At 35.8% G+C, this 55106-nt stretch overlaps 5 protein-coding genes across 8 annotated transcripts; 3 read left to right on the top strand and 2 right to left on the bottom strand.

Annotated features, from left to right (window-relative positions):
- Window positions 1–12042: 12042 nt before the first annotated feature.
- Window positions 12043–14558, bottom strand: LOC107479879 (uncharacterized). The gene is made up of 2 exons (XM_016099977.1): window positions 14514–14558; window positions 12043–12585 (listed from the first exon to the last, which is right to left on the bottom strand). The coding sequence occupies exons 1-2, from the start codon at window positions 14556–14558 to the stop codon at window positions 12043–12045; spliced, it is 588 nt and encodes a 195-aa protein (XP_015955463.1).
- A 14053-nt stretch (window positions 14559–28611) lies between these two features.
- LOC107479881 (uncharacterized) lies at window positions 28612–31930 on the top strand. 2 transcript variants are annotated; one of them, XM_052258683.1, is made up of 9 exons: window positions 28612–29005; window positions 29242–29423; window positions 29650–29795; window positions 30025–30116; window positions 30282–30568; window positions 30956–31016; window positions 31253–31315; window positions 31445–31730; window positions 31795–31930. In XM_052258683.1, the coding sequence occupies exons 1-8, from the start codon at window positions 28637–28639 to the stop codon at window positions 31634–31636; spliced, it is 1392 nt and encodes a 463-aa protein (XP_052114643.1). In that variant the 5' UTR covers window positions 28612–28636; the 3' UTR covers window positions 31637–31730; window positions 31795–31930. The 2 variants fall into 2 exon arrangements, with proteins under 2 accessions (XP_052114643.1, XP_052114644.1); XM_052258684.1 differs by lacking the exon at window positions 31795–31930 and having other exon boundaries at window positions 31234–31315; window positions 31445–31491.
- A 1161-nt stretch (window positions 31931–33091) lies between these two features.
- Window positions 33092–35454, top strand: LOC107479880 (pollen receptor-like kinase 4). Its single transcript, XM_016099978.3, has 3 exons — window positions 33092–33921; window positions 34016–34684; window positions 34773–35454. The coding sequence occupies exons 1-3, from the start codon at window positions 33255–33257 to the stop codon at window positions 35429–35431; spliced, it is 1995 nt and encodes a 664-aa protein (XP_015955464.1). The 5' UTR covers window positions 33092–33254; the 3' UTR covers window positions 35432–35454.
- A 1679-nt stretch (window positions 35455–37133) lies between these two features.
- Window positions 37134–44724, top strand: LOC107479882 (U-box domain-containing protein 35). 3 transcript variants are annotated; one of them, XM_052259505.1, is made up of 10 exons: window positions 37134–37723; window positions 37834–37895; window positions 38088–38163; window positions 41235–41353; window positions 41468–41586; window positions 41920–42234; window positions 42317–42590; window positions 42670–42771; window positions 42862–44049; window positions 44144–44724. In XM_052259505.1, the coding sequence occupies exons 1-10, from the start codon at window positions 37507–37509 to the stop codon at window positions 44264–44266; spliced, it is 2595 nt and encodes an 864-aa protein (XP_052115465.1). In that variant the 5' UTR covers window positions 37134–37506; the 3' UTR covers window positions 44267–44724. The 3 variants fall into 3 exon arrangements, with proteins under 3 accessions (XP_052115465.1, XP_015955468.1, XP_052115466.1); XM_016099982.3 differs by having other exon boundaries at window positions 37134–37744; window positions 44144–44723; XM_052259506.1 differs by lacking the exons at window positions 37134–37723; window positions 37834–37895; window positions 38088–38163 and adding an exon at window positions 40877–41077.
- A 511-nt stretch (window positions 44725–45235) lies between these two features.
- LOC107479884 (biotin carboxylase 2, chloroplastic) lies at window positions 45236–51326 on the bottom strand. Its single transcript, XM_016099983.3, has 17 exons — window positions 51062–51326; window positions 50918–50977; window positions 50455–50783; window positions 50163–50304; window positions 49940–50038; window positions 49774–49830; window positions 49397–49468; window positions 48577–48666; window positions 48230–48289; window positions 47454–47639; window positions 47220–47312; window positions 47062–47143; window positions 46890–46996; window positions 46266–46341; window positions 46076–46122; window positions 45912–45974; window positions 45236–45763 (listed from the first exon to the last, which is right to left on the bottom strand). The coding sequence occupies exons 2-17, from the start codon at window positions 50972–50974 to the stop codon at window positions 45701–45703; spliced, it is 1623 nt and encodes a 540-aa protein (XP_015955469.1). The 5' UTR covers window positions 50975–50977; window positions 51062–51326; the 3' UTR covers window positions 45236–45700.
- Between the last annotated feature and the right edge of the window lie 3780 nt (window positions 51327–55106).

The following is a 55106-nucleotide window of genomic DNA, read 5'->3' as shown; positions in this document are numbered from 1 at the left end:
AAAAACACAAAAGAAAGGTCGGAATCTCAAAGAGGTCGGGAACTACCTAACTCGGAACGGAGAAGGCTTGGATCTCCCAACATTTTCTTCGTGTCCAAGTGAGGTGCCCGACCCCATAAACTGCTTACCACACCTACAAAAGCCTGCTCCACCTCATCTAGACTCTCAAATGTATACTTAACAGACACTACATTCTCCTGCCAACAAAGAGGAAAAGAGGGCTCCTCACTCTCGTCTAGAAAGAAAGGTCGGACGTCCCCAGTAGCCCGGACCTTGAAATAATAGTTCTTAAAATCGTGAAAAGACTCATCATACAGGGTACAGAACTTCCTCCCCAGGTTAGCCCTAAAAGAGACCCAAGACACCTTCCCCCCACCCGAACCCGGCCTCGTTAACACAAACAAATAGGAAAAAAGAGAAATAGAGGGAGGGACACCCAAAAACTGGCACAAAAGTTGGAACAGCTTTAAAAATGCCCAGGAATTTGGATGGAGCTGCGTAGGGGCAAGGTTACAGGACCACAACACCTTGGACTCCAGGTCGGTAAAAGGAAGTCGGACACCCAGCTTAGAGAAAAAACAATCATAGGCGTAAAAGAAGAGCTTCTCGGAACTGTCTAAAGGCGGGAAGCAAACTCTCTCCTCGGAATCCGGGGCTACTAACTCATAATCCCTCTCAGACTCCCTATCCTCACATATGCTACATTGCCTACGAAACCTAGCTAAATACTCAGTATCTACCACAGAAGGGACTCTTAAAGGAGCAGGATCTACCCAACCAAGACCACTCGGAATCTTGGTCGACATTGCTTGAAGAACTTTTCGAGACATAAAAAATCTTGCCTACAAAGAAGAATACAACAGCAAAAGCAAAAATCACATAAAGGCAAACAGCAAAAGCCCGTTCAGCAAAACGAGAAAACAAAGTTCTTTCAAAATGCAGCCACTCGAAAACAAAATACCAAGAGAAAAGAGCCCCCCCCCCACATACAAATAACCAAAGCAGTGGCGGCGCCTCTTTTCGGGGCAACCCAGGCATAAAAAGAAAAAGAAACAGAAGCATATGTGCGCAAAGAAAAAGAAGACGAGAACAAACCTGGAAAGAAAGGAAGAAGACGACGAGCTCCGACGCAAGGAGAACGAAAACGGCGGCGAGGAGGAAACCCCGGAAAAACGCACAGAAAAGATCAGGAGAAGAAGAAAAAAGAAGGAGCGGCGCTCAGAGGTGGCGAAAACTCAGAAAATGGAAAGGGAACAGAATAAACGAAGAAAATAAGGAAAGGGGCAAATAAATAATGCCTTCACAGAGCCCGAACGGAAATCGAGGAAAAACGGTAACAAGCAATAAATGCTGAAACGGCCATCTTCAAAATTTGAAAAAAAACTACTATGCCCGAGCTCAACCTCTCAAAAAAAGGACGAACTCGGGCAGGGGCACTGTTCATACCCTGACCGAGCTCCCCAAACTCGGACAAGATCATAGAAGGCCCGACCTCGTCCCAAAGGCCCACGCCTGAGGTCGGACCTCGGACAAATAGGCTAAGAAGGCCCATCAAAAGGAACAAAGCCCAAAACCTAAAGGCCGAAGAGGCCTGGGAAAGGCGGTTCCGCAAAGATAGAGATAAAACTCCCAAAAAGATAAGATAAGATAAGAATATCTTATCCAGGGAAGATCACGACCAACTACTATAAATACACTGGAGCAATGAACAATTTGTGGTCACAATTGAGGAGGATAACTAGGATAGGACTTCTAGTTCTCATATCTTGCCAAGAGCTTTGTTAGTTGTTAGTTTGTTTTCTTTGCCATTTATATTTCTTGTCTAAAATCTCAAAAATCCCAAAATATCTCATAACTGATGCCAAGGCATCTTGGCCAGTTTCACTGACCTTTCTTTACTGTTTTTAGGGTAGTTTCATGCATTTTCTTAAGAAATAAGATAGTTTGGGTGGATATTCACTTACATCTTGATTCAAGAATACATTGTGCACTTTACATGATTTCATGAGAATTTTGCATGAATTATATGACAAATTGGATGATGCATGACTCATGACTTGTACTAGAACTTTGATGCACTTTGTTGCTTGATTTCAAGACAAAGGAAGCAAAGAAGAACCACGTTAGCAGCCACGTTAGTCTAACTAACGTGACCTCTAACGTGGAATAGGAGCTAGCTTTCAATGTTAATAACGTAACCTCTAACGTGGAATGGGAGCTAGCTTGCAAAGTTAGTGAGAAAGGTAATCGCCAATAACGCCCTCGAAGCCATCATAGCCCACGTTAAGAGTCATGTTATCTAAGTTAACGTGAATTCTATCATGGAAGAAGACAACAAGGCCAACGTTAGTGACACTCTCCTTTGTCACTAACGTTGGACCAAGCTCATAATTGGCCACGTTAGTTGCCACGTTAACTTAGTTAACGTGGATTCTAACGTTAAGAAGCGAAAGAGAAGCAAACGTTAGTGACATTCACCTTTGTCACTAACGTTGGCCAAGCCTCCATAAGCCACGTTAACTCCCACGTTAACTTAGTTAACGTGGAAGCTAACGTGGAGAGAGCAATTGATCGACAATGTTAGTGACACTTACCTTTGTCACTAACGTTGGGATGAACACCTAAGAGCCACCATGAGTAACGTTAACTCCCACGTTAACTTTGTTAACGTGGAAGCTAACGTGGATAAAGAGATGATGAGCCAACGTTAGTGACACTCACCTTTGTCACTAACGTTGGAGATGGCTAGCATTACTACGTTAGAAGCCACGTTAACCCAGTTAACGTGGACTCTAACGTGGGAAGTAGGGGCACATTGGAACGTTAGTGATAAAGGTAAGTGTCACTAATGTTCTCGAAGGATTGGCATCACTACGTTAGAAGCCACGTTAACCTAGTTAACGTGGACTCTAACGTAGAGAGAAGGGGTGACTACCACGTTATTGGGAAAGGTAAGTCCCAATAACGTATGCGAAGGACCAAGAGGCAACGCTAGTGGTCACGTTAGTTCCACTAACGTTGAAGTCAACGTGATCATATTTGGGTGAGAAACGTTAGTGAAAAAGGTGATTGTCACTAACGTTCTCGAACCCACACTTTCACTTAACGTTGACACCACTAACGTCCTAAGCCAAAGTCCGTGCCTACTTCACATTTTCTCTCTGCAAGTAAAGCTAAGCCCAATAAAGAGGATAACTGCTTCAAACTCAAGATCCAAGAGGCCCACACCCAAGATTTGAAGAACCAACTAGAAGATCAGAAGAGTAGTATATATAGGAGTAGCTTTGAATTAGAAAGGGGGTTGGAACTTTAGGGAGCCTTGGGCATAGAACTACTCTCTGTATTTACTTTCTCTGCAATTTCTAGTTTTACTTTCATGATGTATTCTCCATCTTTGTTTTCAATTTTCAGAGCTATGAACAACTAAACCCCTTTCATTGGTTAGGGAGCTCTGCTACAATTTGATGGATCAATATTAGTTTTCATTCTTCTTCTTCTATCTTTTCTCTTGATTTCAAATTAGGTTTGGATGGATATGTGACTATAATCCTACCAATACTTGATTTGGGAATGCATGTGGTATAATCAGTGACCATACTTCATCTCTTCTCATGAGAAATTGACCAAGGAATTGGCTATTGATCAAGATTTGAGAGATTGGATTACCAAGGAATTAGAATTCGATCATTTAAGATTGCCAAGGAGATCAATGAATGCATTGATTGAGGAAGAGATGAAAATGAATTTGATCCGGAGAATGCAACATCTCCTAAGCCCAATGAACTCCCCATTTCTGATCTTACCCATTCTCTTTAATTTTTGCCATTTACTTTTATAAGCATTTCCCCATTCCCATTTAAGATTCTGCAATTTATTTTCTGCCATTTACATTCAGCTCTTTATTTCTAGCATTTACTTTTTCTGCTATTTACCTTTCTGCAATTTAACGTTCTGCAATTCTCAAGTCAAATTCTGGTTCGCTCAACTAAAACATTCCTCTAATTAGTTGCTTGATCAAATCAATCTTTGTGGGATTTGACCTCACTCTATAGTGAGTTTTTACTTGACGACAATTCGGTACACTTGCCGAAGGGAGATTTGTTACTAGACGGATTTTCCACGCATCAATAACCAATAACAAGAACACTTTATTGTAATTCCTAGGGAGAACGACCCGAGGTTCAATACTTCGGTTTATAAATTTAGGGGTTTGTACTAATGACAAACAAATTTTTGCATGAAAGGATTTTGTTGGTTTAGAAACTATACTTGCAACAAGATTTCATTTGTGAAATTCTAAACCATCAAAAATCCAATCATCAAAATGGCGCTGTTGCCGGAGAGTTACAATGGTGTTATGTTATTGGTTATTGTATATATGTGAATAGTGTGAATAGTTTGATTTTTGGATTGCTTGTTAGTTTAGGATTTTTTTCATTATTTCTTAGTAGCTTTTGTTTTTTATTTTATCTTTTCACCATGAATTCTCATTTTGGCTATGAGTGTGATTACAACTATGTTGTAGGTGTTGAGAACTTCAATGATAATGTGTATCAAGGATGGAATAATCAAAGGTGGGAGGAGCCATATGCATATGACCAATCCTCATGGCAACAACTTCCACCAATGCACTATGAAGAAGAGCCATTCTATGATGCATACCAATCCAATGGCTATGGTGAATCTCCTTGTGACTTTCAAGAACCACCACCATATGTCTATGAACCCCATCCTCAACATGATCCTCAACCATACTCACAAGCCTCTTTTCACCAAACATCTCCATATGACCTTGATCCATATCCACCATACCAACCACCTTTTGAGCCATGTGAGCCATACATAGAACCACCACCATTCCAACTTCAATACTTCCAAGAACCACCTCCTCCACACCCCTACCAAGAAGAGCCACTTTCCTATCATGAATCCTTTTTCCAAAACAATGAACTCTCCTATCCACCCTAATCTCTAATAGATAAAATCCTTGGTGTTCTTCTTCAAGGGCAAGATGAAATGAAAAGGAATGTGTAACAATTTATGGCTACCTTGACCGAGGTAGTAAGCCGATTAGCCTCCTAATGCTTGAATATTCAAGGAACTCCCATAGCTACATGTGAAGAATCCAAGGAAGAGCATAGCATGAAGGAGAGATTGGAAACTCTGGTGAAGAAGGAGGAATGTTACTTTGTATTAGAGCAATTGGAGGAATCTATGCTTGTTAAAGAAGCGAAAGAAGTGGTTGAAGACCTAGGAGATGCGGAATCGCCATGGGAATCTAAAGTTGAAGAAAACTCCTCCAAGAAGTTTGCAATTGATGTTAAGGAGGAATGTGCACAACCTCCAAGGCATATCCCACATGAAGACTTTGAGGGACTAAAGCAAGAATTGAGTTCCCTTGGTGATGAAGATCATGCATCCAATCTTTTTGGTGAAGAATCCTTTAAATTTGAAGAACCTTCTCCCAATGAATTTGACAGCGATGTGGAGGTAGATTTCTCTCGTCCTCCAATTTATGACTTGAGTGATAGAGAAAAGTTAGATGAAGTTGATGAACAAAGGATTGAGAATGAAAAAGTTTATGAAGAGGTGAAGATTGACAAGGAAGCAAACAAGAGAGTAGAGCTTGCAAGGACATTGGAGATACCTCTCCCCAAGCCACCACCATCCATTCTCTCATTCAAGTGGGTAAATTCCTTATACTTAAGCTTTATTATTTTCCTTGAATATAGAGATGGCTAGTGGTTGGAAATGCCATTCTAGGTTCACCATGGTTACATGTTCAAAGCTCAATTGCAAGGTTTGGTGTAGAACTAGATTGCTCGGGTCTAGGATGATGTTTGGTCACTTCTTTGAGAATTCTAAGTTTCTACCACCCGGATGGAACAATGATGATCAACTTAAAGACGGATATCAAAACAAAGTGTGGGACCCTGGATCGCACAAGAAAAATCAAATTTGGGAGCCCTTGGTGTGTGTAGAATTCCATCAAAGCTTGGAGCTATTAATTTTGAATGATGGAGCTTAGTGGAGAACCAAGCATTGGTGGATGTTCCAAGATGAGTTTAAGTACAAGCCACCTTAAGAGGAGCTCCGCACAAGTCCAACTTAAGGACAATAAACAAAAGTGCTAGGTGGGAGACAACCCACCATGGTAAACTCTTTTCATTTTTCTCTTTTGTAAATATTGGTAGGAATTAGCTTGATTTCATATTCTGTTTAGTTTAATTAGTAGTATGATATGTTAAATAAGGTTTTAGGGTATTTTGGTAGCTGTTTGGAGGTTTGGAAGGCTTGGTTTGGTGCAAGAAATTGGAAAAATTTTGAAACACAGAGCACCATCCATGCGTACGCGCACATGGCGCGTACGCGCGCTTCAGGCATTTTCGACCATCCATGCACATGCGTACATGGCACGTACGCGTGGATGCAAAAATTCCACCCCCAGCCATAAGCCCGATAGTTAGTCCTGCACTGTGCGAACATTGGGCCTAAGGCACAAACCAACCCACGCGTGCGTGCACCTGCCGCGTACGCGTCCTTGATTTTAATTGCACAATGCACGCGCACGCAAGTTGTGCGCGCGTGCGTCGATTACGCCACCTACACTCCTGGTACATTTTCCAGAGAGTTATGCCAATCTTGGGCTGACACTATGCCCAGCGCCCAACACAACTTACGCGTACACGCGGTTGGCACGTACGCGTCCCTCGGACGGTATGCACATCGACACGTGAGTGCACCGTGTGCGTCCATGCCGGTAAAAAAAAGAGTTTTTTTCACATCTTAAATTTTCTTTTGTTCATTGCATTCGCACACTTTTACTCTTTACATTTTTTATTTTGTTTCTATAGCTTGTTTTTACCTTAATTTTTGAGTTTCTTATTTTAATAATAGTGTTGAACTCTCTTACTCAATTGTTGAGAATTTCTTGGTTAATCTTGGTGCTTCAAGACTTGTTTGGCATTAATTGCAATATTTTCTCTACACAGAAGATTAGTGCTTTAATCCTTCCTAACTCATTATCCTTTGCATTGTGCCTCATTGTCATTGAGTTAGGATAGGACCAAATACTCTCATGCTTTTCACTAATCTTTTTTGTGTCAATTCTTATTTGATCTTGATGATCAATATGCTCTTCATGCTTTGACTTTACCCTTGCATCAAGTGTAGTAATATGCCTTTGCTCTAATTGCTTTCTCACTCACATACATAGCTAACATGTAGTGAGAATCCTACTTTTATTTGGCATTAGCCCCCGCCAATATTCTAATTGCATTGATATATTTGTTATAGGCTTAACTTTCTTTCATTCTCTCTCCTTTTAGGTTGGCCACCTACAAGAAGGAAAGAAGGAAAAGCTTCAAAATGGGGCAACAAACAAGTTATCCGCACAACCTCTTGAAGGAGCTCATTAGTTGTAGCAGCCTATCCACCTTACTCTTTTTTGCGTGCAACGAGGACTACAGTTGACTAAAGACGATATAACTGACTAAAGAGAGGATGCCAAGGCAGCCAAAGAAAAAGGCATAGTTTAGAAGGCCAAAAAGGGAAACCCATAAGGAAAATGCCACCTCCAAAGGCGTCAAACCAAGGAGAACCAAGGCACTTACAGAAGGGCAACATCCTCCAAACAAAAAGGTTGAAAAACAACCTCCGAATACAAGCATATCGACACACGCAAAGTCAATTCATCATCAAACACAAATTAAAACATTAAAGACTCAAAGGCTGCCTAAATGGCAGCCCAAAAGTTTAAAGTGCTTTTAAAATAAAAGTTGTTGGAAGCAACTACGTGCCAAAGTTCATCTACAAAAAATTATAGAAACTAACAAAGTTCAAAGTCCACAGATCAGACTACACAAATACAAAAAACAAAGATATAAATAGAGAATATCACAAAGGGGTCAAGTCTGCCCCGGTAGCAGCATCCTTGGGAGAGGGTGGGACAGTAGAAATTAGGGTAGCATGAACAACTCCGTCTAACCCGTTCAGAACTTCCACCTCGAGATCAGGACCAGGAGGAATCACCTCGGTAGAAGGGGCTGCAGTAGTTGAAGCTGTAGAACCCTTAGTTGGTGGCGCAAGGGGAGGACCCTCATCTTCATCATCTAGGGTAGGCACGATATTGCCATCCTCCACCACGTTGTCCATACTAAATAAGGTTAGGTCAAGCTCGGGAGCAAGAACTCAGACCTGGGTCTTCAGATTCTCATACATCTTGGTCATGCTGCTCACCATATCGCTCTGAAGCTCGGCATAGTCATCTTGTGCAAATTGAAGTCTCTCCTTAGTCTCCAAGAGTTCGCCATAGGTACGGGTATAGCTCTCTTTGGACTTCTGGGCCATCTCTTCAGCCAAATTGGCAGATACCTCCACTGAAGTAGCTCTAGACTTCTCCTTCTCGACATCAAGCTCCAACTTAGCCACCCTAGCATCCAGCTCATCCTTTGAAGCCTTAATCTTGTCATACTCAGACTTAGCAACCTCCATGAAGACTTTGGTAGCATGAACTGGGGACTCCCGGACAACTCGGTATAAGGACGCACCAAGATTGGCCATCCGAACACTATTGCTTGTTGTGAAATTGAGATGGTGGAGGATGGACACATCATCAGTTGAAACTTGACCATAAGGAGTAATCAATTCCATAGCAAAACCCACACCATCAAACTCTTTGTCGTCCAAGTCGTAAGTCCCAACAGTCTTTTGCTTTTTAGGAGGGGGCCAGCAGAAGTAGGAGTAGAGACAACACCAGAGGTCATCTGTGACAGGTCAGACGAAACTGTCCGAACTCGCGAGGTCGGGATAATCTTCTTCAGACCCTGAGACTCAACCGCCGATTTCTTGGGAGGCAACTGTGCCGAAGACCCCTCTCCCAAAATCTTCTGTGACAAGTTCTGGGCAGCCACGGCCTTCTTGGCCTTACGGAAAGACTTCATATAGTCCGAAGATTTAACCATCTCGGAAAAGAAGCCAGGAAAATAGGTACGCAGTAGAAAAAAGGACAAAGACCACAAATAGTAAAAGATAACAACTTCTATGAAGAAAGAAGTCAGATACTACCTAGTTTAGCACAGAGGAGGGAAAGATCTCCTAGAAACCTCTTTGTATCCAGGTGAGGAGGCTCCCCCAAATGCTCTTCCAACACACCCACAAAGGCTTGCTCTACCTCGTCTAAACTTTTCCAAGGATACTTGACTACTACTATATCTTTTTGCCACCATAAAGGAAAGGTCGGCTCGTCATTTTTATCCAAAAAGAAAGTGCGAGCATCCTCAACAGCTTGGACCTTAAAGTAGTAGTTCTTAAAGTCTCGAAAGGACTCATCAAACATCAAAAATACTTTCTTCCCCTGGATAGCTTGGAAAGAAATCCAAGAAGCCTTCTTCTTGGCCACCCCAGGTTTTGTCAAAACAAAAAGGTAAAGAAAAAGGGATATTGTAGGTCGGACACCCAGCTCTTGGCACAATAACTGAAAAATCTTTATGAAGGCCCAAGAGTTCGGATGAAGCTGTGAAAGGGCCACATTATAGGTCCACAAGAATTTAGTTTCAAAGGTAGTAAAAGGAAGGGTAATACCTAGCTGGCTAAAAAAGTAGTCGTAAGCATAGAAAAAATGGCGTTCTTCCCGAGTTAAGGGAGGGAAACTAACCCTCTCCTCAGGGTCTGGCGATAGCAGTTCATAATTTTTCTCATCCTCCCTATTATTACACACCCTATGCAACCTCCTAAGTCTCTCACAGTACTCCGGATCGGCCATAGTAACACACATTAGGACTATCGAATCTGACCAATCGGCCATACCAGCAGGGACTTTGGTGGACATCTCGACAATATTCTTACGGGAAGACATAAAGCAACTACACCTACAGCAAGAAAACAAAAAGGAGGTCACTACCAAAACAACTCGGACAACAACAAAAAACGAAGGAACAACCAACAAGTAACAAGTATGGCAGCAAAAAGGGCACCCCAGGATTCATGCAAAGCAAAGAAATCAAAAAACCAGGGGCACCCTTTGGAGGCAGCACAGAGGCAGAAGAAATACATAGGAAAATTAAAACCCTAGCCCCTTCACCAAAAAGAAAAAGGTTCACCTAAAGCGCCTACATTCCCCCAAACCAAGCAACGAAGACCAAAAGATCGCGACTTCAAAGAAACATAATCACCAGAAAGCTCTCAAAAAGCCAGCAATGATCAAAACTTTGTACAAAAAAAGCATGCAACAGTAAAGTACAAAGAAGCACGATGATCAAAAAACATAAAATAAAAAGGTGTGAAGACAAAAGCACCAACCTGCGGACGAACATAAATGAGCAAGCAGCAAGCCACGAACAATCTTCACCAAAGATAATGAAAACTCCAAAAATCCCAGAAAAGAACGATCTTGAGGATGAAGGAAAGGAAGTTTTTTTTTTTGCTGAGTAGAAGAAACGCACAATCCAAGAACAAATTTCAGAAAAGAAACGAGCTTAGGGGCAAGGTCAAAGGACGAAATGAAACAGAAAGGAGAAGGAAACTGAAACTAAAAGCAAGAGGGAAAGCAAAAAGGTTATCAAAATAAAATAGAAAAACAAAGGTTTAAAGAGGAAAAAAAGGCAAAACAAAATGAAAGCCCAATTAATAGACATTAAAGGCGCGTGTATATTCCCAAGAAAGTAACCCTTTCGAGAAACAAACGCGGCAATAAAGGAGCGAAAGCAAAAAACGCTTCGCATTTAAACACAGCTCGAGGACGAAAGAACAAGTTGGACCAAGATGCTTGAGCACGACTTCTCCAAAGAGATCGAAGCTCAGAAAGCACGATCTCAAGGAAAGGTCTAAGCTCAAGCAGGGGCACTGTTCATACCCTGGGTCGAGCTTAGCAATCCGGGTTGGACGAAGACAAGAACGACCGACCTCTTATAAAGGGTGGTCGTCACCGACCTCTTTCTAAAGAGCTCGGCCAAATCATCATAGAGGCCCCAAACAGGCCCAAAGCAGAGGATTATAGCCCACCCGAAGATGTCTAACCAAAAGATAAGTGATCTCACCCAAAAAAAGATAAGATGAGATAACTAACTTATCTCGAGGAAGGTCGCTCAACACTACTATAAATACACTGGAGCACCCAGGTATAACTCATGCTCTGCTTCTACACAAAAACCTGCTTAAAGCCTATGCTAACTTAAGCATCAGAGTCTCTTGCAGGTACCACCACCCTCTGGTGACCAAGGATCAGTTGCATCTCCAGATCTAGCAAGTCAGATCCAATAGCTCTGATCACACCCGAAGATCTTGCCTGAGATCGACCTTCAGTTTTAGGTAACCCTCGGAACAATCTCCAACCCAACCATTGGAAAACAGATTAAGTCATGAACAAATTCTCTATCCTCAATCTTGAAAGATACTTGCCTACAACATAACCTTGTCACAACCAACTGATACAGAGTATGCACATGCAAATCGAAAGCTAATTCTGACATTTTCAACCCTAGTTCCTCAACCTTATCAAATGCAATGAAAGAATACGAAGCCCCAGTATCATATAATGCAACCAAAATTTTATCACCAAATAAATAGTCACCTCTCATAAAAGGATCCGCCTTAGCAGCATCATTTGCATTCACAGCAAACACTCGCCCTTGGTGCTGATTCCGACCCACATTCGAGTTCCTCCCACAACTATAATCCTTTGCGATGTGACCAGGCAAACCACAATTGAAACAACCACTATACCTAACTTACATGAGTTATTCAGATGAAAACGTCCACAACGATCACAAGTTAAATCCGGGAAAGCCTTATTTTGATGACCTCTCCCTCTTGCCTGGTGGTACTGATCACAAGTGGGTCTACTAACATCGCCTTGACCTTGAGGGGCATGTCCTCCCCTCTTAAAGTTTTGACCCCTCGGTTGATAGTATTTGCCACGTTCCCGGTTAGTGTTTCCTCCTCTAGGATTTCTTGACGTTGCCACTTTCTTCGCATATTCCTCAATTACCCTCGCTTTGTTCATAAGCTCGGAAAAGATCCGAATCTCCAAAGGAGCCACAGCAGTCATAATGTTATCTTCAAGCCCTCTTGATATTTAATGCACTTCCAACTCTCATAGGACTCCGGGGAACCTTGACACACCCTAGAGAACCTACAAAGTTCCTCAAACCTACTAGTGTATTCGGCTACAGACAATGAGCCTTGCTTCAGCTGCATAAGCTCTAGCTCCCTTGCTTCTCTCACCGACTCCGGAAAATACTTCCTATAGAATGCCATTTGAAACACATCCCAAGGAATCTCTGCATTCAAAAGTCGCAGCAATTGGCACTCTTCTTGCCACCAATGTTGCGCCTCTCCTAACAATTGATAGGCTGCGAACTCTACATATTGGTTAGCCGGGACATGCTGAACCTGTAGTGCACGCTCTATAGCTCGAAACCAATTGTCCGCTTCAGTTGAGTTGTTCAAACCTCTGAAAGTCGGTGGGTGAACTTTCAGAAATGAAGCCAAAGTCATTAGAGCACCTCCTAAATCATTACCATTTCCATCTCCATTCCCATTTCCATCCCCATTTCCATTTCTGTTTCCTGCCGATTGACCTATCCTCTACACAGCTTGCAAAGTCACAGCAGCATTTGTCTATATGGTATTTGCAAGATTAGCCATCGCCGTCATAAACTCAGCATAGTTATTGGCCGATTGTTCATTTCCAATCTCTCCTCGTGAACGCGTACGACCTCATTCACAAGTAGCCATTAGGGTTTCTATCTACACCAAACAATCAATATTAAGGTGATCAATCTCAATATCAAAAGCCTAGTGCTTCAATTATCCCAAAAAGGCACTCACAAACAAGCATGCTATGCAATATCAAGCAGATAACCTAAATAGCGTCAAAGAAAAAGACACAGAGTATGCAATGAAGCATAATCGGTTATCCCTCAGGCTCATGAGAACAAACCACTCTGATACCATTAAATGTAACACCCTAATTACCCTAAGCCTTATCTCGCATCATAAAGCAAAACTTAAGGCACAAGATATACATACAAGTATTAAGACATATATAGATATATAAGAGCAAAATAGTATAAAGATCTAGCTGCAGCTCGCGGAGTTTAAGCCGGCTAGTTATATACAGACAATATAGAGTTGTTGAAAATAAAACAGCTTATACAATATTTCTCTCAAGGTAAGCTTCTAAGGCATAGATAAATACAAAAGTGAGAGATCTAATCAAAATAAATCAAAAGACTTCAAAACATAGCCAGGATCCTCCGCTCTGTCACCGTCAAAGTAACTCACCGAGGTGGGTTGCGACCTGCATCTGAAAAATAACAACATAGTATGGAATGAGAATCAAAAGTTCTCAGTATGGTAACGGTACCCAGTGATGTAAGATATAACACTCACTACAAGAAAATGGAATATTTGTAACAACAAATTTGTATCAAATTTAAAATTGTTACAAAAAAAAATAGTATTTTGTAATAATAATTAGTGATTGTTACAAACGGATAATGTTTTGTAATAACATTACAAGTTGTTACAAAATATGATAATATTTTGTAACAACCTGTTTTATTTTGTTACAAATTATGTTAGTTTTTGTAACGAGATAGTGTTTTGTTACAAAATATTGTAATATTTTGTAACAAAAAAAACAAGTTGCAAAAATTCAAAATATTTTGTAACAAAATATTTTTTGTTTCAAAAACTCCAATTGTTTTGTAAGAAAACAACTTTCTGTTTCAAAAACTCCAGTTGTTTTGTAACAAAAAATTAATTTGTCAGAAAATTCAATATTGTTTGTAACAAGTTAATTATTTGTCCCAAAATATAAGTATATTTTATAACAATTTTTTTTCAAAATGTTAAACACTTTAAGAGTAAAAAAAATTATGTATATATTTTTTTCAAAATAATTTTATTTTATTTCAAAAATTAAAAATTTTTACGTAGTGTGTAAGACTTAAAAATTTTAGAAGATCTTATTAAAAGCTTATTTAGATTTATTTTTCATTAAGTATTTTAATCCCTAAAATTATTCTATTAAAGATAATTAAAACAAATTTTAATTAATTGAATTTAAAATAATTTAAGATTTTATCTGATTTTATAATTATTGAATTATTTTTAATATTTAAATTATAAAATTTAGCAAATATAAAATAATAAAAACTTTGTATGATTTGGTTTAAATAATTTAGATTTTGGAATTTAATACTTTAATTTTTATAAACAAAGAAAATTAATTATATTATCTCTAATACTTTAATTAGAATATTTTATTAAAATTAATTTGTAAATTTATGATTAAATAATATTTTTTAAAGATAAAAAAATTAAGTGTATTACCATGTATTTTCAATTAGAGTAATTTATTGAGAATCAATAAGTATTTTTATATCACAAATAATATTTTAAAGTTTAGAGATTATGTTAGTTTTTCAAATATTAATGCTTTATGCTCCAATTTTATTAAAAATATTTTACTCAAATTAAACCCAAACTCCCTAATTCTATACACAAACCCTAACCCTTTCACCCACTGTCTTACTGCCATTCACAACCGCCATCCCTTCCCAAAAACCCAATACTCAGCTTCTAAAAACAAACGAAAAGAAAGAAAGAAAGAAATAGAGGGAGCGAAGATGAGAAAGGGGGGAAAGAAAGGGAGAAAAGAAGAGGAAGAGAGGGGGAGCTACGCCGGTGGCACTGAACCCACCGTCGCCGTTGATGCCGCCGAGGAAAGGAGGACCGCGACCATCACAAAGAGCCCTGTCGACGTCATCCTTGCAAGCTATCACCACCTCGCCATCCCTAAGTTGCAGCGCCGTGGAGTCAGCCTCGCTGCCATCGCCATTCGCGCCCTATCGCCACCGCTGGAGGGAGGCCGCCTTTGCATCTAGCCACACCATTACTACAGAGCCACCGATCCGCCGCCGGGAGACAGATCCACGAAGAGAGAAAGAGAGGGAGCTCGCGCTTCCTTCTCACGCATCAGATCCACCGTTCGCCATCGCCGTCTCTGTTCCGTCGTCATCTCTTCTCGGAAGCAGGTCATTTTCCCTTTCTCTTCCTCTTTGCCTCCAATTAATTATATTCATTACTCAATTTCCTTGGTTCTACAGCAAAATGTTGACGAGGCTGCAGAGAAACTTAGGGCTAAAGGAATTGAAGTTTTGGCCCTTGTTTGCCATGTCTCCAACGATCAACAGAGAAAGGATTTGATTCAAAAAACCACACAATGTGCAAGTGTGCTGGTTTATACATGTTGTACTAACTTGATTTCATGGGATATTTTTTAATGCAGCTTCTCAAGACTCAGAAAAAGACAAGGGCTGGAAGCGATTTGAGTTTGACAAGGATGCGCCTCTTGAAGATGAGGAAATTGAAGGTTGGACTTGTTTGCCAATTTCATTATTCTAAATAAATTTGCCCAGACTTCTTCATTGCAAATACAATCTGATTTAAAATGGATAGTTTTCTTAGTCTTCCTATGTTTTCTTGATAATGCAACACAGGGTCCTGAATCCTGATAATGTAAACTTCATTTTTAATTGATCCAATGTTGAGTATTGTTGTTGTGTGCTTGTTAATACCACCAATACTTACTGATTTTAATTGTTCATTTCTTAGTCATGGTGATTCTTTTAATTATTGAATGCCAATGATATTTTTTCTTATAAATGATAATGAGTAATGGTTTGGGGTTTGGCTTGAAGCCTGAAACTTAATTGAACTGATTGTATTTGCCCACCTATCTGCAGTGGCTGAAGATGATGCTTCCCTGGTCAAGCAAATTGGCCAGAGTTTTCGGTATTCTAAAATAGAGGTATATTCCTCTTCTTATATTCATAAATAGTCAGTTTTGTTCCTTGTTAACATACATGCATCATCTATGTATGGAAGACTAAACATAGATCGAATCCATTTTAAAGTTAATTATTTATGGTTTCAGTCCTTGAATTTATTTAATGTTATCATAGTTTCAATTGGTGTAATATGTTGTTGAAAATGACATAAATACCTTTCGAATAGTTACTTGTGTTTATAGTGATTGCATTGTGTGTGCATTTGTTGTTGAATAATTTCTCACATTAAGTTGTTATTGCTGCTCTATACTTGCTGTTGGTTGCTGCTGATTTTTCCCCCTCATTGCTTGCTTGTTGAATGATTGTTAAATTCAATGAGAAAGGAAATGATGCTGAGTTATTGTTGTTTGTGTTGGAATAGATAATGGTTGCTGAACTGAGATTGATTTTACTGATAAATCTGTTGCTGAAATTGTTTAGTTTGGCTTGATTAATTTTCTATTGAATTAATGGATAAACTGCTGTGCCCCTGCTGCTTGCAAGTGTAATGCTTATTGACTTCAATGAATAGAATGCTGCCTGAATCCATTACCTTTGTTCATTTTACTATTTTGGGTGCTATATGATGGGCTATTGATTGCTGTTCTGCTGAGTGCTGCTCTGCTTCTTGCTGGTTGGATTGGTTTTAATTGTTTCCTCATGTTTTCTTGCTGGAATTAGCTTATTTACTTCCTTCCTATGAATTCATTATGATTTTTTGTGTTTTTAACTGTCAAAGAATTCATATGGAATTTGAATTGATTGATTGAAATTGTGAAATAGGAAAATTTACTGCTGAAATGCTGCCGGAATTTATCTTAATCTGTTTTCAATATTCATCTTTGATTCAATTAATTGATTGAGTTGGTATTTAATTGCTTTTGGTTTTCAACTGTTGCTAAGCTCAATTGATTGATTATCTGGCTAAGTGCTTCACTGTTTTGGTTGTTAGAAGCTGGAAGCTTCGAGTTTTGTTATTCACTATTTAGTTGTTGTCCTATTTGATTGCTCAATTAAATTGCATCGTGTTGTTTGAGCAAACAAGTTCTATTTGATGAATTTCTATGTCAAAATAGACCCTTGTTTGCTACATGATTTCTGATTGCCTCAAGATATTTCTTTTGACTATGCACCTAACTTTTTGTTTCGGATTTTCTTATTTATAGGAGTGCTGAAATAGTGACCACATGCTACTTTGAGGGCTCAAGAATATTTTGATTCATAGAGACATTAATCTATGTTAGAACTTTTAACTTTTGGTTGAACTTGTGCAAGACATATAACTTTTAGAACTAATCAATGTACTTACTAATGTTATTTTGTTTTAAAACAATTTTAGCTAAATGATGCATCTTTGAATTATGTATGTTTTTACATATTATATAAATGTAAACTTGCTTAATAAAATAATTAATATATTAGTTAATTAAAAAAATATTATAAAATAATTATTTTACTTTTGTAACTAAAGAAAACAATGTTACAAAATCAAGTTACATTTTGTAACAAAATTTTATGATAGGAAAAAATAGATTATCACCAAAAATACCTTGAAGATCAAAATTTGTTACCACTTTTGTAATGACTTCTAGTTTTTTGTATCAGAAAAATTTGTTACAAAATATCACTTTGAATTGTAACAGTTCCTTTTTTGTTACAAAAACTTTTTGTAACAGGACATACTGCAACAGCCCTTTTTTTGTTACAAAATCCTTTTGTTTCAAAATTTTGATTTTTTGTAACAATTTTTTTTGTTACAAATATTGCTTTTTCTTGTAGTGACTCCTGGATGCAGAGGCAATCCTAGAGCTTCATATCCATCATGAGATTCAGACTTAAAACATAAGTACATTTAAAACTATAGAGAAAATAAGGGGGATCTAACTTAGTGGATTTCTAATCTAACAATTCTCCGCTGTCCCACAGCCTTCGCCTGCCTAACCGCCATGTGATTCCATCACCACCGCCTTCCAAACCTCCTCAATCCCAGTAGAAAACCCAAATAATAGCAATGCAAGTAAAGCACAAGTATAGCATGTATATCAAGAAGTTCAAAAAGCAATTAATCATGTTATACAATTAGGCAAGGAATTTCAAGTCGGCAAAGCAAACAAACAGATAGAAGATGCACATGATGAATGCCTATCCTATTTGGCTATGATATCACATCGTCGGTCCAATTGCCAATCGACACAGCTCCATGGAGATGTTGCCCTTCGGTCTCAGAATGGGAACTTGGTGCACAAAATTAACTCCGCAATATTCGCACAGATAGACCAACAAGTGCACTAGGTCATCCAAGTAATACCTCAGGTAAGTAAGGGTCGATCCCACAGAGATTGTTGGTTTGAACAAGTAATGGTTATCTTATAGATCTTAGTCAAGCGGATAAAAAATATAGTTTGTCATGAAAAATGCATAAAAACATAATAAAGATAGAATTACTTAATTGGTGTGAAATCAGTGATGAGAGAACGGTTGAGGCTTCGGAGATGCTTCTTCCTTCTGGATCAACTTTTCTCATTGTCTACTCCAACTTCTAATTGATTCATTCCATGGCAGGCTAAAAGTACTAACGCCGGGTTAGTGGTCATTAATCTTCTCTGCTTCAGATCAAACGTTGGGTCAGTGGTCATCCAATATGAACGAGGGTGAAGCTCTAGCAGTCCATTCCCTTGGTGATCCTACTCAAAGCACAACAGACAAAGTCGGATCTTTCGGATCAGAGAATGCTGCTCCAAGGATTTTAGTTTGTGGGTTATAAATTCTACACCACTGAGTAGTGGGTTTTATCCCAAAACTCATTGAATATTTTTTTGTGACAAGGTCTGGGTGTTATCCCACTTACTTGTTGCGTTAATTTGCTTTGGCACTTGCATCGGGCAAGAACAGAGGTCTCATCCCGCTTGTTCCATGGTTGCGGTATAGCTGTGAGGACGGTGGTGTTATCTTGCTCACGAGGAAATAAACTGATTTCTTAATAAGGAGTTGGGGTTAGAGAACATAATAATTTATGAAACTGATTTAAGTAAATGATAATAACGAAATGTAGTCTGAGTGACCGGAGTGGTGAGGACAGTGGCGTTGTCCCACTCACGAGATAAATAAATTAATGAAGTGATAACGAAATGGAGATTTATGAATATAATAACTTGTGAAATTGATTAAAAGACAATGAGTATGATTAATGTGTCAAGGACGGCGGTGAATCCTACTTGCGTACTGAGTTGAGTTATACCAGGGCAAGGACGGTGGTTAATCCTGCTTGTTCATGATTTTATGGGTAAGGACGATGGTTAATCCCACTTGCGCACTGAATGTTATGTGATCCGGACAAGAATGGCTGGTTAATCCTGCTTGTTCGAGGTACCCGATAAGGACGGTTGGTTAATCTTGCTTACCCAAGTCGGGTCTGGCAACATAACCGACGCATGAGCTCATGACCAGTAGGACAGGCATGCATCATTTACATTTGTGTGTATTGATAAGGTGTACATCTTGTATTTGGCTTGCCTTCTTGATTATTTGTACCTATATGCTGTTTGATCTAATTGTTGTATATGTTCTCTTTATCTGTGTATTTCTTGTAATGTCTTGTCTGTGTTTGCATAATTGAGAGGTCTATAATGCTAGTGATGGTGATGCTGAGGGCTGTTCAGGATGAAATGTTAATAATTGAATGGTTAGATAATGCTAATTGAGTATTGGTTGATATTTGAGCTCTTTGGGTAAAGATATAGGTGTGGTTTTTCCCACTTGCTCCAAGTTAAGATTAAAACTCCTTGGGTAAATGTAAGGGTTGTGATTTGTCCCACTAGCTTCGAATTGAGAAAATTGATAGTACTATTATAACTGATAACTTATATTGAGACTGTTGAGATTTAATAAGACTATTGAGACTGAATGTTGATAATAATAATTGTTAGAGACTATAAAACTAGAAGGGTTTAATACTGAAACAAATAATAATGATATTGAGAGAGTTAATAGCTTAGTATTGAAAAGAACCGAGATTAGAGACAGTTGACAAGGGCTGAGACTTTGTCTGTTTATCCTGTTGAATTAGAAAGGATCCTAGGCTTGAACCTTGAATGGTTGGAGTTTAGGATTGCCTAGCGGATTCATATCATTTTATATTGTCCCTAAACCCTAAACCCTACCGAGAACCTGAAAGGATGATATTCTTACCCGTTGTAAAAATTTTTAACTTTACATATACAGGACGTGATGCACCTCATTAAGCGTGCCAACTTCTTCTCGGAAGCGAAGATTGTCTCTTGCGTTTTCATTATGTATATAGATGTTATTTTTCACTTTTGTATAGTGTAACTGTATGTCCCTCTTAGAGGTTGATTATGGAGAAACAGGCTGTATTTTGTATTTTTTTAGGCTGTATTATATTATCTAGTCGGCCTTGTCTTCACAGATTGAGACTAGTGTTATTACATATACCCTTTTGAATCTTTTAAATATATTTTTTCTGTATATCGTTGATGTTTCAGGTGCGAGTTATTATTGTTTTGATATTCATCTTCACAGGCTCCTAGTTACATTATATCTCTTCAAATACTATGTATATATTTTGTGTTTAGGTATTGTAATGCCTCGCCACCTCCAATTTATCTCTGCAGCGTAAGGCTTTTGTGTGATAGAGTATTATATTTACAGACTCAGGAAAAACTTGATTGTGTTTGAAAGATAGAATTATTCTCACTTGATAGATTTACAAGTGGCATTTTAAGAACAAAATAAATATTATTCATTAAAACTAGATTAATTACATCATCTTTTAAGAAATTTTAGCAAAGAATCAATATAAGATATTGAATCTTATGTTTGTGAAAAATCATAGTGAACTTCTATTGAATAATGCCCACTTTTTGTGGTGTTGCTTTTTTTGTCCTGCATCCTGAAAAAGTAAAGAATTATCAAGTAAATAAACACAATAAATATTTATAAATAACACCAAAATTAACACATACTCTTTTGTAGGGTTATCACTTTTTTTTCATCCTACTTTTTGTTTTTTCCTTGATTTCTTTGCAAATTCTGTTTATGAAGAAAAATTTAATGAAAAGATAAATCATAATTTTAAAATAGTAGTTTATGAATCTTATTCATCTTCAGAGTCAGTCTCTGTTTGTAAAGATGAATCTACAATAACATGTTTCCTTTTTCTGAATTTCATCCTAAAAAAGTGCAAACACATGAGGTAAATAAATACAATAAATATTTAGAAATGATACCGAAAAAGTAACACTTACTTCTTTGCCATTCTCTATAATTATTTTCTTCTCTTTGGTGTCTCCTCATTGGCAGATTCAGAATTAGTTTCACTTTTCGAAGAATCCAATATAACGGGTTTCTTCTTTTGTTGCTTCTTTTTTTCCTTTTTTTTCTTATTTTCCTTCCTCCCTCAAATGTTCTCTTCTTATGAGGTCCTAAAATGGAAAATTATTTAATTAGAATAATATTTTTTAAATAATTACACCAAAATTTAAGGATATGATTTCTTTTGAGTTATCATTTCATCCTTCACCTCGTATTCTATCATCTTAACCAGCATCTTTTTTGTCTAATGTGCAATCCACAGTGGTTCGCGAGTTCTATCTGGTGGGCTATTAATATATTTGAACTCATAAAACTATATAATCAGGATTGCATAAAAATAGCCATAAATTACATATTTATTTTTTAATATGTGCTCTCTAATTCCTTTGATGAGGAAGTTGAGCTCATGAGCACATAAGCATATTAATTCCATTCTTAAATGGTGTCTGTATGAAGAATTGATGGCATGGGAACTGAAAATATTTTATTTATTGTGGTTCAAAATAAGAAATATTTTTGGATGAATAGAATGAATGTTTTCTTGAATTTTTTTTTATCTAATTTTCAAGTTCATCCACACTCATCTTAGTTAAAGACTTTGTCAAAAATGACAAAGAACAACCTTTGAAAAGTAATCTCCTATAACAGTAGCAAAAATATTTTAATAATGCAAAAGTAATATAAAAAAATATTGAAATTTAATTGATAAAATAGATTACAAAAGGGATTTTTACCAGATGCCTTTAAGCCAAAAGCATCTCTTATTTTGATAGGGGTGATCTTAATTTCTCTGTACCATGTTTCCAATGAGCTATTATACAAATAAAATAAATTAGTCAGTTCTTTCAGCATTTGATGGGTCAGATTCAAACCAGAGATACGCCTCATCGCACCAAATCCCAATTCGTCCACAAGATTTTTTTTCATCACTTATTATGTTGAATATATCTCATATCAATCTTGTGGAGCACTGCAAATCATGAATTTTCTATAAATAAATAAAAATTATGTTATTTATACAACAAAAATAGAATTATTTTAACGGTGAGTTCTATAATGTAGAAAGAAGATTCTTTCTATATCTATATGTGTTTGTTATCAAGATCATTATAAAACAAGTGTCTAGAGAAAAAATATCATTAAAGACATTTTCTGCCATTTAAAATTCCTATGCAGATTATGTTAAAGTCTACAACACAGGTGATAATTAGATATTTTGACTAATTAATTTTTTCATTATAACTAATTTATAGAGATGATACTAGACTGATTAAAATTTTTTTGTAATGGCCCAATAGCTCATTTACAAATTAAACCCTTAGGTAGCGTTTGTTTTCAGGTACTGAGACAGAGACTGAGAGACTGAGACTCAGTATTGTGTTTGTTAGTTTAGAGACTGGTACTAAAATTTCTGTCTCTATTTCCAAAATTTCAGTATTTCAGTATCTCCAAAAAATAGGGACACAGGGGACTGAAATTTTTAGAGATGGAAACTGAAACTTTAATAACATTTTATACCTTAAATACTTTCATTTCAATTAATTAATTTCAATTTTACCCTTTGTGCAAATTAAATTAGAGTTTCATTCTTGTTTCAATTCCTGTCTCCCATTTTGTACTAAACAGAATACTGAGATTTGTTTCAATCCCTGTCTCTCAGTCTCTGTCTCTCAGTCTCAGTCTTTCTGTCTCTGTCTCTCCACCAAACACTACCTTATTGTACATCATAACTAAAATAATAATCTTTTCACATTTCATATTTTAAATCATTCTTCAACTATAATAATAATAATAATAATAATAATAATAATAATAATAATAATAATAATAATAATAATAATAATAATGTGCATAAAAAAAAGACGATAAGTTATTATTACCACTTTTATATATTAGCCAATTAATAAAGATCAACTAGACTATTATTGATATTTATTATTAGATACATTATGATATTATTTATTTATATAATTATTTAACTCATTTTTCTTGCCACTTTGGTTACAATTTTTTAATTTTTGTATTTTTTATTTTTAATTTTAATTCATTCATAAAATTATAAAATAATAAGTATTTTAACAAAAACTGATGTTTTCAAATATAAACTTTATAAAAAGTTCTAACAATTTATTATTTACTTCATATTCTTAATATTTGAATAAAAATTAACATATTAAAATTGGAATATAAGCTTTTTAAATTTTATTTTATTTTATTATTTTAAATTCATGAATAAAATAATTTAGTATTTAGAGTTTAGTGTTATTTAGTTTAGGATTTGATGAAGAATGTTTTAGGGTTTAAGGTTTAAAATTAGATTGATTAGAGTTAGGATTGGATGGTTTAGGATTTATGATTAAGAAATTAGGATTTGTAATTTTTTGTTTAGAGTTTAGAGTTGGATGATTTAAGATTTTGATTTTGATTTTTTGTGATTTTGATGAAATTTTATTTTTCATCATAATATATGTTTTACATGATGATATTAATTTAGTTATTAATTCATTTAATAAATATTAATGAAGTAATTTGTTAACGGAATTTTTCATAATTTTTTTGGTTAATTGTTAATTTACATACATAAATTCAATTATGATATAATTAGTTATGCTAATGTATTTACGAATTTATGTGTAGATTAGTTGTGAATGTGAAAAAAATATTTAATTAATTATTATTTAATTTATTATTATTTAGTTTGCTAGTAAATAGTATTAAAATAAAAATGACAAGATCCAGTGAGTAGTTAAAAATTCAAAAATTATTATTTTTTGGATTAGAATAATTATTTAAATATTGTCCAAATCAATTTATAACAGAAAACTATATTTAATGCTTACCACACATGTTAGATTTATCGGATAAATTTTTTTATGCACATCATCATCATCATTATCATCATCATTGAAAATATAAAATATGAAAAAGTTATTTTGGTCATAATATATGGCAATAGGATTTAATTTGTAGATGAGCTATTGGGCTATTACTAAAACATTTCAACTAGTCCAGTATCATTTTTATAAATTAGTCATAATGAACAAAATTAATTAGTTAAAATATCTAGCTATCATGTGTTGTGGGGCTCCACGTATCCTGCATAAAAGCTTCAGATTGCAGAAAATGTCTTCAATTATACTCTCTTTTTGAACACTTATCTCATAATAATATTGACAACAAAAATATATAAAGAATTTTTTTTCTACATCATAAAATTCACCTATTTTAACATATATATGCTTGTATAATATGGATGTTCTTCTCAACAACTTTTTTTATTGTTATTTTTGCTGTATGGAATAAAAAATTTGGTTAATAGATAACAACACTATATTTAACGCATAAAAATCACTTAACCTTGCACAAAATAAAAGCAAAAGTACTGCATCAACATTATATGGGCTAATTACACCAAATCCAGAACAAACACACTAATTGCACCTCAATTCATTCAAAATGCACCGAAAATACTTACAAATTACTTGCTACAAACTTAGTTTAAAACATACAAATCACTCAAACATACACAAAAATACACTCAAACAAGCACGAAATGACAACAGAATCACTACAGTAACATTCTATGGCCTAATTACACCAAATCTAGGATAAAAACACCAGTTGCACCTCAATTCAGTCCAAATGTACCGAAAGTACTTACTGATTACTTGTCACAAACTCAATTCAAAGCATGTAAATTACTCAAACATACATAAAAATACATAAAAATTACTCGAACATGCACTAAATGACAACATAATCACTACAACAATATTCTATGGCTTAATTACACCAAATTCAGGACAAAAACATCAATCGTACCTCAATTCATTCAAAATACACCAAAAGTACTAACTGATTACTTGCTACAAACTTAGTTCCAAGCATGCAAATCACTCAAACGTGAACAAAAAACACATGCAAATCAATTTTGAATTAGAAAATGTTATTAATATAGGTTAAATGACACCAAAAGCATTATGACAATATTTTTACACCGATCTAACACATTTATCACAAATGAATAGTATAAAGAGAACATTCATATCTACGTGATCGATCGTGAGAACACAAACTGAATCTACTAAATACACAAAAATATCACTATTTAGTATTTTGTGATAAAAAAATGTTAAAGAGAAAAATAATAAAATATGGATGATTTACCTTCAATAATTTTTCTTCTTCTCTTTCGGTGCTTGTTATTGAAGATTTCGAACGTAACTTCGAAATTTTCTTAAGTTTTTGTGAAGATTTTCATAGATTTTGAGCGTCATTTGAAGTTTTTTTATTGCAGTTTTGAGAAAAAGAGGAACCGTTTTTCATATTAATGTGCGCAATTTCGAAATATCGTTCGCGTTAGTAAACAGTGACACCAGTGCATATTTTATACGCTCTCTGTTTTAAAATTGGTTTTTGTTAAGTTTGAATTAACTTGGTTGGATTTAGACATAAAAAAAATTGTATGTATAACACAAATGTTCAAAAATATAATTATTGTTATATGTGATTATTAATTATTTTTAATTTTTTGTTATCAAACAAACTAACTAAAAAAATATTTTTGTTTTAGTTTATTAATTGATAGATATCGCAATTTTTAGAAGAGTAAATTATCATTTATAATTATAAAACTTTAAAATTCTCACAAATTTAGTTATAAATGTACGAATTTAATTTTGCACCTATAAAAAAAAAAAAATTTAAACGATAAAAATACTTAATTATTAATTTTATTTATAGATGTATTTATCAATATTTCGAACTTTTACAAATAAAAATAAAAAAAACCAATTCTTTTTTTCATGAATACGATAAATGTGTAGTTTATTCTTTTTAGAATTTAAAATAAATTTGAAAAGGAAAAGCTATACAAAGGGAGTGATCCGAAAATGAAATGTCTGGAACGAAGTGCTGTTCTATTTGGAAAGGGCTGAGTAGTGATGCGATTTACTGATTTGAGAGCTTAGAGCAGAAACGGGAAAATACGGTGCTACTTCCCACATCGAGCAAATTTTTATAGTGGTTCTCGAAATTGACTTCGTGCATTAAAATTGTCTTTAAAATTTTAATTGCACCAATTATATCTATGAAATTGGAAAAATTGCAATATAGTAGTTTCTGATTCGTTTTTCGTTAACAGTGCATTGATGTGACTTGATGATGTGGACTTTTGATGACATGTGTCGCTTTATAGTTTGACCACGTGTAACGATATGATGACGTATCGGTCAACGACACGTGGCATGTTGACGTGGATGGATATGCCACGTGTCACAATGCTATTTTACCATGTGTCAGATTATGTCACGTGTCGCAATGCTATTTATCTACGTGTCATCGACTATGTCATCGTTATATGTGCACTAAATTGATCCCTTACTTTGCATCAAATGACTCATTTTAGTTCTTGAAATTGAATGCTGTACACCAAATTAATCCCTTCATCAGTTTTTTCTCATTTTTTTATAAATTTAAAATTCTCAATATTTTTTATATACTAATTTTAATTATATTTTTTATTATACATATTTTATATTAAATTTTTTAATTAATAATATTAACTTGTATCATTAAAGTACATGTTAACTAAAACCAAAACTTTATTATTGCTTTTTGTGTTTATTTGTATCTATTTTAATACTGTTCAAGTCTTGATTACAATAAGTACTTATATTGATTAATAGTGTAATATATGAAAAAGCTGCCTAACTAAGTTATAGATAAAATGAATTATTATAATCGATAGTATAAATCTATTTTATTAATTTAGTGAGAAGTTAATTATATAGGAAATCGGACTTTCTTAAAATGGATGGGAATAATGAATTTATATTAGTTAATAAGTGTCTTATCAAATATTCCTAAAATATTTATTAAAGTGTTAAATATTAAAAAAATTGTATTAAGGAATATTATTATACTTTTAACTTACAATCTTTATTAAATCAATAGTAATATGTCATATAATTCTTTTAATAAAATATTGTAGAAAAAATTGTATAATTAAAACTAATATTTTAAAAATATTTTATAAAAACACTTGTATTAAATAACTTGTGAAAAGATAAAATTAAAATTATATATAATGAGAATTTTAAATTTATAAATAAATAAGAAAAAACTAATAAAGGGACTAATTTGGTGCATAACATTCAATTTTAGAAACTAAAATGAGTCATTTGATGCAAAGGGATCAATTTGGTGCACATGTAACGATGACATAATGGATAACACGTGGACAAATAATATTGCGACACATGACATAATCTGACACGTGACAAAATAGCATTGTGACACGTGGCATATCCATCCACGTCAACATGCCACGTGTCGTTGACCGATACGTCATTATACCATTACACGTGGCCAAACTATGAGATGACACGTGTCACTAAAGGTTCACGTCATCAAACCACGTCAGTGCGCCGTTAATGAAAAACGGGTCAGGAACTATTATGATACAGTTTTTTCAATCTAAAAAAACGTAATTGGTGCAATTAAAATCTCATAGACAATTTTAGTGCACGGCGGCAATCTCGGGACTACTATAGAATTTACTCTTCCCACATCATTGAAGAATGTTAGTAACTTAGGTAGCGTTTGTTTTCGGAGACAGGACACAGAGACATGGACACCGAAAGTTTAAAACGTGTTTGGAGGTAGAGACATGGACACGGAACACATTGTCTCCAGGACACTATTTTATATTTTTGTGTCCACTCTTTTACGAAGGACAATGATGGACACAGGATTTAAAAAGATGGACACGGATTTTTTAATCAAAATTTTTCCCTTTCTATCCTTAGATATTTTTTATTATTCTACTATTATCTCTTCTTATTTTTCTTAATTTTAGCTTCTTCTCTACATCGGAGTTCTTCTTTCTCTGTGTTCTTTTTTTAGATACTCTCTTTTTTTTAAAATTTTTTATTTGATTGGATAATTAATTTATTCCTTTTTATTGTTCATTCTCTTTTTTATGGCATGCTGTGTTAATGGAGATTTAATTCACTTCTCTATTTTATGTTACTTTATTTATTTTTAATTTTGTTACTTTAATATCATTTTTATCTTATTGGTTCATAGACTAATTTTTCTTGTAGTTTTTTTACTCTTACGTACTCTTATTTTTTATTAAATTGATTTGTACGATATAAAAAATTTGGAATTATATGGCTATTTCAGTCATTTTGCATACTATTTTAGTTTTGTCCATGTCTATCCAAACATAATACAGGACATTACATCAGTGTCTTGTCCATCATATCCAAACACAAAACACAAAAAATAATTTTTGATGTCTCCGTTCTATTGTCTCTGTCTTCTATTGTCTCTGTCTTAGTGTCATGTTCTGTCCTGTCTCCAAAAACAAACGCAGCCCTATTGTCTCTGTCTTAGTGTTATGTTCTGTCCTGTCTCCAAAAACAAACGCAGCCTTAGTACTGTAAGTCTGTAACTGTCCCTGGATGAGTGCTATTGTCAAATACACATCTATTTTCATTCCTTTTCACACATCTCCGGGAAAACCCTTCCGACGGCGATTTATAACCACCACCATAACCGTCCACAGAACCCTGCTGCATCGACATCGACATCGACATCGACATCGACGCCCCAAGCACCAGATGGATATGGATATGAATAAGGATAAGCACAGCGAAGTAGAGATTGAAAGTCACGTGCACTACAACCATACCCTTCCCTCAAAATACGTCAGATGGACCGCTAGGGAGAGCTTCCAATTCATGTATGCAAGGCCCTGGCACCCAGTCAACGATTTTTATCTCAATATTGTTCGTGGCACCCACTCTTTTTCAATTCTTTTTGGCCCTCAGGTGCTTCATCTTAGATTCTCATTTTAATCCTTCCACTTTGGATGCAATGCATTGCAAAGTTTAGTTGCTGCTGTTTAGTGATAAAACCTCTTGCATTGTCAACATTGGTGTCGTTTGAGGTTTGATACGCTTTGATGCTATGTGCTGCTTGAAGATCATGCATGATTATGTATGCGCGATTGATTATATTCAAATATTTGTGTGTTTATTGTTCTTGATTTATGACTTTCTAACAGACAGTTCTTGGTCATAATGATCCTGGAATTCCAGCACTTTCTGATGAGACTGAGTTGGAAAGTGTTTCATCCGAAGATCGCCATGGAAGGTGGGCAAGAGTAACTTTCAAAATTGTTCTTTCATACCACGGGGCTTCTTTTGATGGGTGGCAAAAGCAACCAGGATTGAGTACCGTTCAAAGGCAAGAGCATTTCCCCCTTATTACGGACTTAAGAAATGAGCAAATTGGGCTTTATCGTTACAAAATTCACTCTCTTTTGTACATTAGTATGATGTCTTTGACAAATCCATGACCTATTACTTGTTCTTTTAATTCCATGTTAAAAGTATGTTTTACTGAATTATCTTTCTGAATTTGTTTAGTTAACTAATCCACTTCTTGCTCGTGTACTCTTTTCTCAATGCAGTATAGTAGAAGGTTCACTTGGCAAATTTGTTGATGAAAAGAAAACTCAACTGCTCAAGGACAAAGGTTTGCCTGTTGAAGGCTGTGCTGTTGTTGCAGGTCGTACTGACAAAGGGGTGACAGCACTTCAACAAGTCTGTTCTTTCTGTAAGTAATTTCTGATGACTGGAGGGGTCAAATTATTTAGGTTGTTTTTCCATGGTCGTATATAGTTGGCATGCCTTGAAAGGAATGGAAATGTCTGTAGAAGTTACATATATTTTTTTTTTTTGGCATTTCTTCTGGGCTTGTACATGGATGGTTGGGGAATGGGAGGATCCTTTGTAGCATTATTAGGATTTGTCATTTTCAAGCCTGTTCCCCTCATTACCTGCAGATACTTGGAGGAAGGATGTTAAACCAAGAGAGGTTGAGGATGCAATCAATAGTGCAGCACCCGGAAAACTTAGGGTCATATCAGTTTCTGAGGTAGTATTCTTTTTAAGCTGCAATTTGTAGCTAATGTTTTGATGGAAATATCAATTACCTTGTCCAAAAGTGAACAAACAAAATGGAAACATGTCTTGCAGGTTGAATTCTCTGCTATTTAAGGAACAATTAATCTCACAACGGAAATATTGTGACTTATTGTAGGTATCCCGTGCCTTTCATCCTAATTTCTCAGCCAAATGGAGACGTTACCTTTATATTTTCCCTCTCACTGATGGAGACTACATGGACCAAAGTGGTGGAAATGAGGACTTATGTGCCAATAACGGATGTAATGGTATTCATGATTCTGCCAACAAGGATGAGCTAGAAAGTGAACAGAAATCTTATGTGTTCAGTGTAAGAAAGGTAAACCGGCTTCTGCGACAATTAGAAGGAAAATTGTTATCCTACAAGATGTTTGCCCGTGATACAAAAGCTTCAAGAAATGAGTAAGAACCTGCTGCGTAAATTTTAATATCTTTTAGCAATTTAGTTATCTTCTATTGAACTTTATCCATGATCGTTTATTCCAAGAGATTTATACGTAGCAAAAAGGAAGGGGGAGAATATGTGATGGTTTTTTTTTTAAGTTGGGAGTTGGGACTATGTATGAATCCATTTTATATTTTGTATGCTTTTCTCAGAGGAAAATATGAGGTTCTCTTCTTTTACAAGACTTCCTCTTTTCTTGTTTTTGGGAACATAGAATAGTATGTTTGAACAGGGAGCACTCAAGGATTAGCTAGTCCACCTGCATATTTCCTTGGTGCTCAAAAGACATTCATAAGGGTGGCTTTACTTCCCCTGAATTGACCATAAACTGTCATTCTGTTCAGAGGTCCACCAACTGAGTGTTTTCTTTACCATGCGAGAGCTATGGAGATAAGACTGGCTACTGTAAGTCAATATCAGTTTTAGAATCTCTGTGAATTTGTGATTCATTTTTCGATCCTATTTATACTACTTTGGTTGCCATTTGCCATGACTGTATTTATTTCGTCTGAGGTGTTTTACTTTTTGAAAAGCTTAATGAATATGCATTCCCATGTTTTTCTTTTGTGTCATTTAAACATTTTGAAGATTTATTGCTCTTCCTACTCTCGCTATTTTTTAGTTTCGCTTTATATTGATAGGACTACAATGAAGAAACACGGGTTATGTGCGTTGAGCTGGTAGCTAATCGCTTTTTACGCAAGGTAACTATTTTTGCTCTTTCTTTGGTTAGAGTAAAAGTCTCAGAGTATTTTTATCTTTGTTTCATTCCCCCCCGGTGGGCTCCTCCCTACGGGTAAACAGTGTTAGTTTATATTCGTCATATTTTGTAGATGGTTCGAGTCCTTGTGGCAACCTCAATTAGAGAAGCTGCTGCTGGTGCTGAAGATGATGCCTTGCTGCAGCTCATGGATGCCACGTGCCGGCGTGCCACTGCTCCACCAGCACCCCCTGATGGACTATGTCTAGTTGATGTAGGGTATACAGAATTTGACGGCACAAAATGCTTCGTCCCCAAAGAGTAGACCTTTTTCCCCAAGTCGTCGAATCTTTCATTTAATGGAAACAAATTCATTAGCCTTATAGATATATGTCCCCGGTATACTATTACCCTTATACCTAAATTCATTACCCTTATTCCCGGGCTGAATTTTTATAGTGTTTTTCAATTTAATCTTTTAACATTTTATCATTTTGTGAGTAAAAGTAAAACGGCTCCAGTAATTATGATTTATGATACATTTAACGATGATTCAGTTTGGATCATCAGTGTCACAAGTCCAACCAATTTGAAATATATAATGATTTGAATTGAATTATACTAATGCCATTGAATTTTATAGATAAATTTGTTAGTATATTTAAATAGAAAAGTAGCTTATACGTTAACAAAATAAATAAATAATTAATTAAAAATAATTCATGCAATATTTATAGGTTATGTTATTTAACAATGATATATAAATAGAACAATGTTACGTGATGTTTGCACTCATATTTGCAGTTGTTTACAAACAAGAAACATATAATTTATATTTATATTTACTAAAATTTGTACATATAAATCAATATAATTTGTATTCATATTTTTTAAAATTTATATACATAAATTAAAATTTATTTATTGAAGACAATTTAATATTTGTACTGGTCAAATTAAAAATGGTTGAGTTCTTAGAGTTTCTATTAATATAGATTATGTGATAAATTAAATTTGTTATGTTTAAGAGTATGCAATTAGCAGTAAATTATATTATTTTACATTATTTTAAGTTATAAAATTAGAGTGACAAATTTAAAGCAAAAATACAAATTATCTACAAGAGTAATTTGTTTGGCATAGATAAGATAAGAACAACATCCTTGACTTTGATGATTTGGAATGATGACAAGCCTGAGTGTGTTAAGCAAAGCAGAGGGCCCGCCCTTGCCCATAAGATTGTCTGTTTTTGTTATTCCAGGTACCTGTCAACTTCCTTCATCTTTGTAATTGGATAGAATGTACTTGAATCTTCTTTCTACCGAACTATGAACAGAAAACAGCGGCAAAGCTAAACGACTTCTGAACATAGCATGTGTAAACATAGATTTCCGTGTATCATCGTAAAATAATATAACATAGCAATAGCATACAGTTACGTGAAACGACGCATTCTGTTATCCACCAGGGTGGAAGTTGGTTTAGACACAATGTTGTTATTAAGTGGACAAGGGAGTGCAGGTAGGATTATGTGTTGTTTTATGGTATGGTCAAGGTGGAGTCAGCAGAAATCGTTAAAAATAGGGTATTGCATTGGAAAAAAGTGTTGTAGTCCCTGTGACATATAAAGGGTTGGCCGGGTAATTCTCAAAAACAAAAAGATGGAAGACTTGGTCAACATGTCGATCAACATCACTCTGAATTAACACACCGTCTCCATCTCCTATTCTCATTCTCACCCTTCAACTTCAATGCATTCAAAACTTGTCCACCTTCCAAATCGTCATTCCTTCTTTCTCCCCCTCTAGACTGACCCATTGTTATACCTCTTCTCTTCCATCACTGCCACACAGTCCCTCCTCGAGGGCGCACGCCGCCCCTAGTGCGCGTGTGCGTGCCTACCGGCTCTTCTTCTCCTTCTCCCCGTCTTCGTTAATTAATTAATGGCATTCACTGTTTGTAGCTCTTATTGCATCACAATATCCATTGTTCTCGTAGTGTGCGGTGTTGTTGTTGTTCCCTCTCACGGAGCCACAGAATCGGAACTGCTCCTCGCCGTGAAGGATAAATTACACACCAAAGAGTTATCTTCATGGACACCATCTACGACTCCGTGTTCAGGTAGAAAAGCAAACTGGAAAGGTGTTCTTTGCAATAATGGGGTAGTAACCGGGCTGCAGCTTGAGGGTATGGGGCTCAAGGGTGTCATTGATATCGATTCTCTCAAGGGTTTACCAAATCTTAGAACCATAAGTTTCATGAATAATGAACTTGAGGGTCCAATGCCACAAATCAACAAGCTAAACGGTTTGAGGTCGGTATACCTTTCAAACAATAAGTTTTCTGGTGTTCTTCCGGACAACGCCTTCCAAGGCATGGTATGGTTGAAGAAAATCTATTTGTCAAACAATAAGCTTACGGGTCCTATTCCGGAAGGTTCTCTGACCAAATTGCCAAAGCTTATGGAGTTGAAGTTGGATGGCAATCAATTTACTGGGCCTGTTCCCAACTTGCCACAGACTTCATTGACCTCACTTAGCTTCGCAAACAACAAGTTGCAAGGCCCAATTCCAGATTCCATGTCCAAGATGCCCTCTGCTTCCTTTTCTGGTAATAGAGAATATGCTAGTTTGCATGCATGTCTATGATTATTAGTTATGAGATGAGGATGTTAAAACTCTTAATATGTATGCGTGAATTGCAGGTAATGAAGAGTTATGTGGACCGCCTTTGGGAGAATGTAAGAACCAGAACCAAGACCAGAATCAGAATCAGAATCAGAATAATGACGACAAGAGGATGCACACAACCATGAGCATTGTTGTGGTTGTCGTAGCTGTGGTGGTGGCATTGATAGTGATTGCAGTAGTAATGTTCATCCTTTTTTACCGTAGGAAACAAGCGAAAAAACGAGAAACAGAATCATCGATGGAGAGTCAAGAAATAGGCGCACCGCAACTGAGGAAAGGGAAATCAAACCAATTTGGGAATGAGATCAGAAGCAGGTCAATTAGATCGGTAAGCTCCAACCACAGCAGAAGAGGAGGGGATCACATGAAGTTGTCGTTCATAAGGGAAGACGGAGAGAAATTCGAGCTGCACGATTTGCTGAGAGCTTCGGCTGAGATCATGGGAAGTGGATGTTTCAGTTCTTCATACAAGGCTTCTCTACCCAAAGGGCAAATGATAGTGGTGAAGAGGTACAAGCAGATGAACAATGTAGGAAGGGACGAGTTCCATGAACACATGAGAAGGATTGGAAGGTTGAATCACCCAAATCTGCTTCCTCTTGTGGCTTACTACTACAGAAAGGAGGAGAAGCTCTTGGTTACTGACTTAGTTAAGAATGGAAGCTTGGCTGTTCGCCTTCATGGTATGTATTAAATTCTTTTTCATCATAGATTACTTTTTATATTGATTGAAATTAACCTCTCTAATCTTGTGCTTCTTGTCATTTTTAGGGTACCAAAGTCTTGGACTAGAAAGTCTTGATTGGCCAGCGAGGTTGAAGATTGTGAAAGGAATAACCAAAGGTCTTGAATATCTATTCAAGGACTTGCCAAGCCTTATAGCACCACATGGAAACCTTAAATCCTGCAATATTCTTCTAACAGAATCTCTTGAGCCACTCCTCTGTGACTACGGATTGATCCCACTTATAAACCAGGAACTCGCCAAGGACATCATGGTTGTGTACAAGTCCCCAGAGTACTTGAACAATGGAAGAATCACAAAGAAGACTGACGTGTGGTGCCTTGGAATCTTGATCCTGGAGATTCTCACTGGAAAGTTCCCTGAGAATTTCTTGCAGCAGGGTAAAGGGAGCGAGGTGAGTCTCGCAAGTTGGGTTCGTTCCATTGCCCCAGAAGAATGGACCAAGGAGGTCTTTGATAAGGAGTTAATGGGAGCGATCAAGACCAGTGAGGGAGAGATGGTGAAGCTGTTGAATATTGCGATGGCGTGTTGTGAAGAGGATTTGGAGAAAAGGTGGGACTTGAAAGAAGCAGTTGAGAAGATTGAAGAGATTAGAGAGAAGGATCAAGAAGATGATTTCTTCACTGTTGCTGATGATGCGGATGTAGGGTCTACAAGGACTTTGTCTGGTGAAATCAATTTCTAGAACAATGCAATATAGTAATAATGCATGCATGCATGGATTGGATTTTCTATCTGCTTTCTATTTTGGTTCTTCATGCATGATATTGATGGATGTAATATTATACGGGGACAAGGAATTTGGGGGGGAGGTTGTAGCACATACCATATTGCATCAACAAAGGCTTGTCTTCTTTCCTGTAATATTATTATTATTTACAATTATTTTATTCTTGTTTCTATTTTTTTATAAGCTTGGTTCTTGTTTCTATATGGATTTGAATTCAAGATAATCAACCAAGATATTTAAAGTCACGCTCTTCGCACGTTAAACGAAAGAAAGATAATAATAAAGGTGGATACTACCATGAAGTTTTTACAATTATCTTTATATAAAGATATTTTTTTTATTATTAGATAATAAATTGTAAGGTTTGATTTTGATATATTATAAAAGTCATATTGTTTTTAAAATATGACTAAACAAACAAGTACATTTTTAACACAAAAATCTTTCTAAAAAAATGTTTTTAGCCTCTTTATTTGAATAGATGCCAATAATAAATACTTCTTAGAAAAGACTATGAAATTACAATTTATAAGTCTGTGACAATTTCTACAAATTAGTGACATGGGGACGTAATAAAACAAAAAATTTCTTATATTTTTTTTCAATGGTATCTCTTAATCTGATATATTAAAAATTAATCTGGTAGATTAAGTGGTAGTGGAGATTTGATAGAAAAAGATGTCCAATTTAATAAAAGATAATAAGTTCGTGTAAAAACTTGAAGGAGGATAAGTTCTTGATATATCAATTGAATAAGGGGCATGGTGGTATATGGGCGGATATAAGGGGTATTATGGCTAGAAATGAAAGAATGGTGAAATGCTTCCAAGACAGGCAGAGGATTGCGGTTGGGGATAGGAGAAAAACTAAATTTTGGAGACACTTGTTAAAAAAAGACAAATTGACTGAAAGATTTCCAAGATTGTTCCAGATTGCTGCAAACAAAGAATGTATAATTAGTGATTGTGAAACTCGGGAGGAGATTAATTGGTAAGTATACAATGGAAAAGAGCCCTCCGGAATTGGGAGGACGACATATATAAGGAATTGTTGTCAGTGTTAGCAAAGGTGGGACTGTCGCATAGTGATATGAATGTGGTGACTTGGACTCCTGAAAAATCTGGTGGATACAGTATACTCGTGAAATTTGTATTGCATGTATTTTATGAAGATCAAATCAAGCTTGAAGATGTAGATAGGCTTGAATTCATGAAGCTTCTATGGAGTAACATAGTGTCACCGAGAGTGGAGGTTTTGATATGAATGGTGATGCTAAGGAAGCTAAACACCCGTGACAAGTTGAATAGATGTGAGATTATACCAAGGTTTAAATTCCCTATAAGAAAAAAGGCTTATGGCCATGCTTTTTTCTGCTACGCTTTAAAAGCGTGGCTAAAAATAGTTAATGATCACGCTTTTATGTGAGTGATGATTGATTAAAAATTTGGCCATTTTTTTGCTACTACAATTAAAAAGCGTGGCAAAAGAAGTCTATAGTTACGCTTTTATGAGAGTGGTAATTGATTCAAAATTTGACCACGCTTAAAAAGCATAACTATAAACAGAAACAAGTACACTTTAAAAGCGTGATGACAACATTTTGTTATGGTAATGCCGTTTCCTACAACTCTTTTGGCACGTTTCAAAAATATTTCGAACATAATATAATTACTTAATTACATTGCACACCATCTTTCAAAATCTCTTTCTCCTTAGAATCCTGAAACTCTTCGAAGAACATCGTCGGGACTCCCTGTTCCGGAACACTAACCTTACCCCTCTTTAATTAACAAACCCTAACCTAAAATCCACCACACGGGGCCCCCTTTCCCCTCACAACAGCGCCGCATCCCCACTCCCCCTTTTCCCCTCTCCAGCGCACACAACACAATACACACACGCACCACCTCACCCACGCGGAAGAGGAGAGCTCGAGGAAGGAGACGCCGCCTTGTTGCCAGCTCTGTCGCGCCCAGCCCGCCGCCGCTGTCGAGTCAAACCCGAGAGAGAGAGAGAGAGAGAGTGCGACGATGAGAGAGGAGGAGCCGTCACCAAACGCGTCGCCGCCGCTGGAGGAGCTTCGCGCTTCGCCGTCGCCGAGGAGGGGAAAGAGGAGCTGCTCCTGTCGCGTCAGTCACTGTCGTGCTTCCTGGTTGCTGATGAGGGAGCCGCGAGAACTGTTGCCGTCGCGGAGGAGGGGGACACGCGAGAGGGAGCCGTCACGGTGGTCGCCATCGTCGCTGTTGAGTACATGTTCATGCTTTTTCAGTAAATCTTCGATCATCATTTAATCATTTATTTTGAATATTACAATAAATCTGTGCTTTTAATTGTTATTACTCTTCTCCAATTGAAAGGAACCGATGGAAGGAGAGAACCGCAGTACCCCCAAGTTCCTGAAAACAAGGTTACTCGCAAGGTTTGGCTTCTCATCTGAACAAAATTCATTTGTGCTTCTTTGTTTATGTTGTTTATTCTCGGATTCATTTGTTTATTATTTTCAAGTTTAACTCTGTTCATTCAGCTTTTCGTTTTTCGCTGTTTGAATCCACTTGCTTTTTCTGGATTGAGATATATAAATTAACTCCTTTATTGATGTTGCTTGTTGTAGAGTTTTTTTCTGCTGCAGCAGATTCCATTCATTCAGTCTTATGCTGGAGATGTCAATCAAGTTATCCACATTTTTGGTCAGTGTTTTCGTTGGGTTATGCAACTTATTTGTCTCGTTTTGTTGTTATTGGATTTAATACTTTGTATGGTTTGTTGTGGATCTTCCAAATAATATTTTGTTTAGATTAAAGCTTAGTTGTGCAATATTTCTCACTTAATTTTGCTCTTTTTCGTTGAATCGCCTAATCCTCTTACTGTGTTCTTAAGTGTCCTAATCTGACTGTTATTTACTAAAAGAGTACCAGATTCAATTTTTGGGAATATACCTTTTTGTTACCTAGCTATCGGTTGCTGCATGTGAAACTAATCTGTGGTTGCAATATCTTTTGGGTTTTATTATTCTGTCACTGAAAAATCAGGATTTCAAAGAACTTGTTTATTGTGAATGAATGAAATAATAAAATGGTGCAATAACAATGAGAAGTCCTTTGTTTATCTATAGAAATGGTTGGGACTTGGGAGGGAGTGAAAAAATTATGTATAAAAAAATTATATATAAAAATTATTTAATAAAAAATTAAAAATTAATCTTAAATTTAAATAAAATTATAAATATATTATATATTTTAGTATTTAAAAAAATGTATCACTTAATATATATGTTTAGCAAATTTAAATACTATAGTACAAGAATGAATGTACTGTAAATATAAATATAATATTTTAATAATTAAAAATAACATTATCTTTTCATAATTTATGATATCATGTATTAAATAATATATAAGTGACAGCAATAATATCTATAATTAATAAAAATAATATTTAAAAATATAAATTGTTAAAAAAAATAATATATAAGTGACAGCAATAATATCTATAATTAATAAATATAGTTAGATCAAAAATAGAAAAAAAATATTAAAAATATTGTAAGAACATGATACATTATAGTGTTTTAGACATTCATTACCTAATATATAATGAGCAAATTATTTGCAAACTAAAATAAAGAACTGTGGCCATCAATCAAATTTTTTAAATAATTATGCCAAACATTAACAAAGATAGAAGAGAAAGAGGGGGAGAAGAAATAAAAAAAACGCAGCAAAAGCAATAGCAATAAAATAACGACGATAAAAAAAAATTAGTGAAGAAGTACTTAATTCACGTGTTTATTGTGTGAGTAATTTTTAATGAATTTAGACTAATTTAATTAAATTTAGTTGATAAAAACGTTTAAATAGGTAATGAAATACTTTGTTTTACATGTAAGCCAACACTAACTAATTTTCTATTTTTTACTAAAAATATCAATCCTCCCATAATTATTTTTTTAAATATAAAAAGTTTCGATTTTTTTATGTGCTAAATTTCTGTTGGTTAATTTTTCAAACTTTTTAACTTTTGGCTTAACAAATAACAAGAGACTATCATTTAATGGTGGTAAATATCTCTCATTTTGATGAATTGGGTATAACAGGGGTAATTTTATTTTTATTTTTTTTTATTCTAGGGGTAAGTTTATTAGTTATTACTACAACAATAATGCATAGAAAGTATATTAATCATAGAATTTACTTAAAGAAATAAAATAAAAGTTATACTAGAGAACGAATATTGCCGGTCGCCCTTTCATATATTAACAAATAATAATATCTATTCTACTTTCATTGATTGGATTTTTTTCAATAATAAAATAAAAAAAATTATATTTCCTCAAACATCATTTTTGGATTTTAATTCTCAAAATAAGATTTTTTTTGGCATTTAAACAAGTTCGTCAGATCCTGGCGAACTCTATAAAATTTGGCAAGTTCGCCTGATTCCAGCGAAACTCTAAATTTTATAGAGTTTGTCTAATCCCAGCGAACTTCCTTTTAAGTTTGTTGAATTTCGCGTTTTTAATTCATTATCATTATCTCCAAATAATATATAGATTTACAAAGATCTTTGAAGAAGCCATGCTATTGTTAAATATGGTTTTTTTTTTAATTTATAATTAAAAAAATCCTTGAAGAAGCCATGCTCGTTGTCTGTGTATTTTTGTGTATTCTTATATACTGTTTGTAGATCTATATACTATTTGAAAATGATGATAATGAATTAAAAACGCAAAATTAAAAAAAATTTAAAGGGAGTTCGTCAGGCGTTAGGCAAAGAGGATTAGGTAAACTTGTCAATTTTTATAGAGTTCATTGGGTCCGACAAACTTATTTAAATACAAAAAAAATTGTATTTTGAGAATTAAAGTCCAAAAATCATGTTCGAAGAAATATGAATTTTTTTTATTTTATTATTGAAAAAAATCTTTCATTGATTTTTACAGGAATCTTTTTAAGTAATTATGTAAAAATATTTTTAACAGAGAATAAAGGTGTCAAAATTGGAAGACCAATATCCACTTCTTAAAAATTATATAATTAAACATAAAAATTTATCCAACAAACTTTGACCATGGATCGAAATTCATATTGGATCTACCATGCATTAATGAGTTAAAATTAGTGCAGCTGTCGTACAACGTCACCACTTAAGAAAGAACTGAGGCCACATATACAATAACAAACTGAACAGTACAAGTATAAAAAAGAGATAAGAACAGAACGAATAAAGTTGAAGGAATGATGGAATATGGTCAGCTTACGCGTAAAACACTTAACTACTAGATGGAACACAGTGCGCTATGTTTACTAATTTTGGAAGCACGTAACAAAATATCATCTAATAAAAGGAAATATAATCTTGTAAGGAGATATATAATCGAAGCTACAGAAAGAAAAGGAAAGAAAAGAAAAAGAAAAGTTAATATGTCAAGATCGTTGTTAGCAGAGAAGATCGGAGCAGCAGGGCGGGTGGTGGCGGTGGCGATTGAGAACAACAAAACAAGCCAGGATGCAGCAAAATGGACAGTTGATAATCTTCTTCCAAAAGACCAAGTTCTCGTACTTATCCATGTTAGACAACAAGCATCTTCCATTCGCTCACCATGTAATAATAATATATATGCTATTATGTGTCTGCGTTATTGTTTGGATAATTGATGTCATGTGATATCTTTGTTATTACTTCATTCACAGCTTGCATTGTCAATTTCTTTATAGCAAGCATGCATGCACACGTTAATGATTTCTATGAGTGCATGCAGACGGAAACCTTTTACCCGTTAATGGCGACGATGATCTGGGAAGAGCATACAGGCAACAAATGGAGAATGAAACCAAAGAGCTTTTCGGCTCATTTCGTGTCTTCTGCAATAGAAAAAATGTTAGTTCCATCGATGTTTATTGTTCTTTTTTCCATTTTTCAAGAATAATCTGTATGCTCGTTTCATTTTCTTTTTCGCTGATTATTAATTTTGTCTTGTATTATTGGCTACAGATACAATGCAAAGAAATCTTGCTGGAAGACACGGATATACCTAAGGCGATAATAAATAGCATTACATCATATTCCATTGAACTTTTAGTACTTGGATCATCAAAGAGCAGCTTTCTCAAGTATACATTTGATTATTCTTCGTTCCCCAGCTCACTAACCCAAACATTTACTTAACAGATAACAGGAATACTAATACTTAATCCAACTATAAAATAACTCGATATATTATTGAAAGTTTAATTTTGGATGCATTGTAAATTTAAAGTAATTTTATAAGTGATGGTCATTTAAAAAATAACAACTTTTTAAGTTAATAACGTGAATAGTCATTTAAAAAGATAAATATAATTGGAGAATTGTATAAAATAAAATAAAACTCTATTATTAATAGCAAAAAGGTAGATAGCATGAGGTATGTTTTGATGGTTGAATTTGCTGCATATATATGACAGAAAAATTAGGGGTGCGGAGGTTCCAAACCAAGTATCGAAAGGGGCACCACCATTCTGCACTGTGTACGTTATTAACAAAGGAAAAATCTCAACTGTGAGATATGCAACTGCTCAATTAACTGTTAGACCCCGTAACAGCATATTGCCGCTGCACTCTACTCAGTCTCCGTCTCCGTCTGAGTCTTACTCTGAGTCTCAGTTCTTCAGTGCTGAAAGATTCGATTCGCGGCTGACACGCAACCACCCTCCACGGCCACTGGAGAAACCTGGATACCATGGACGGCAGTCCTTGGAGGACTTCTCAAGCCCAATCAAGTAAGTAACTATCAAGATTCAAGACTTATTAAGACTTATTAATAAGAGAGGAATAGTGGTCTAACTTAGTTAACTTGTTCAGCAAACTTGGTAGACCAGAGCCCAAACCATATGAACCGTCGATGACTCAATGCGATATCTCATTCGTGAATGGAAAGCCAGGGGTTGATAAGTTGTTCTCTTCATTGTATGACGAAAGTGTGGACGATGGAGCTCCCCCTCGTCTTTCTTTGGGATCCGACTTTGGAGTTAACCTTCTCGACTGCGCTTTCACTTCACAAGAGACAGCTAATTTTAGCGACGGATACTCTTTTAATTCACAGGACAGTGGAGCATCATCAAGCCTAGCTATTTTGGTCATATTCTTGAATTCTTGAACCTTGAACCTTGCACCTTGAACCTTATGTGTTTTAACATTCTGATTTCGAATTACAGGATGAAGTGGAAACTGAAATGAGAAGACTTAAGCTAGAACTTGAGCAGTCAATGGATGTGTATAGCACAGCATGCAGGGAGGCTTTGGTAGCAAAGCAAAAGGTACCTTATTAGTTAAAAAAATGCAATCTACAAAAGTACATATAGAACTAACTAACTAACTAACTAGTTGATTGACACATTCGCCAACAGGCATTGGAGCTTCGTAATTTGAAAATGCGAGAATGGAAGAAGTTTCACGGGGAGCAAACTGCTGAAAAAGCAGAGTTGGAATTAGCTACTAAGGAGAAAGAAAAGTGTAGAGCAGCCTCGAATGCAGCGGAAGTATCTAGAAAAATAGCAGAGTTGGAAGCTAAGAAAAAAATGAATTGTGGGATGAGAATGAGAGCAGAAGCGGAGCTAAAGCAGTCGGGAGAGGGTTTGTTATACGGGGGTTCTGGGAGGTATAGAAGATACACGGTTGAGGAAATTGAAGCAGCGACAAAAGGCTTCTCCAACGCTCTCAAGGTGGGTGAAGGAGGTTATGGGCCAGTGTATAAGTGTGAACTAGATCACACACTAGTTGCAATCAAAGTACTTAAGACAAATGCATCTCAAGGATGGTCACAGTTTCACCAAGAGATTGAGGTGCTAAGCTGCATAAGGCATCCACACATGGTTCTCCTGCTGGGAGCGTGTCCGGAGATTGGATGCCTAGTGTACGAGTACATGGCTAATGGAAGCTTAGACGATTGCCTGTTCCACAGAGGCAATGCACCAGTGCTCCCATGGCAGTTAAGATTCCGAATTGCTGCAGAGATTGCAACTGCCCTTCTTTTCCTCCACCAGACAAAGCCGGAGCCACTGGTGCACCGTGACTTGAAACCTGGAAACATTTTGCTTGATCGCAACCTGGTGAGCAAGATTGGTGACGTCGGGTTAGCGAGGCTTGTCCCTCCTTCGGTTTCAGACGTTGTCACACAATATAGACTCACATCAACTGCAGGAACTTTCTGCTACATTGATCCTGAGTACCAGCAAACAGGGATGCTTGGAGTCAAGTCTGATATTTACTCACTGGGAGTCATGCTTCTTCAGATCATAACTGCAAGGTCACCAATGGGTTTGACTCATCAGGTTGCGAAAGCCATTCAGAGAGGCACTTTTGCTGAAATGCTTGACCCTGCTGTTGAGGACTGGCCAATTCAACATGCCTTGCATTTTGCAAAGATTGGCCTCAGATGTGCAGAGATGAAAAGAAAAGATAGACCTGATCTTGCAAAAGTTGTATTGCCTGAGTTAAACAAGCTCAGACAGTTTGCTGAAGAAAACACGCCTATGATGATGTTTGGTGTTGGCGCAGGATTCGCTTCTCGCTCTACAACAACTTCCTTATTTCAAGTCAGTCTCTCATATTCATCATAGTTTTTTTCCGTTAATAATAAGACATTATTACACTCATCTCATCTCATCACGTTACATATATCTCTTGTAGGACACCAGTGAAACTCAATCGTTCTCTGAAATCTCTGAAAGTAGCCTCTCAAGCACGCCCTCAATCGAGAAAATTGAAAGTTCCGGGCTTGAGGCGGAAGTTACACTTGGCATGCGCTTTTAAAGCTGGTCTAGTTGATAATCTGAACCATTTGAACAAGGTAATGCTATGATGAAGAATGCCTTTTAAGGAAGAGTGAAGATTATTGTTTTTTCAAAAAATAAAGATATCATGTAAAATGCACACTTCCCTTAAAAGATTAGTTACAATATTCATTCTTCAATCAACTTTATTCTTTACCAAAGAAATTTCCCGTTAACAATAGAGATGTAGAAGTGTATAAAAGCTTGTAGAAATTAGAAGCTATTATGTTAGTTATGCTGACTCTGGCATATTTCTGTTATTGACAGCAACTATATATAGACTCATGTAACTAACTCTTTGATGATGATGATCAATAACAGATTCTCCCACTTAACCAACTCAGACATAAGTCTGTACCTTTCACTAGTTAAACGTTAACAACAACAGACCCAGTTCTAACTCAAGTTCTAGTTTATTTTGCCTCTTAGAATAGCACTCAAAAACGTACAAACGAAGAACGTTAGTTTTCAATGTGAATATACCAATTTCATTAGGAACTGTAATAGAACTAGTACGAGACAAAGAAAGAATATATATTTAAAAATTGTCTATTAAATATAATAAAAATAAAGGAGAATAGTGGTACCTGATAAATTACAGAGTGTAACAATTCTCATTTGATGTGTCTGGGTAAAAAATTGTCTGTCCCATTATCTAAAAAGTACATGTAAAATCATTTTCAAATGACAAACAATAATAGCACGAAATATCTTGAACTATTTCGATAAAATCAATAACAATAGGAAGTAGAAATGCATAAACTGATCTTCCAACATTCCCATGTCTACTGATATTTATGCAAAAAATTACACTTTTTATAATATAATATAATATTAAATTTAAATATATATTACGTGAGAACTTTATCTGAGATTGAACAAAATTGTTAATAGTAATGCAATAAGAATTTAAGAGCTTACTTGTTTGATGAAATTTAAATAGTATGAATTGCAGTTAAGAAAAAAGTGATTACACATGTAATAATTTAGAAGATAATACAATCAACGGAATTTATAAGACTCGACAGTAGCGGGTGGAAAGCACAAAAAAAAGTGTAGACTGATTCATGCAACAAACCCTCCTAACTTTGAAGTTTACAATAGGATAGGACTACAGCGGAGTTCTTAATACAAGAATTACAAACAAGGTTGGGGACAAAGATTCTCTAAGGCTAAAAGGACAACTATGATTTTGAATTATTACGAGGTACTCCGATTCCTTGCACTAATAAAAATTTGGGATATAATAAAACACGAAAAGATGAATTTTACAATAAAGTAATGTGAACAAAAGGAACTACGCCAGACTGATTATCAAAATTTCACCGAAACGTCCACAAGAACGAAGGACTAGCACTGCATAGGCTTTCAAAAACGTATTCTTAAAAGGGGTGGCATCAGGGAGTTATATCCATCATACAGTTGCTCCAACAAATTCTTTTGCCTTGTTAATAGCAGGTACCATCTTCTGAGGTGGCTGCATTAGTAGAAGACCTCAAATTAGTTAGAAATCAAATTATTAAGGATCACGGGTATGGTATTGAAGGCAAGTTCAAGAGTATTTCTTCAACCCAATGGTAGGGGCATAAATAATTAAATATTGTCAGGGTACATTAGATTCATACCATGGTCAACTCCTCTTCATGCTTTGGAATGAAAGCAGTGTCAACCTTGCCATTTCTGAAATCCTGCAACATAACAAAGATAGTATTTAACTTGAGTTCTTGAGATCACCGGTAAATATGGTTAAAGGTTATTTGTTAACAGAAGTGCATAAAAGGTGCCCCACCTCTATGTCAAGGATGAGTTTATGATATTCAATTGTTGTAGGCACACCTGTAACCGAAAAAATAGTTATATAGTTAGATCACTGGAAGCGAAGGATTTAAGCAAACTCCCCCCTCTCTCTCTTTTCCTCTTCCAGGTTTTCTATTTTTGTTTCTTATAGAATAATCAGTAAAAAGATCAGATTATTTTACCTGTGATGATGGTGTCATCAAGTGCCCTTTTCATGCGTTCAATTGCTTTTTCTCTTGTTGGAGCCCACACAATCAACTACAAAATGATCACAAAATCAAGACTACATTAGGGTTTCAAATGAAACAAGCCGTAGATATGTAGTTGGGTTTATCCAAATCCTAATCACCACAGCACACGACAGGAACAATAATAACTTTATGTTCGAAGGGTTAGGGCTGGGCAACTTATTTAAAAAAAGACTATCAACTATTCAACTGCAAACTATACTAAACCATCTCCTTCCCACTTGAATATTAATTAAGTATTAACTACATCAAAATTCAAACCAGTCATTACTTAAACCTAAAGGGGAGCATCTAGGAGACAAACAACTTTAAAAAGAATTGAAATATAAATATAAAAGGAAAAGATTATGATCAATAAATGTATAATATCAATATAGATATTATTGAACAACTCAGATAATTCTATATGGACAGATTACGTGCAGTCCAGGTTCATATGGACCATGAAGACAAAAACTATGTAGTAAATAACTCAAATGAGTATGATAAAGAAACAACAGAAGAGAGATATGTTCCAATAATAATAATAATGATAATGCAGCGCAAAAGAGATCACACCTTTCCAAGAAGGGAGTCATAGCTTGGAGGAACTACATAATCAGGATAAACATGACTATCCATTCTGACAAATGGGCCTCCTGATGGTAAGTATGCTGTAATTCTACCTGATGGGGAAGCTGGTATTAGAATGTAAATGCATCTTCTGATACATGATGGTAAATCAAGATACCTGGCCCTGGTCTAAATCCCTTAAAAGCATCTTCTGCATTGATACGGCATTCAATAGAATGTCCTCTCAGAATAATATCCTCCTGTAGGAAAAGCTTGAATTTAAGATTTAAGAGCCTAATTCTAATAAACCAAAAGGTAAGATATCTCCTTCAGTACCTGTTTGTAACGAAGCTTCGCTCCCATAGCCACACGAATTTGCTCTTCAATCAAATCAACAGAAGATATCATTTCTGTCACCGGATGTTCAACCTGATCCCAACCAACCCACAATCAAGAAAAAAGAGACGAGAGCTAATCAAAAGTATTCAGCAGAACTCCTCATATAATAAGAGCATACTATATTAGAAATTAATTTCATATTAGAGAAGTAGATTAGAAATCAGTTTCAACCTGGATACGAGTATTCATCTCCATGAAGTAAAAGGAGCCCCTTTCATCCAAGAGGAATTCAACTGTTCCAACACCTATGTAACCGATAGATGCAGCTGCTGCAACTGCTGCATCTCCCATTGCCTTCCGCAGCTCTGGGGTCAAAGCAGGAGATGGTGCTTCTTCCAACAGTTTCTGATTACGCCTCTGTAAGAGAAGTCATATTCAACCGATTTAATTACTTCAGGTAGAATGATTTGAAACGGGATTACAGGGGGAAGCTATGTAATCAAAATTTTTTCAATCTTTTAGTCTTGCAAAGAACTTGTCAAATAGAATTTACCGTGCCAAGTGATATAAGTTTCAGGATTTTTGTATTTATCAAATACGTATCTCTGCTATTTTTTATCCAGAAACACCAGTGGGTAAAATAGGATAAGAAACTCTAAAATAACTAATGGGATTGACAATTACTTGAATCACAGCACATAACATTATTCAAAGTTCAGTAAACTACACTCTTGTGAGTGGTAAACAAGAGAATGTTACTCTAGGCAGAAACACACATTTCATATGTATGATAATAGTTTATAGTTTATTATATAATTTTAAGGCCTTGGATTCACCTAGGTCAGGAATAACAACAGGTTTACTGAATACATTTTGTATTTTAAAATGTTAATATATTCCGACCTCTGATGAGTGTCATTAGAAACGAAAGAAAAAAAATCATTTGACAATCTACACATAGATAAAGGAAGAAACAGAAAGAAATAAGAGAAGTTAGGTCATAAGACCTGGATGCTGCAATCACGTTCTCCAAAGTGAACAACATTACCATATTTATCTGCAAGAACCTGTAAAGCGATGAAGCATATGGATAGATGAATTAGTCAGGAACAAGATGAGTAAACTCTAAAGTGGATTCAGAAATTGAAAATTTGGAAAAATATGTAAAAAATATTTCTTTTTATAAATGCAAACTAGTGTTCTAAGCTGCAAAGTAATTCAATTGCATTTAATAATCCCAGTTCCTACTTGAATGCCTGCCCAGTCCACATTCTTCATAAATAAAATCCCTTTCTCCTAATCCCAAGGATTAAATCAAACTGTAGACTCCAACAGGAAAAAGAGATAACATTACCTGGAACTCAATGTGCCTAGGATTTTGAATGTACTTCTCCAAATAAACTCCATCATTACCAAAGGCGGCAGCAGCCTCACTCTTAGCTTGCTGTAAAAAAGAAATGAATTTGATGCCAAATCATCAAAAAAGCATATAACTAAGATACTAAATCTAGAATTCTTGACAAGAAAAATAACATCATCTCCATAACTCCATTCCATCACAATACACTATTCGTCCCGCCCTAAAACCTACCTACTCTGCTTTCATGGCATAATAATTATTGGATAAGCTCCAGGAGATCTTGTTCTACTCATTGGCCCCAATCAACTCATAATTCATTATTTTGTTAGAAAATAATACACTAAAGGGTTTACCTAATATGTGCCCTAAGGACACATGATAAGCTTACCATTAGTGGAAGGTTTTAAATTTTTTCATTTAATAAATGCAAAACAAATGCATTGGAAACTTAAATTTTTTATATTTCTAATAAAAACTTTCTCAATTTGTAATCTTAACATGTTCCCTTAGGGCACAAGATAGATAAATCCTATACTAAAAAGGAAATAATATGCCAGGTGCACCCATTTCTTATCTCCTTCAGCTTCTTTTTTTTATCTGCCAATTTCTTATCTCGTTCAGCTTCTTTTCTCGTCCGAAATTCTGCACATAGGATTTATATTATGCCTTCTGTATTGAAGTTATATTTAAGTTGCAGGTTACGCCATCTAGCTTTTGCCTATAGATATCATGAAAGAAGAAAGATAGAAACTAAACCATGTCAATTTGAAGAGTACGGACAACATAACAGGAACTTGCATTCTGGTGGAAATACCTGTAACAACTTCACAAACTCTCCAGGTTCTTTAGCAAGTCGCATACCACGTCCACCGCCACCTGCTGTTGCCTAAAGAACACAATAAATGTCAGCAAAAGTGACAGAAATTGAGAAAGGAAAAAAAATGGCAAAACATACTATCACAGTTCACAAAATACATCCAGTTGTTAAACTAATCTGCAGAAGAAATTTTGGCTTTCTTTTTTTCAATTCTTTAGTTATCATCACCTCACGTCCTTAAAATTCAAATTCAAATTATGTTAAGGATAGAGAAGTGAACAAGAAAAATAACCTATAAGGAATAATTTATGCCAACCACAACAGCTAGAATTTACTTCAAACAGGCACAAGACTACATATTACAGAACCAATACCTTGATCATAACAGGGAAACCAATCTCATTTGCTAGCCTGATAGCTTCTTCAGTGCTCTGTAACGATTTTTCTTTTCATTAGACTGATTCATATAACGTGAATTGACCTCCAGCTTCTGTATAAAGGTAATTGAAGCTATTTACACAGCTGAATGGAATACAATACCTGTAAAAGCCCATCACTTCCTGGAACAGTAGGAACCCCTGCATTCTTCATTGTGTCTCTGGCAGTTGATTTGTCACCCATAACCCGAATACTGTCAGGCTGAAATTTGAAGAGTTAATGCAAAAATTACAAACTCAATAAGAAATGTAAAGCTTCAAATCATGCCAGGCAATAATAGACAATGAGCAAAGGGGGAATTCCTCAAACTGTACAGAATACTCACATTAGGTCCAATAAAATTGATTCCATGTTCTCTACACATTTCAACAAACACTGCATTCTCAGCAAGAAAACCATATCCGGGATGCAACATTGTGCATCTACGGCTAATAGCAGCAGACAGTACATTTGGGATCAATAAGTACCTGCTCAGGAAAGAAAAAAAAAAAAAAATAACAAATCAAATTAAACAAACATATGTAAACAAGAGGCATACTTAATAATCACAAAAGGGAAAAGGCATTGGATTTATGATTGCATATGAAAATGTGAGTATGTGATTGTGTGAAACTTACGATTGGCTGCTTGGCGCTTCGCCAATGCAAACGGATTCATCAGCCAATTTGACATGAAGTGCATCCTTGTCTATGGTTGAGTACACAGCCACACAGGGTATTCCCAATTCATGAGCAGTGCGAATAACACGAACTGCGATTTCGCCTCTGTTAGCTACCAGGATCTTGTCACCCTGGCAGGTAGCATGGAGTGCCCCAGAACGTGTTTTATGTTTGTGATTGAGTTGACAAGTTCTGGACATTGTTTGGCTGGGAAAATTCACCTTAGTTGCACCTAAGAAACTGCATTGTGAATTCTTGATTCCTCTACTTGTTCCCGCATACAAGCCCTTTCATTTTCGTTTTCAAGATCAGATTCAGATTTAGAAGGACGCAAAACATGAAATTAAATCTAAGTAATCAAACAATGACAAATTTATTTCAAGTAATTGGAATTTAGAAGCATGGAGAAGTGGGTGCTTACTGGGATGGGAACAGAAGGCGAGCTAAGAGAGTTGCAGGCTGCCATTGTGGCCTCCATTTCCTGTAACCAACACAGAAACAAAGGCGAATGGATAAGCAAATGGTCGTCGATATTATATATTGTGATTATGGTTAATGCATTTACCTGTGAGAATGAGTATGTTAATGAAAATGCGAATATAAGGGTAGGGACAAAGGGTGGCTTTTTATGAGAAGAAGAACGGCGATGGAAACGATGTGGAGGAGGAGGGTGGCAGATAGAAAGCTCCGCCTAAATCTAATGCGTACAGTCGGAGAGATGGCTTAGTTGGTTTGGTTGGATGTTAGATGGCGAGAATCTGGAGTGAGTGAGGGTGCACCCTGCACCTGCACTTGCACTTGCACAACTGGGCCCATCACAGTTGGGCCAAACCTCCAATCTTAGAACTGGTTGCTAAAATGACAGGATCATTCCAATCGAGTAATATACTAATGTCACAAACATCGTTATTTCTTTTTGGTTTCATCTTAGACCACCACTATTTGCTGGTCCGGTCGGATAGAATTTGAAAAAGAATGAGAACTAAATCTATTAAATTTTAATCAAGTTAGATATGAGATTTTTGTTAGTAGACGGAACTAATTCAAATCGATTAATTCTGAATTGGATTGATTCGAATAATCGGGTACACAATTGAAAACATATAGAAAAATTGAAAAAAAAAATATTATGTAAATAATATGTAATAGTAAAAAAAATAAAGAGCATTAAATTATTAAAATTATAATAAATAAAGCATAAAATAAAGATAGAGATACTTATGTAAATCATTGGTGGGAATTTTAGATAAGTGTATGGAGTTGCTTTGTCCCTGTTGAATCTCTGCTTTCCTACTGCCTTCCTTCAATCATTCATATTCCTTTGCATGGCAAGCTGTATGTAGGGCATCACCGTTGTTAATGACTACTTCTCATCCTCTCAGTGAAAATGGTTCAAATGCTCTTGTCACAGTATGGCTAATCATCTGTCGGTTCTCGATCATGTCGGAATAGAATCCATTGATTCTTTTGCGTCTGTCACTACGCCCAACAATCGCGAGTTTGAAGCTCGTCACAGTCATTCAATCCCTGAATCCTACTCTGAACACCACAGACAAGGTTTAGACTTTCCGAATTCTCAAGAATGGCCGCCAATAATTCTAGCTTATACCACGAAGATTCTGGTTAAGGAATCCAAGAGATATTCACTCTAGCTTTCGCTTGTAGAACTGAAGTGGTTGTCAGGCACGCGTTCATAGGGACGGATGATGATGAGTGTCACGGATCATCACATCCATCAGGTTGAAGTACGAGTAATATCTTAGAATAGGAATAAGTTTGAATTGAATAAAAGATAGTAGTAATTGCATTAAAACTCGAGGTACAGCAGAGCTCCACACCTTAAACTATGGTGTGTAGAAACTCCACCGTTACATAAATGATCAAGGTTCAGGCATGGCCGAATGGCCAGCCCCCAAAGTCTAAGAACTAAACGTCCAGAGATAAATCCCCCTGATTCCAAAATACAATAGTAAAAAGTACTATTTATACTAGACTAGCTACTAGGGTTTACAGAAATAAGTCTAAGTGCAGAAATCCACTTCTGGGGCCCACTTTGGTGTGTCCTTGGACTGAGCTTGAGCTTTACACGTGCAGAGGCTTCTCTTGGAGTTAAACGCCAAGTTGTAACATGTTTTTGGCGTTTAACTCTGGTTTGTGACATGTTTCTCGCGTTTTACTCCAGAATGCAGCATGGAACTGGCGTTGAACGCCAGTTTGCGTCGTCTAATCTTGAATGAAGTATGGACTATTATATATTTCTGGAAAGCTCTGGATGCCTACTTTCCAACTTCGTTGAGAGCGCGCCATTTAGAGTTCTGTATCTCCTGAAAATCCATTTCGAGTGCAGGGAGGTCAGAATCTAACAGCATCAGCAGTCCTTTTTCAGCCTAAATCAGATTTTTGCTCAGGTCCCTCAATTTCAGCCAGAAAATATCTGAAATCACAGAAAAACACACAAACTCATAGTAAAGTCCAAAAATGTGAATTTTACATAAAAACTAATGAAAACATCCCTAAAAGTAGCTAGATCCTGCTAAAAACTACCTAAAATCAATGCCAAAAGCGTATAAATTATCCGCTCATCACAACACCAAACTTAAATTGTTGCTTGTCCCCAAGCAACTAAAAATGAAATAGGATAAAAAGAAGAGAATATACTATAAATCCCAAATTATCAATGAATATTAGTTCTAATTAGATGAGCGGGACTTGTAGCTTTTTGCTTCTGAACAGTTTTGGCATCTCACTTTTTCCTTTGAAGTTCAGAATGATTGGCTTCTATAGGAACTTAGAGTTCAGATAGTGTTAATTGTTTCTCATAATTAAGTATGTTGATTCTTGAACACAGCTACTTTTATGAGTCTTGGTCGTGGCCCTAAGCACTTTGTTTTCCAGTATTACCACTGGATACATAAATGTCATAGATACATGACTGGGTGAACCTTTTTAGATTGTGACTCAGCTTTGCTAGAGTCCCCAGTTAGAGGTGTCCAGAGCTCTTAAGCACACTCTTTTTACTTTGGATCACGACTTTAACCACTCAGTCTCAAGCTTTTCACTTGGACCTGCATGCCACAAGCACATGGTTAGGGACAGCTTGATTTAGCCGCTTAGGCCTGGATTTATTTCCTTGGGCCCTCCTTTCCATTGATGCTCAAAGCCTTGGATCCTTTCTACCCTTGCCTTTTAGTTTTAAGGGGTATTGGCTTTTTCTGCTTGCTTTTTCTTTTTTTTTCTTTCATATATTTTTTTGCCACCCTTTTTTTTGCAAGCTTTGTTCTTCACTGCTTTTTCTTGCTTCAAGAATCAATTTTATGATTTTTTAGATCATTAATAACATTTCTCTTGTTCATCATTCTTTCAAGAGCCAACAATTTTAACATTCATAAACAACAAGATAAAAAATATGCACTGTTCAAGCATTCATTCAGAAAACAAAAAGTATTGTCACCACATCAATATAATTAAACAAATTTCAAGGATGAATTCAAAACTCATGTACTTCTTGTTCTTTTGTATTAGAAACATTTTTCATTTAAGAGAGGTGAATAATTCATGGAATTATTCATAGCTTTAAGACATGGACACTAGACACTAATGATCATGTAATAAAGACACAAACATAGACATACATGAAGTTCATAAACCGAAAAAAAAAAGAGAAATAAGAACAAGGAATGAGTCCACCTTATGATGGTGGCGCCTTCTCCTTGAAGGACCAATGATGTACTTGAGCTCTTCTATGTCTCTTCCTTGCCTTTGTTGCACCTCCCTCATTGCTCTTTGATCTTCTCTAATCTCATGGAGAATGATGGAGTGCTCTTGGTGCTCCACCCTTAATTGGTTCATATCATGGGTCAATCCTTCTAGAGAAGTGTTGAGTTGTTCCCAATAGTTGTTTGGAGGAAAATGCATCCCTTGAGGCATCTCAGGGATTTTTTTGATGATGAGCTTCCTCATGCGTCTCTTGAGATCCATGGATGGCCTCTCTTGTTTGCTCCATCTTCTTCTTAGTGATGGGCTTGTCCTCTTCAATGAAGATGTCTCCTTCTATGACAACTCCAGCTGAGTAGCATAGATGGCAAATAAGATGAGGAAAAGCTAGCCTTGTCATGGGGGAGGACTGTTCGGCTACTTTGTAGAATTCAAGAGAGATGACTTCATGAACTTCTACTTCCTCTCCAATCATGGTGCTATGGATCATGATGGCCCGATGGTGCACGAAATTGTGATCAATACTTTTCACAACTCAAATAATCCCCGGTAATGAATCCAAAAACTTGGTGTTCAATACCATGGTATAAACACAACTTCGCACAACTAACCAGCAAGTGTACTGGGTCGTCCAAGTAATAAACCTTACGCGAGTATGGGTCGATCCCACAGAGATTGTTGGTATGAAGCAAGCTATGGTCATCTTGTAAATCTTAGTCAGGCAAACTCAAATGGATATGGTGATGAACGCATAAAAACATAAAGATAAAGATAGAGGTACTTATGTAATTCATTGGTAGGAACTTCAGATAAGCGCATGAAGATGCCTTCCCTTCCGTCTCTCTGCTTTCCTACTGTCTTCATCCAATCCTTCTTACTCCTTTCCATGGCAAGCT

This window comes from Arachis duranensis, chromosome 3 (genome assembly GCF_000817695.3).
Source record: "Arachis duranensis cultivar V14167 chromosome 3, aradu.V14167.gnm2.J7QH, whole genome shotgun sequence".
NCBI classification, from domain to species: domain Eukaryota; kingdom Viridiplantae; phylum Streptophyta; class Magnoliopsida; order Fabales; family Fabaceae; genus Arachis; species Arachis duranensis.
This window is presented reverse-complemented; position numbering and strand designations above follow the sequence as displayed.

Excerpts from the sequence above, each read along its gene's own strand:
- LOC107479879 (XM_016099977.1), bottom strand. The coding sequence starts at position 14,558 with ATGGCGGTTGTGAATGGCAGTAAGACAGTGGGTGAAAGGGTTAGG. Across the intron at positions 12,586-14,513 it reads CAGTGGGTGAAAGGGTTAGG|AGGATAGGTCAATCGGCAGG; the intron begins GTTTGTGTATAG and ends CAAGCTGTGTAG.
- LOC107479881 (XM_052258683.1), top strand. The coding sequence starts at position 28,637 with ATGAGTGCTATTGTCAAATACACATCTATTTTCATTCCTTTTCACACA. Across the intron at positions 30,569-30,955 it reads ACAAAAGCTTCAAGAAATGA|AGGTCCACCAACTGAGTGTT; the intron begins GTAAGAACCTGC and ends CATTCTGTTCAG. Across the intron at positions 31,017-31,252 it reads TGGAGATAAGACTGGCTACT|GACTACAATGAAGAAACACG; the intron begins GTAAGTCAATAT and ends TTATATTGATAG.
- LOC107479880 (XM_016099978.3), top strand. The coding sequence starts at position 33,255 with ATGGCATTCACTGTTTGTAGCTCTTATTGCATCACAATATCCATTGTT. Across the intron at positions 33,922-34,015 it reads GCCCTCTGCTTCCTTTTCTG|GTAATGAAGAGTTATGTGGA; the intron begins GTAATAGAGAAT and ends CGTGAATTGCAG. Across the intron at positions 34,685-34,772 it reads CTTGGCTGTTCGCCTTCATG|GGTACCAAAGTCTTGGACTA; the intron begins GTATGTATTAAA and ends TGTCATTTTTAG.
- LOC107479882 (XM_016099982.3), top strand. The coding sequence starts at position 37,507 with ATGAGAGAGGAGGAGCCGTCACCAAACGCGTCGCCGCCGCTGGAGGAG. Across the intron at positions 38,164-41,234 it reads TCAAGTTATCCACATTTTTG|ACGGAAACCTTTTACCCGTT; the intron begins GTCAGTGTTTTC and ends GAGTGCATGCAG. Across the intron at positions 41,587-41,919 it reads TCAAAGAGCAGCTTTCTCAA|AAAAATTAGGGGTGCGGAGG; the intron begins GTATACATTTGA and ends TATATATGACAG.
- LOC107479884 (XM_016099983.3), bottom strand. The coding sequence starts at position 50,974 with ATGGAGGCCACAATGGCAGCCTGCAACTCTCTTAGCTCGCCTTCTGTT. Across the intron at positions 49,469-49,773 it reads GTTTCCCTGTTATGATCAAG|GCAACAGCAGGTGGCGGTGG; the intron begins GTATTGGTTCTG and ends TGTGTTCTTTAG. Across the intron at positions 45,764-45,911 it reads ATGAAGAGGAGTTGACCATG|CCACCTCAGAAGATGGTACC; the intron begins GTATGAATCTAA and ends CTACTAATGCAG.